The sequence below is a fragment of the Carassius carassius genome, chromosome 46 (genome assembly GCF_963082965.1).
Source record: "Carassius carassius chromosome 46, fCarCar2.1, whole genome shotgun sequence".
NCBI lineage: Eukaryota > Metazoa > Chordata > Actinopteri > Cypriniformes > Cyprinidae > Carassius > Carassius carassius.
In genome coordinates, this window is record NC_081800.1 from 4,678,009 (window position 1) to 4,750,097 (window position 72,089).

Here is a 72,089-nt window from a genome sequence, read left to right on the forward strand (position 1 = left end):
TCATTGAGTTTTCGAGTGGTTCAGCTTTAGTGAACTTAGAGCCACTTCTGCCATACACATACACAGAGCAAGGTGATCCATGTGCTAAATATGTTGTAAACGCATTAAGCAGTGTGTACACAACGCAGATTGGCAGTAATGTTACAAAAACATATCTAGCTGAGTTAAAGGGCTTAGCCAAGCTAAGTGGCAAAGACTATGGGGAGGTGTTGAAAGAGATGATGTCCCAGATTGGTGAAGATATCGAAGCTATGAAACCCATAGGTATACAAGTCTCCCCTTCACATGTTGAGACTCCAGTTGTGACATTTCAACCTCCTACCCCCGAAGATCAACAGCCCCTCGTCTCACTTATGGATGCCCCCCGGGAAGGACATTGCTTAAGTACCACTGATTCAGTCCTGTTCACTAATGGAGGGAAAGCTCCGTCCCTTTCAGTGAGTGACATAAACCCAGCAGAAATACAGAAGGTGGTGGTTGAGCATATTGTACGGAGGGAAGATGTTAGCCCACACTTGCAATCTCCAATGAGGCTTCGTTCCTTTTCTGGAAAGATTCCCAGACCGAGTAACGAAGCTGATTACGACACTTGGCGCTCACACATCGAACTGCTTTTAAATGATCCCAGCACGTCCCATCTTCAGATTTCAAGAAGAATTCTTGAATGTCTACTTTCACCTGCAGCCGATGTGGTCAAAGGGCTACGGCCTGGATCACCCCCCATCGCTTACCTGCAGCTCTTGGACTCAGCCTTTGGTACTGTTGAGGATGGGGAAGAACTTTTTGCCCAGTTTATGAACACCCTTCAAGACCCGGGTGAGAAACCCTCTACTTATCTTCATCGATTGCAATTAGCATTGAACCTAGCTGTGAGAAGGGGTGGGGCTGCACCGGCTGATGTAGATAAACACCTACTCAAACAGTTCTGTAGAGGATGCTGGGACAATTCTTTACTTTCTTGCCTGCAACTTGAGCAGAAGAAAAGCAACCCCCCTTCATTTGCTGACCTCTTGCTGTTACTAAGAACAGAGGAAGACAGACAGTTAGCAAAAGCTAGTCGCATGAAAAAACACATTGGCACCACCAGGCAGCGTGGCCAGCTTCAGCTCCAAAGTGCGTGGGCCTGTGCAGAGTCAAAAGAGAAGTCAGAGGTCAGTCTCAGTGTTATTGAGGATCTTGGGAGGCAAGTAGCCAGTTTACAAAGCCAATTAACCTATTTGATGGCACAGAAACAGACAAAGGGGGCTGATAACAGGGGAGCAGCAGGGAAAAGTCCAGGCAAAGTACAAAAACTAGACAGTGCTAACACAGACATGCTAAAACAGACCAAGAAAAAACAGACATACAGACCCAGGCCTTGGTACTGCTTTAACTGTGGGGAGGATGGGCACATTGCCCCAGTTTGCACAGACAGGGCAAACCCTGCTTTAGTAGCTGAAAAGAAAAGACAGTTAGAGGAGAAGCAGCACATGTGGGACGCACAAAACAGTCTCAACTTGCCTTTAAACGACTAGCAGTTCCTGTTGGGGGACAAACAGGGACTGAAGAGAGCCAACAACGTCCCTCAGACGTAAACAGTAAAGACAAGGCTGAAGTATGTGTTAATCTAAAACATGCAAGTAAGAACCACCCTTTTAAGCTCCCTAAGGGGTTGGTCGGCACCAAGAGTACCGCTAAAGTCAACATAAAAGGTGAAGAAGTCAGCTGCCTACTAGATACGGGTTCCCAAGTAACAACAGTTTCCCGGTCATTTTATGAACAGCACTTTCCAGAGCAGGAGATTAAGCCACTACATGATCTCTTGGAGGTGGAAGGAGCGAATGGACAGTCCGTACCCTACTTGGGTTACATAGAAATGACTGTAACTTTTCCAAAAGAGTTTATTGGAGCGTCAATGGATGTAAATACACTCGCTTTGGTTGTTCCTGACATTCGAGCCACTTCACAGTCTTTTGTGCTTATAGGCACCAATACGCTGGATGTACTGTATGACATGTATTTCGAAGCCGGATTGACATGCCATCAACCAATCCCACATGGCTATAGAGCAGTTCTTAAATGTCTTGAGCTTAGACAAAAACAGACCAACAACAGTCAACCCAGTGTAGTAACATTGCAAGGTAGAAGTTCTAAAATCATTCCAGCTGGTGAAACTGTAGTAGTTGAGGGAGTTGCTGTAGCTATTTGCTTGCAGAATGAGAAGTTTGTAGTCATTGAGCAGCCATCATTACCCTCCTTGCCGGGTGGCTTGCTGGTAACAGCTAGCTTAGTCGACATTCCCCAGCAGCGGCCCTATAAGCTACCAGTGGTCATCAGTAATGAGTCTGACCATGATATAGTCATTCCTGCTAAATGTGCGATTGCAGAGATAAGTGCTTACCAGAGCATCTTGTTACAGGAGCACAGTGTAGTAAAACAATCAGAACCCCTCTCAAAGTCACCAGAGGCACAGTCAAACAACAAGCATGACCTAAACTTCAATTTCGGTGAGTCCCCAGTTCCATCTGAATGGAGAGAACGCATCACTCAGCAGCTCAACAACATGCCCGACGTGTTTGCACAACATGACTTGGATTTTGGCAGAACAGATAAAGTGGCACACAACATAAAACTCTCAGATGAAACTCCTTTTAAACAGCGTGCGAGACCAATACACCCACAAGACATCGAAGCTGTTCGCAAACACATTCAGGAGCTTCTTGATGCAGGAGTCATCAGAGAGTCAGAGTCACCGTTTTCGTCACCGATAGTGGTGGTCAGGAAAAAGAATGGCCAAGTCCGGTTGTGCATAGACTACAGGCGTCTGAATCTCCAGACCATAAAAGATGCATACTCTCTTCCAAAGCTAGAAGACACATTCTCAGCGCTCAGTGGTTCCCAGTGGTTCTCCGTCCTGGATTTAAAGTCTGGTTATTACCAGATCGAAGTTGAGGAAGCAGACAAACCCAAGACCGCATTCGTGTGTCCGCTTGGGTTTTGGGAATTTAACCGGATGCCGCAGGGAGTGACTAATGCACCGAGTACATTCCAAAGACTAATGGAAAAGTGCATGGGGGACATGCATTTAAAGGACGTTCTAGTCTTTATTGACGACTTGATTGTGTTCTCAAAGACTCTGGAAGAGCATGAAGCAAGGCTGATGAGGGTGCTCACACGCCTTAGAGAGTTCGGACTGAAATTATCACCTGAAAAGTGTGTCTTCTTCCAGACGTCAGTCCGTTATCTTGGGCATGTGGTTTCCAGGAATGGAGTCGAGACTGATCCTGAGAAGATTGCTGCTCTTAAGACTTGGCCAGTCCCAAAAAACCTGCGAGAGCTGAGATCTTTTCTTGGGTTTGCTGGGTACTACAGGAGGTTTGTTAAGGGCTACTCTAACATCGTTAAGCCCCTCCACAATCTAACCTCTGGTTACCCACCTTCTCACAAGAAATTAAAGTCAGATGAGAAAGCAGGTCAGTACCGCAACCCAAAGGAGGTCTTTGGGAGTCGCTGGACACCCGCTTGCCAGCAGGCATTTGACCTGGTTATTGAGAGCCTTACCTCCGCCCCGGTGTTAGGTTTTGCTGATCCCCAGAAGCCCTATGTACTCCACACCGATGCAAGCACCACTGGACTCGGTGCTGTTTTGTATCAGGAACAGGAGGGTCAGTGTCGAGTCATAGGCTATGCAAGCAGAGGGTTGTCAAGGAGTGAGAGTCGCTATCCAGCACACAAGTTGGAATTTTTAGCACTCAAGTGGTCAGTGACAGAAAAGTTCAGTGATTATCTCTACGGTAACCACTTCACTGTTGTTACTGATAGCAATCCACTGACGTACATACTGACCTCAGCAAAACTTGATGCGACAAGCTATAGGTGGCTGGCAGCACTGTCCACGTTCTCATTCAAACTTCTCTATCGTCCAGGAAAGCAAAATGGCGATGCAGATGGACTGTCCCGCAGGCCTCATGGGAAGCTGGCTGATGATCTTAAATCTCAAAAAGAGAGAGAACGCATAAGACAGTTTACTCAGGGTCACCTCTCTGATCCAGAAAATATAGATGCAGTAGATCAAGCTGTTGTGCAAGCAATCTGTGAGAGACAGCTCATTTACAGTGTCAGTTATGATGGCCAAGATTCTTCAGATGGTGTTGCTTTAGTTGAAACTCTTGCCATCTCAGCTACTGCTGTGCCTGACAGTTATGGGCAAGAAGATCACCTTGGTGGGTTGCCAGTTATCCTCCACCTAACTGAGGCAGAGCTTGCGAGTAAACAAAGAGCTGATCAAAGTATAAAGCATGTCATTTCCCAGAGTGAGCAGGGAGAAAAACCACCCCCAACCTTGCGACATGAACTCACTGAGCTTCCACTGTTGTTGAGGGAGTTAAATCGCCTTGAACTTCGTAATAACATCTTGTACCGGAGACGCCAAGTGGGATCTCAGACCTTTTATCAGCTTGTGCTCCCAGCTGAACTGCGTGACACAGTTTTGACCAGCCTACACGATCATATGGGTCATATGGGGGTTGATCGTACACTGGATCTTGTAAGGACCAGATTCTTTTGGCCAAAGATGGCTCTGGATGTCGAGAGAAAAGTCAAAACATGTGGCAGGTGCGTACGGAGGAAGGCGCTGCCTGAGAGAGCTGCACCTTTAGTAAACATTAACACCACCAGACCCCTTGAGCTCCTCTGTATGGACTTCCTCTCCCTTGAACCTGACAAAAGTGGGACCAAAGACATACTGGTGATTACAGATCACTTTACTAAGTTTGCGGTTGCCATACCAACACCTAACCAAAAGGCCCGCACAGTGGCAAAGTGTCTGTGGGAGAACTTTATGGTGCACTATGGAATGCCAGAAAAGTTACACAGTGATCAGGGACGTGATTTCGAGTCCCGCACAATAAAAGAGCTCTGTCGAGTGGCCGGCATACACAAAGTAAGAACAACCCCATACCACCCTAGGGGCAACCCCGTTGAGCGATTTAATCGCACGTTACTAGACATGCTAGGTACTCTTGAAAGCTCAGAGAAATCTCGTTGGCGTGATTTTGTAAAACCCCTGGTCCACGCCTATAATTGCACCAGGAATGAGGTGACAGGTTTTACACCATATGAACTGATGTTCGGACGTCAGCCTCGTCTGCCGGTTGATTTGGCGTTTGGATTACCAGTGCAAGGGGGTCAGCAAACATCACACGCAGAGTATGTGCAAAACCTCAAGTCACGACTTGAAGACAGCTACAAGATAGCAATTGAAAATGCTGCAAAAATAGCACTCAAGAACAAAATGAGGTTTGACAGGCGTGTGACTGCTTCGGACTTGGAAGCTGGAGACCGAGTTTTGGTCAGAAACGTTCGCATTCGAGGAAAACATAAGATTTCAGACAAGTGGGAGTCAATTGTCCATGTGGTGGTGAGGAGAGCAGGTACCCTGCCCGTCTATACAGTCAAACCTGAAAATCAGGATGGTCCTTTAAGAACACTGCATAGGGACTTACTCCTTCCATGTGGTTACTTGCCTACAGAGGTCAGCAAGGCACCTGGCCAGCAGCCCGCAAGACGCAAGCCAGCAACCCGTGCAAATCCTACTGTGGATGAGAATCATTTCTCAGACGATGAAGATGAAATCATTCCTGTTTACTGTTTCAGAGAACCCCCAAATGCTCAGTTTCCCACAGTCCATGACAGTCTAGTGCAGCCTGATCCAACTATGTCTACTGTGCAGGATAAACAGCATTCTGAACCTCCGAGCAATTGTCCTGTTGAGAGTCCGGTAAATGCTCAAAATGTTGATTGCACTCCTGAAATTAACAAACCACCTGATATGTCCAATGGTGCCTCGGACAGTCCCCTCACACATAATGATCCTAACTGTCACCACCACGACACTGAGGACCTACTTACCGAAAGAGTCATGCTTGATGAACAAGTTCATGACATCGTTATGACCGAAAGTAACTTACCTGCTAGTAAAAACCCTGTGGAGGAACAAAACTTACCTGATGATGACATTCAAATAGAGCAGTTTCCAGTGTTCTCTGAAATGTTAGAGAGTGAAAAGGAGATGAGTCACAATGGAGGTAAAGAACCAGAAGAGGAAATAAAGGATACAACAGTCAGGAGATCAGAGAGAATCCGTCAGCCGTCAAAGAGACTTGATTATACTGAACTTGGAAACCCCTTTGTCACAGTTGTTAAATCATTCTTCCAGGGGTTAACCACAGCTGTGGCTGACGTTTTAAGTGAGGGTGAAAACTCATATCCTTCTGTCCTGTACCCTGAGATACAAACAGTTCAACCATTGCCATGTACAGGGACGTACATGAGTTCAAAGGGGGAGAGTGTAGCCAGGTTTAATAATGAGAAGCCCTATTTAGCTGTCTGACCCAGCCATGAAAGGGTTAACTTTAATTTTGTATCTTTGATGGACTTGTAAGTGAGCCAATGGGTGAATTGTATGAGGCACTGAACTAACCAATCAGCTGCCAGCTAGGCTCCGTTACAGTTACGCCTCTAGTTTTGCGTCACTGCACGTTCTTTTGGCGCTTGCACTTGAGCATAGGAGGCTGCGTTATCTGCTTGGTAAGATGAGAAAACAATATGGAGTGAATTAAACAAGTTCTGTAATCATTATTGCTTATACTGACTATACCTTGCTGTAATATAGAGTGTAAACGAAAGCTGTGCCTGAATCCACTGTTGTCATGGAGCTAAAGGCAGTGAATTCCGTTAAAATGGTGAGTTGTTTACCTAGGCATCTGAGTTCGCTAATATTCATGCTAACAGGCCAGGCTTTTGATGCCCATTTTTGTATTTAACCTAGTTGCTGAGTTTATTAGTTCGCTAGCATCTATGTTAATCTGTGTTAATGGGTGAATCAATGCAAAGTTGCTCATTGTGTAAAGCTAAAGGTGTGAAGCCTGCTTTGTGCATATGTTAATAAGGTAATTAGCCACAATAGGCTAGCGAAATACTGGTTAATGTCTTTGAAACCAACAAATTATTTTGTTTGTGGTTTATAAAAAAAAGAAATGTTAACTTTTCATACTGTTGTTAAATAGTTAGTTTGTTAAATACTGATGTTAAAAATTGTGGATTTAATTGTGGTCACTGAAGTTTAACGAGGTAAATTTTTTAGTGCATTCTTTCCACTGTTACCGGTGCAGAGGGGGATAAATAAGCACACTAATGCCTTAATGCCTCTAATTGAACGTGATACAATTTGATTAATGGTTACATGCAATTCATGCAGTTTTATTCTGCATACTGTTAATGTTACTACCGTAAGGTTTCATAAAACTTGGATTTGAAATGTCTCTTTATGAAGGATGCAATTTATGGAAATTTATTTTTGATACTAGAGAGAAATTCATATAGTTTGATACCTGAGAAGAAACATAAGAGCTGTTGTACAACGAGAGAAATATTTTTATTTGCATTATGGGTGTACTGAAATATTATCTCATTTTATTTTGTAGTATCCTGTAGCAGTCCATTTATTCACTGAATGGTAATTGAAAGAAATGATTTGGCCTTATTTATAGGTCAGGTTTTGGTAAGAGTTGGGAACATCGTGCAGAGATCCTTTCCGTGGAGTGATACAGATCCAGACGTTCTTCCAGAGACGCATTGATTCCCAGTCCAGGTGGCTGGGTGGCGAGCCAATCGTGTTTGACAACGAATCAAATCGCTTTAGACGAACTGCCCGGATCATCCTCTTCATCTTTGTTGTGGTAGGACAAACACTAACTCAAACAAAAAAAAAAAAAGAAAAAAAGGGCCCCAACGGTGAAACTGAACTCTTGTCAACCAAGGCAAGTTGAACCGAGGACGAACTGAGCTCAAAGATACTGAAAAGGAGGGTTTTGTTTTGTTTACGTGCGCACTTTATTTTTTTAGTTTGTTATTTTTCATAAATGTGTTTTCTTTCTTTGTATGTATGTTCCACCCTGTGAATTTAATACAGGTTATCTAAACTGTCATTCTGGTGTGGCATTTTTTTCCATATTGATATTCAATTCTCAGGCTCTTAACAATTTAGCATCTTCTGATTCTGGTCCAAATCATATTCATGATAGCCTCTACGACTACTTAGACTATTAAACCTATGTACATTATTTCTACTACTTCGTAATAAGGGTTACACTAGCAAATAGACTGATCGTTAACACCTTGACAAAATCACTTAATTAATTTGTGGGCGAAAATTTAAGACGAAAATGTTATAGTGAACACATCCTTCTTGACGGTTTTGTAATGAACACCGTAATAGTTAGGACCGATGATGAGTAGCGATTGTGCTTCATGACTGTATTTGCAGACTTTGACATTTTATGATATAGGCTATGTACATTAAGGAAAATATTTCCTTTTTACACTGTGTTCTGCAGTTCTCTAATAAAAGGGTATTTCATGCTATTCTGTAGGCTATCACATGTATCGCGCCATGTCCTCCTGTGCTCCCGTTGTGGACAATGTGACTGTAAGGCAGCGCTGATTATTATTTTATTTTACTTTTAATACATTTTGAATTACGTTTGGATTTTACTAGATGTATATAGCCTAAAACAATCGGCACAAATAACACTGTTGGATTTAATCTTCATGATAATGTGGATATAACGTATGAAATGGAGTGAAAATTAAATGTCATTCATTCTTATAATCGTTCTTCTCACATTTATTTTCTACAATCTAACTTCAGTTCACGACCTCACCATCGGTGTCGCCAATTCCCTTTGTCTCCAGAATGTGCGTACGCACGGCTCAAAGTTTGCTTAAAGGTGCGCACATTCTCCCGTCAAGTTTGTTTTTTATAGATCACAACCTTTGCGTGGGAACTGGCGTACGTACGTTTCCAGCCCCGTTTTGTGCGTACGCACGCTTTATAAATGAGGCCCCTGATGCTTGTGATAAACAGAAGAGGAAATTTTCTCTCTTTTTGAAAATGATTGCGTTTTATTTTTCCTGCTGTAACAGCGATGGGTTTTTTGGGCACTATTTGAATTGTAGTATATACCACAAACACATTGCTGTCAGCACCCGGAAGTGAATGGGCTGCTTGTATGCACAACGGAGGCTGCTTGGGAGGTAGTCCGGCAACATTGAGGCTATGCCCCCTCCTCTTCCTTTCTCACAGATCAGGATGATGCCTGAGGCGCTGGGTCCAGCACTACCTTGGGCCGGGTTCCCTGGCATTTAGCGAATGGATAGCGTCTGGCCAAGCAGGGCTGTTCAGTCAGCGCCGTCTATGTGGAGACAGTGAAGCAATGAGGACATTCCCTCTTGGTGAGTGCAGCTTCAGTGTGAGCACCGCCCAAGCATGAAACACACTTGTGACCATCAGCAGAGCAGGGCTCCCCTGCACGAGCAACAGAATTGGTAGGCATTTGCCACAATGCTGGAAATTTGCTCCTATAGAAAATCACCTGATAGTGGCAGGAGGCCGGGAAGACCACAGCTGCTGGAGACACTGAAGGCAGCTGGAGAGCGGGGAAAATCAGTCATGCAGGAAGGGGTCTTGATCCGCTGCGAGGCTTGTTCACGGCGAAGGCTTTGAGTCTCGTATCGATAATCTGAGGATTCTATGGCAAAATGCACACTTATATAGCCAGATGCCCCACCCATTCTGGCAGGCTTCATCACCATAGGCTTGTGCAGCTCTGCTGCCAACCCATTGGTTTGTTTTTAATTCACTGCACAAACCAATGGCCGTGCAGTTACACTGCGTTATTGAAAAGGCTCCTGTATTCAGAGAAAAAGGAGTTTTCCTCATACGTCTTTGCAGATGAAGTACGAGTGAAGTATCAATAGGGAACCAAAGAGGTTTGTTCATGTGACAAACAAGCATGATTTAATTTCTGCAGTAACAAAATAGGTCTGTCCTCACAAGTCAAGCAAGGAAGGTTACTTAGGTTTTATGATTGATGATTGACAAAATAATAAAACTAAGTTATAATATTTTATGATTATAATAACTTTTTGAAGCATCACATTTTTAGGTGAATGAACTTCCAGTAAAAGGGCAAAGATGTGTGTTTTGTGTTTTGAAGATGAACAAATGTCTTGTAAATGATGACAGAATTTTCAATTTTGAAGTTTACTATCCCTTTCATAAACAGAGGTGATTGTGATTACCATGAAGTTTAAGTAACAAAAAAAAATGGAAGCATACTGAAGAATGAAAAGTATGAAAGAGCTGTAAAGACATTGACAAAAAAAAAATCATACAAATCATCCACCACATCACACTGTTTTCTTATTTCTTCTCTTTGTAGGTTTTGTAAATGCAGTATCGGAGAGGAAGGTTGTTTTGCTCTTGCTTCAGCTCTGAGATCAAACCCCTTACACCTGAGAGAACTAAACGCTTAAATAAACCTGGAAACTCAGTGAAATTCTTGTCCGATCTACTGGAAGATACAAATTGCAAAATGGAGTCCCTAAAGTGAGTTTTGCTCTCGTGACTGTTACATTGTTTGTTCTGGTATCTGAATAACTAGTCCTGAAATCTTTTTTTTTTTTTTTTTGTTAAACAGATTCTAGGCTCCATGCAGTTGACCTGTTTGACACTGTCCTACAGAGTAGCCTGTTTCTTTGCTTCCACTGCCTACAAGCTGTAATCAAATAATATTTTCTATCCACACTGCTTTAGTCAGGTGGCTTCAGGTCTCTGCTATTTCTAAATAAAACTCACTCTTAAATTTTATAAGAAAGTTGCAGTAATGAACACATTAACCATTAGTTCTGACACTAACACACAAAACTAACAAGACACAATGTATTTAATACTATGAATAACAGTACATACATTATTGACTCTTTCATTTACTCTTAGTTAAAGCAATTAATTTTTTTCAATGCTTAAAGTATTACAGTATTTCAATTTTATTGAACACATTTTCACATTTGTCTGTCATTATTTGACAAAACATCATTGCTGGTCCAGTGCAAATAACACTGAAGCTGTGGACACCTGTCTCAGCAATACTCTATCTATATCTCCATGCACAATACTGTTTTCATGTGTACATGTGTCTACTTCATTTGATTGAACATATTAACAGACATGAATTAATAAAGAAAAACTATCCATGGCATTATTTAAAAAACAAGTGACTGTGAATTTAGTATTTTGTATTTCGCTGTTTTTTTAATTAGCTCAGATGTTGATTTTATATTTAAACTCATTCTAAGTCGATTGTTGGTGTTTTGAATAAATGGTTGAAAACAAAAACACAACTTTTATTTTCAAAATGTTATTTATGTGTTTATTTGATATCTTTAAATCTATATTGCATATATTTAATACAGGTAGATTCAAATTATATTAAACTTGGACATTTTAGCTGTGAAATAATAGAATAATAATAGAACTTAAGTAATTGTCATGAAACTTGGGTGTAATTTTAGTAATGTTGTACTATGCAGTATTGACACCATCAAATTATGGTAATTATGGGAAATTTGCAGTTGAGCGTTCTACAGTGTAATCTCATTAACAAAACAATGTCAAACATGACAATAGATCCACAATACAGTTTGTCAAGTTATTTTGAATGTCCAGACATCAATGCTACCTTTAACTTGAAAAAGAGCTCAGTCAACCACGGACGGACACAAAAATGTCTTTTACTTTGCATCTTCAATACACTTTTTACAATCATGGTTGGTTTGCAGTGTCTTGATTTCCATTCACTTTCATAACTGATTAAATCAGATTTTCAACAGATGATAGTTTGATCGAAGTTAGATGGTGAACTTGAAACACTCAACAACTTCTATGAGGAAGAAAATTGCATGTTTTGTTAATAGTTGAGCATAAATTGGCTTTTTAAAACACAGATATATATATATATATATATATATATATATATATATATATATATATATATATATATATATATATATATTTCCAGTGATTAGTTTCTGACATACAAATGAAAATCCGTCCCATAGACTCATCCGTCCCATTTCCAAAATGATTTGGAAAATGCCATATCTATTAATCAGAATTAACTCTGATTGTTTCATCCCGCCTAGCGTTGAGAAAAGTACCAGGTAACACATGACTACGCCGCTCGGTTAAGACCAGGAATCCACTGTCCTGCAGAGTTTAGCTCTAACCCCAATCAAACACATACAGTATAAGCTTGCTAATCAATGTCTTCGAGATCTTCAAAAAAGCTGAGTTTGATCAGGGCTGGGGCTAAACTCTGCAGCGCGCTGGATCCGATGAACCCTGCTTTAGACCAAGTAACGGCTCTGAGAATGCTGATCAGTCATTTAACCCAATACCCACATCTGACTGTTTCATGCCTTTTTGTTAGGACGCGCGTCGGGAACGCTTTGGAAACTGAACGCCAAGCTGCGTTCAGACATGCGCAGAGAGGAATGACACTGCAGAACGGGCGTGGTTTGAATCGAATCTAAAAATACCATACAATAACAACAGCCAAACCGTTCCAATATCAGCAACAGACGTAAATTACAATAAACGCGTACGGTAAACACTGCGCGAGTGACTGCGGCGGACCGAGCATGTCTGTTCACGGTACAAGTGCATCTCTTTAAAATACTCATTAAACGCTTTACGTCATACTGGCTCAACATAATACATCACCGATGTGTTTTTGGTTATTTCGTTATGTTTTCGTGGCTTTTTAAATCAGAAGTAACGTTAGCTTTATCCTCGCTGTGCGGTTGTTTATCACACCGTTCATCATTTACTGCGAAGTGAACGATCAAGAGAAAACGAAAGTAACGAATCACAGCCGTTTTAACGTTAGGAACGCTTTGTATTGTCTGTCTTCAACACCACATCCCACTTACAATTGACATTCACATGGCACTAAAAGAGACTTAGACTATTATGCACACGTCTAAAATCAGGTCTGGAGTTCAGTTCAGTGATGGTTACCTGGTAAAACTGGCCTATAGTATTAGATGTTGATGTATACTATATGATACGAATGTTTGCCATGGTAATTAAAACCACGGTACATGGTAATTAGTATTGCATGGTGTTACCATGGTAGTCCAATTTACTTCGAAAATAACATAGTACTAAACTTGCTAAATACAGAAAATAATACCATGGTACATGTCCAGAAACCATCCTCTTTCTTTTCTTTCTTTCTTTGCTTCAACGTCATTCAGATACTTCAAACAGGATTGTACCAAAGGTTAAGATGTCACTTTCAATTCACAATTTGTACAATTCACTCTACACTAGGAATTGAAAGTTCAAAATAGCTGAATTTATTTAAAATCTTTTGTAGGATTGTATATGTTACTTTTGCTCAATTTAGCATCCTTGCTGTATGAAAGTATTCATAGATAGATAGATACACATTGCAGAATATGCAAAATGTTAATTATTTTTCCAAAATATGAGCATATAAAATGCATGTTATTTTTTATATCGTACTGACCTGAATAAGATATTTACATATAGAGAATAATTCATATCTGAATTTATAAAAATTACCCCATTCAAAAGTTTACATATGCCTGATTCTTAATACTGTTGTTACCTGAATGATTTATTTATTTATTTATTTTACTGTATGATTTTGAGATCCAAGATAGATGGACGGACAGACAGACAGATAGATAGATAGACAGAGATATACCTCTGCTTCAGATGTCTGTTTGTGTGTAATTATCACAACTAAAACTGTAACTTCAGCTTTGGCACAGCAGAATAATCCGCACATACCCGTGGTTTCTGCCTCCAGAGAACAGGGAGAGCAGTGTTGTGTGTGGTTTGAAGGCGGAGGCTGAAGAGGACAGTATAGAGAGCATGGACAATGAGAGCACGCCACTGAGGAGATCCAGAGGCCCCAGTCCCCTCAGTGACAGTATGGTAGAGTATCACACAGTACACTTTCACACTTAGTGGAGAGGAGTACAACAGGGCTGTAAATGTAATGTAAATGGTAAGTAAACCATCTGTGGCAGTCGGTTTAACACATATTAAATGTAAACATTTACACAAACACTATAAGTAAATAGTACTTTAAAATGTTCCCACAAATTGGTTGTTTTCTTTATACAATTCATTTTACTCCCTAATAAGAGGTGATAATATATGTGGATTATGTACTTTTGGTAATTAGACAGTGAATGCAGGAATGCAATGATCAGTGCTGTCTATTTTCTACTAGATGTCTGAGGCGAATGATGAAGTTCTTATTAATGAAGTCACACATGAAATACCACATGATTCACACGAGGTGATGGCTCTTCACAAGCATTCTTCATTAACGAATACTGGCTTCAATAATTTGCCATAGGTCTTTTTGACAACTTCTCTTTCTAAAGCCTTGTTGTTGTTGTGCATGAAGGAAGAGAGCATCTTTTCAACTGAGCTATATGGAGCGGATTTGCAAAGAACTCTGGGAGAGATTCTTGCATACTGTCAGGTACTGATGAGGCAGTGGATGCTTTGCTAAGCACCACCTTTAAAACATCACTAACCAATCCTATCTTAGGAACCTTTGTGTGTTGTAGACATATTAAAGTCATAGTCCACCCAAAAATGTCATCAATATATATTTTGTGTGTGTTTATCAGAAGAATGATGACAGAACTGAAGGATGTTAGTAACCAAACAGTTAAGGGAAGCCAATGACTCCATTGTAATTTTAAATACTATGTAAGTCAGTGGCTACCATCAGCTGTTATATATAATAAATGAGGTCAGAATTTTCTTTTTTTGGGTGAACTGTCCCTTTAAGAAGTGTTTTTTTTTTTTTTTTAACAGCACATTAAATACTTTGCAGTATCACAATTAATTCCAACACAGTTCAACTATATCCTAACAGTTTTTACAACTTTATATGAGCAGATTCATTTAGTTTTAAGAGCACACTTTTACAAATTGCTAGTATCAGCTCCTGTGTGATGTTATTCAGTAAGGAGTAAAAGCAATGGAGGAGAGTGGAGCTTAGTAATGGGTCAATTCTGCAGTTTTTTTTTTTACAGGTTTCATTCACTACAGATACAAATATTGATATATAACTATATATACAGTGTATGTGTGTGTTTGTGTGTATGAATATAGATAGACAGTCTATAGATAGTCTATCAGTAGACAGACAGTTAAGATTTTTTTTTGTGTTAAACAGAAAAATGTTTTGCATTAACACTCAGTTTTAGATTTACAGTCAGATGTCTTTATTCAGGTTACATATGGAGCCATTCTGAAACTCGATGAGAAGTTTGAGATGCTCCAGGCAAAAGTAGCAAGCATCCAGAGCAGTCATCAGAATCCAGCTGTCCACTCACAGGTAAAAATAACACTTTATTCACACACTGCACATATATTACAATATGAAGGATATACTAAAGTTATGATCAACACTTATATTTAATGGAAACTCTTTGTTTGTATATATGTTTAACTTGTAGTAGTGACTATGTTTCCATAATCAAGTGAATCAAATGATTTAGTTAATCCAAATTGGCTATTTTACTAAATGGATGCAAACCAACAGATGATTATTCATTGCATTATTATTATTATTCATTATTATAATATAGACAGTTTGACTGTTGTTAATATATATATATATATATATATATATATATATATATATATATACAGTGTTGTGCCAGTTCATACTTAAACAGAACTAGCTCAAAGTTCAGTTCACACAGATGATAATGATGATAATGATAGTTCATGTTCATAGTTCTTTTTTTTTTTTTTTAAATGAACTAAGTTCACATATCTAAAAACGAACTAGTTCACGTTCATTTGTATCATTATAATATTTTAACAAATATGAAACGCGCTTTTTTTAATGGCTACAACAGTATAGTATGCCTACATAGCCTACTCTCTGTTTGTACAAATTTCTGCACATTAATTTAATTCTGAATTTTGCACACACAAGTTGAAAGGCATTTGTTCAAATCAAGTTCATGGATAATTGTGCGTGCATTTATTAGCCTAATCATTATGATACTAAAATCCTAACAAATAGGCTATGCTATGTACAAAAAAATCAGATGAGCCCATAATATGAACGGTTAAGCATTTTCCTACCATAGAAAACCATTATAAGGACGCTTAATGTGGCTTAATGCAGATTAGAATGTCCCCTTATTATGTCGAAATAACGAGATATCGATACTAGGCTACTGTGTCCACCGTGGTCTCCTTTTTGATCAGCGGAAACGATGTTTGCTTGTTTGGGATCTGACAGTCCAGCGAATTTGAAAAAGTTAAGCAAACTTTCCTGTCTTTTTGACATTTTTCCCCTGCGTGAAACGATCGAGGCTAACAGCAATCTCAACTAGTACAAGCGCGCAAGTCATGTGTCACAAACATTGAACACTACACAAACAGTATTTTTTTTTTTCATTTAGGCAATTAATTTTAGTGACACAGGAGATGCCGGATCCAATGTTGGAGGTGACGGAACATGTTCCGGCTCAAATTAAGCCCTGGTATAACCTGACTTTTTAAATGAGCATGAACGTGAACTGCGCTTGCTGTTCATTCCTGCCAGAGTGAGCGCCGCTCTCGTTCACGTTCATTGTACGAAAAGTGATTCGTTCAGTTCAGCGTTCGGCGAAAATATGAACGCGTTCAGTGAACAATATATATATATATATATATACAACACTGTGTATATATATATATATATATATATATATATATATATATATATATATATATATATATTACCAACAGTCAAACTATCTATATTATAATTTATAATAATAATAGTGCAATTAATAATCATCTGTTGGTTTGCAATGTTTATATATATATATATATATATATATATATATATATATATATATATATATATATATATATATATATATATATATATTTTTTTTTTTTTTATTTATATATATATATATATATATATATATATAATTTATTTATTTATATTTATTTATGTATTTATCTATCACCCCAAAATGACACTTTGATGTTTATCTGCTTACCCCCAGGGCATCCAAGAACTAGGTGACTTTGTTTCTTCAGTAGAACAGAAACAAAGATTTTTAACACAAACCGTTGGAGTCTGTCAGTCTTATAATGGAAGTGAATGGGAATCACATCTTTGATAGTCAAATAACATACACAAAACCAAATTAAACGCTACAGTTCATGACGATACATTGATGTGTAAAGACACAAAAAATCGGTCTGTGTAAGAAACTGAACAGTATTTCTATAAAAAAAATGTTTTTTACCTCGGATTCACACAATGTCCAAACACGTTCTCAACAGCTGACGCCTGATGCGTCAACGTCTTCTTCTTGCTTTATGTCGGATCTCAGACTTTAAGTGCATTACCGCCACCCATCTCTCAGATGGTCCACTTGAGATCTGCCGTGAAGCAAGATGACGACGCAAATGCGAATACTGAATACGACACGAACACGCTCAGGACAGTTCAGACATTGCGGTGAATCAGAGGTAAAAAAACCTACATTAGAAATATTGTTCTGTTTCTTGCACAGACCGATCGTTTTGTGTCTTTACACATCAATGTATCATGAGCCGCAGGGTTTAATTTGGTTTTGTGTATGTTTTTAAAAACATTTTTTTTTTATGATTTTGCTGTGATTCCCATCCACTTACATTATAAGACTGATAGACTATAACAGTTTGACTTAAACTTGGTTTGTGTTCTACTGAAGAAACAAAGTCACCTACATCTTGGATGCCCTGGGGGTAGGAAGATAACATCACATTTTCATTTTTGGGTGAACTATCCTTTTAAGAACGTTATGAAAATGAGAAATGCTGCCTTTCGTTAAAATAGCTGAAATAAATGTTACTTAAGTTTCTTTTTTTATGGTTTTAGTTTACATGTTTACAGATGAAGAAACACTCATTAACTTTCTTCCTCTCATTTAGAGGACGTATTTGTCATCCAGCTACAGAGACAGCTGCCAGACCAAGTCTGAAGCCTCACTTGGTTCTGAAGCGTCTATGCCCCACCTCATTCATATTTCCTCTACATCTCCCCTTCCGTCTGAGGAGAGCAGGAAACCTCCTACACTCTCCCCCGGCCCAGAGGTGCCCAGCCCTCCTCGACTTGTTATCCAGAGCCAGTCCCACACCTTGGTCAAGGCCACTGCCCCAACCCACACAACACAAGCACCTTTCAGCAGGAATAAGATGAGTCTAATGCAGCATCTTCAGCGAGTGAAGAGACCAGCTGAAACAAGCTCAGAGACCAGTGACCCCACTTCAACTGCAGATCTGACGAGTAATACGAGTAAGAGAGTCTTATTCCAGTAAAATATCTAAACAGCTTTAAAACAAGAGAAATGTATATGGGAAGAACAATTTTACAACACCTTAAACTTGCTATCAGAGAATATAATTAACTGTAACAATAGTCCATACAAAAATGAAAGTTTAACTTACCCTATGCCATTTAAGATGTAGATGAGTTTGTCTTAATGTAGCATTGCATCACTGTCTCAGCAATGGATGATCTGCAGTGAATAGGTGCCGTCAGAATGAGTCCAAACAGCTGATAAAAACAAGCACAATAATCCACAAGTAATTTCAAAATCTCATCTATCTCTCTAATGGCCTGAAGTTTAGCACATTTTCAGCTAATTTTCATTTTTGAGTAAATTGTTACTATAAGCCTTAAACTAACTACATTAATAGCGAACGATTTCATGCCAGAACAATGATGCAGTGCAACAATATTTCATATGGACGTTGCCATTTGTGTCTGTTTCTGCTCCTGTAGGTTGTCTGGGCAGCTCTGACAGGAAGGTGTTCATCTCAAACTGTATCCTACAGAGGGCTGGCAAAATGGCACGACCCAGTGCAGCGGTGCGGTACCTGTCCAGAAACATCTTCACAGTGGAGGAACTCTCTCAAAGCAGCACCACTGGAAACACAAAGAGACGCCTAAAGAGACTTGACCCAAACAAGATCAGTGCCATCAGAGGTGAGCTGGACGGATATTTGAGACCCTGGACCACAAAACCAGTCTTAAGTTTAAATTTTTTTTTTAATTGAGATTTATATATCACCTGAAAGCTGAATAAATAAGCTTCCAATTGATGTATGGTTGGTTAGGATATGGCAATATTTGAAAATCTGGAAAAAAATCTAAATATTGATAAAATTGCCTTTACATTTGTCCAAATGAAGTTCTTAGCAATGCATATTACCATTCAAAAATTAAGTTTTGATATTTATGGTAGCAATTTTACAAAATATCTTAATGAAAACAGGATTTGTACTCACCATTAGGGTGACCACCTGCTAATAAGCCCAAGGGGGGACAAGGGGTACGTTTCTGAGGGACACCCCATGAGTAGACTCACTGATAGTGGTTTACCCATTTCTAGCACATACCACCTTACATGATATATTAATAATGCCCTATTCCCCTAAACATGTGTAATTGCTGATGTATGCTCATGACAGAATTGACAGATGCACTTCCACTTTTACTTTAGCTATTTTATTAATTTTTCATTACAATTTATTCACTTTAAATAAATTATAATATAAAATTATAGGATTAAAATGAATTGTAGTTGCTCAACACCACAGGAAAAGTAAAAAAAAAAAAAAAAGTCTGACATCACAACTCAAGGGAAGGGAATTCACTCATTCACTAATCCCTATATAGTGAATGGCAGTTGAGTTCACTATATCAGGAAGGCGTGAATAAATAAATAAGTGAACGGATTCGGACAGTGACGTATAACCTACACTGCGCGTGAGACTTGGAGCTGTTGCAAAAACATTGCCATGTGTACTTTTATATTACATCTACCTAATTTTAGAAAATAATACTAATAGCAATAATACTCAAAATTACTTTATATTGCAGTTATACATACCTCCCGCGTCAGCTTTGTGGTTTCATCGATAGTATATAGTAATAATATATATATATATATATGAACTATCAAGTAATGTTCGTTTGGCTGCCTTGGGGCTCGAGGATATAGAGCCATCAACTTTTTTTGAGCAAGCATTGATTTTGCGTGACACAGTCTCAATTTGCGGGACGCATGAATTGGGCTTCAAACGCTGTGCGCGCACGCGCTACGCGGGACGGGTGGTCACCCTACTCACCATCCTAATGATTTTTGGCATAAAAGAAAAATTTATAATTTTGACCCATACAATATTTTTATAAAAATATACCCCAGCGACTTAAGACTTGGTCCAGGGTCACATTTGAGAAATGGATCCTTCTCCGTGTGATGTGCCTTTTCCATTGTTTTTTTTTAATTGAATTTTTTACTTTTCTGAGGCATTTTTGCAATGTGCCACTTAATCAACAGTTTTTTTTTTTCAAAGTTGATTTTCATTAATAATAAAGAGATTTGAAGTAAGGATGTAAATAACTTGCTCAGCTGTATATATCCGTATCTCACAGTTTACAAGCAGGATGAATGGCACTTGTTTTAACAATGTGTGGATCTCCACAGAATGGGCGGTAAAGAGATACTCCAAATTTGACCTTCACGAGAAAGGCAAAGACTGGAAAATGTGTCTGTCTGTGATCAACTCAACGGCCCGCTACTATCGGTTCATGGACAAGACACGGAGGGTGAGAGTAAAAGTAACACTTCCACTACAGATGTGGTTCCAGATGTGATGTTTTTTCCCAAATTCATGGACCTGCTATTTTTGCTTTTCTGCCCGTTTCAAGCAAGTGTGCTCTACAAAGTAACAAAGTACATGATATTTCAAGTGACAGCAGTGTGCTGTTATTCATCTAAGGGGGTGTTTACAGAACACAGCACTTATTCTTTTTTTTGCATTTTGGCCTTTCATTTCCACAGCAACTGCATTTTGGGGACTTAAAAATTAAAATGTATTTTTGAAAACACCTCTGTGTAAACTACAAAAAAGTGAATGTGAAAATGTTCCCAAATAAACTCAAATTATGTGGAATAATTTATCATGTACCATCAAAATGTGTGTGAAGTAGAGGTTTAAGAAATTGTGAAAAGAAAAAAAAGTTCTGTCCAGTTACTGCACATAAAAACAAGAGCACTTTGCCTAATATGCTTTTTAAACTAAAAATGTTAAGTGTAATGTTATTTGTCAAATACCATGAATTATACCAGATTTTTCTTAGGATGGTGTTTTTATTTCCTTCACAGATGAAGGTGAAGGAAAAAGTGAAACCTGAGAACAGAACGACAGAATCATTTGCAGCAGCTGCAGAGATTGATGTTGAACTGTCTGACAGCGACACGGAGCAGAAACAGCAGGAAACGCAGATGAGCCACATCACAGAAGATCACTACACAAACACAGACTGGGAACCCAACAGCGGTCAGTGCTGAATGAAATAGAAATGTAGCTCCTATTTGGGGTTGGACTTTCTGAGGTCACAAACTTAAATTGTGCTCAATTGACGACTTTTTAAAAACTAAAATGTCATGTTTGTCAATAGATATTTTACGATGATAGTCTTCAGGAAAATTAATAGCTAAATAAGAGAATGGATGTCATTTCATTTTAGGGTGCTTTCACACTAACACTTTTTGTGCGCACCCAGATTCTAGTCTTATTTTGGTCTGCTTCTCCAGTGTATCTGGGCCCCCCTCATCGGGATGTTAAGGTTCCCGAGTTTGCCTTGTCTGCCGCACATCTGCGAACACGTCCTGAACTCATCGCTCGGTACCTCATTAAGTTCATCTTCCCAGAGGATGTGCTGGTGCGCAGCAATGTGTACGGCGGGATGCGGCGTGGCATTCAGGCCCTGGACCACAACAAGATCTCTGCGCTCCGAGGTGAGATATCTGATCAGCCGCACTGTACTCGGCTACTTTGGATGGTGGAAAAGAGGTTGTTTTGAATAAGGTCTAGTTCTCGGTTCCTGCTCTTCTTCAGAGCACCTGCTGGAGCGCTTTCCCTGGATGAGGCTGGAGGAAGACGGAAGCGACTGGAAGGTTTGCGTAGGCGCTATAAACAGCACCATCCGCAAGTTTCGATATGAGCGCAAGATGGGCATCAAGAGAGGGATACGCTAGTGCGGAGTATCATTTGGAGAGGTGTTTGTACACGGTGACTGTTTGTGTCAAGAAATGCTGTCAGTAGCGGTTACTGTTTGTTCTTCTAGAATGGAATTAGTATTTCATTTAATTTGTGATTTTACTGGTTTGTTCTTTAATGTTTATTGGTTTTAAACAGGAAATCTGAAAAAAAGACTTATATGAAATATGACAATGAAATATGGCAATATGAAACGTACATTAATATATATATAGATGTTTGAGCAAAAATGGTTAATATATGTATTAAGAACAAAAGAATTGTTAATATATTAAGTTTTCAAAACTTTTCTCTCCAATGAAACTTAGCAGCTATAGAAAAAAGTGAGAAAAAAAATTAGACAGCTGTTGTCAAAACAGGTATTTGCACTTCAGTTACGAACATCGTGTCAGTTTAGATTGAGTGAAGTGAATAAAACAGGTTTAGGTTAACAAGTCACGTTGCACAGAGTATGAGTGTCAGATCCTCCGGAGTATGAACTATCACTTCTTGTGTCACAAACCTGAAATGAAGCACAGTAGCAATGATTAATCTGTGTTTTTGCCCCTTCAATTATTGATGAAGGAGAAAACATTTTGCAGGTGAAATAAGTGCTAGCAGAAAACTAGTAGACACACCTCTGTTGGCAGATGTGATGTTTTTTCAGCTTTTTTCTTTAGGTCTTTGGTGACATTATTTATCACTCCAAGACACTGTGCCCACGACACACCCCTCACGCCGACGTCAAACTGTGGGTACATCTCAGCCAGAAACTCTGAATGTAAAATAAAATAAAATCTAGTTTTAAAAACATGAACATTTTCTGGACATATATTAATGGTAATGGCACACGATTCGAATCTTGGCCTAAACTGGGTTTAAATAAATAAATAAAACCTTCACTTATTCTCTCTTAAAGATTTATACATCAATGCATAAAAAATTAAATTAAATTATAAAAAGCATTCACTGGATATACGGGTAAGTGCCTCACTGCATACAAAAACACTCAATTAAAGCCTTTTGGGGACCAATGACTAAGCACTTCTTTGTGCACAAGACCAGAGATCCACCTCAGTCCCAAACGTGAACTTGAGACTGTATTTACCACGAAGGGCTTCTATTTTGTTGGGGTCGAGTTGCTGGATGCCTTTGACAGGGTTTCCTGTGACTGCACTGCAGGACAGTGTGCTGATGGGGAAGAGAGCGTGAAGCACCTGCACAACAGCCTTCTGAGGCTCCACCTGCTGAAACACCTCCTTGTACACGGATAGCGGGATCCACACTTTCCTCAAGGGGCTTCCAATCATTACTGTGAGAAAAACAAAAAGGCAAATCACTAATCCACATCATATAACACTGGTATTTCAACTAAATATATATATATATATATATATATATATATATATATATATTCCACTCTTTGTGAATCTCCTCCACATTTTTGAATGGGTTTTGTTTCACAATCCTCTCCAGGGTGCGGTTATCCCTATTGCTTGTACACTTTTATCTACCACATCTTTTCCTTCCCTTCACCTCTCTATTAATGTGCTTGGACACAGAGCTCTGTGAACAGCCAGCCTCTTTTGCAATGACCTTTTGTGTCTTGCCCTCCTTGTGCAAGGTGTCAATGGTCATCTTTTGGACAACTGTCAAGTCAGCAGTCTTCCCCATGATTGTGTAGCCTACAGAACTAGATTGAGAGACCATTTAAAGGCGTTTTGAGTTAATTAGCTGATTAGAGTGTGGCACCAGGTGTCTTCAATATTGAACCATTTCACAATATTCTAATTTTCTGAGATCCTGAATTTGGGATTTTCAGTTATAAACATCAAAATGAAAAGAAATAAACATTTGAAATATATCAGTCTGCGTGTAATGAATGAATATAATATACAAGTTTCACTTTTTGAATGGAATTAGTGAAATACATTTTTTGATGATATTCTAATTATATGACCAGCACCTGTACATTGTATGAGTCAAAAAAAAAGTTTTTTCTTTTATGCCAGAAACCATTAGGATATCTGCGCAGTGATATAATGCAGTGCCTGAAAATAGTCCCCAGCAACTCTGCTATTGCTGCAACTACACAAACTAGCTGAGACTATTTTCAGGGGCTGTGTATTATCACTGCGTCTGCTACACTCGTGGTACGGCAGCAAAGTTACTTGATTATTACACTTGAATGAGTATAGCTCCTAGCCACATGGGCCTAAAAAAAATCACAATTTTTCATTTTCTGTCGTTTCTGGACACAGTTTAACTACAGAAGAGTCAAGTGTTAAATAGGAAAAATATAGAAACTCTTTGGTCATTTTTGATGCTAACGGTCTAATCCGATTCAATGATCTATGCTAAGCTAAAAGTGCTAAAGCCAGACCCAGAGATCTGCTGAATGGATTCAAAAACAGTAAAACTCAGTTGGAAAAATGAGTTGGAAAATGAGTGTTCCTTTAAGACCAAGTATTTACATCATACTGTCCATATCCTACCTTTGTTGTCACCCTGAAGTTCAAGTGTGGCCTCTTTATTGTTGGGCATCTTCTCCAGTTCAGTTTTCCCCTCGTCCACCTGAGCCAAGGTTTTCTTTCTTTTCTGCTGACGCTTTGAGCCAGTGTTAGCCTGAGAGCTGTTCTTCATTATGTGGCCCAACTGTGGATCATCTATTGATGCAGTGCTGATCTCATCTCCATTGGGCTTCGACACGAGTGACACAGGATCAGGTTTTTGAGACCGACGCTGGGATCTGCTGCTGCGGCCGTGTCCTCTCCCTCGTCCACCACCAGGAGGTTTGTCCGACTGAAGACTGCTGTTGACAGCCTTCGGTAGGTCTGCCCTGCCCAGCCCTCGTTTCCAGGGAGGGATCCAGCGTGGGCTTCTCTCGACTGGTGGATCAAGTCTCTGGGCCAAAGACCAGGGCAGCTGCCTTTCTTCACCAGGCAGAGGCGCCCCTCTCTGAGAGATTGGGGATACATTATCACTAAGGCTGTCAAAATGAATGTGTTCATTGTGTGGCTAATTTTTTTTTGCAGTTTAACATATTAAAAATATTTAACAATTAAACCAGCATCCCATTTTAATTTTGCGCTTTAATGGACAAAGAGCAAAAGTGACGACATAAACACGGTCTTAAATAAGTTAAAAAGTCCTAAATGACCGTCAAGAGTTGTGATAAAATTGGATGCGTGTCAGATCAGATAGAAAACTCTTTTCAGCCATATTATACAAGTCTTCTTCAAAGTAATACAAAACCAATAACTGATCACAGATTGTGTGACTTGTACCTGTACTGAGAGTTAAGCAAAATGAACTGGAAGGAAGTCTATTGTCTACTTTTGTCCTCTAGTCACTCACCAGTCCATGAAAGTCATGATCATGTTTTTTTTTTTCTTTCTTACACTGAATTGTGAGACTAAATTAATTCAAATCAACAATAAATAGTAATAAATGATTTATGGACAAACCTTTGGACCATTCTTCAGCTTTGCTGAGTTCCTTCCATACGACGACTTTAAGATGATGTATGAGCCATATTCATTTTGTATTATTTATGTAATTTTTTCCTGTGCCACTAGGGGGGTGTATGTGCTTTGTGGCTCAGCTGATCTCGGATCAGCCTGGGTAGATCATTTAACTCAGAGGAAATCCAGACACAGGTGTTGCTGATTGGGAAGCAAACAGTTTTCGACTGTGCCTTTGTGCCTTTGTGGTGAACAATTCGGTTTGTTGTTTTTGTTATATGTATTATGAGTTAAGATATTGCCGCTGTAAGATATATGGAGGAAAATAAACTTGCTAGATAATACTTGACATTACTGAAGATTCCGTTTGGTTTTGTGTGAGGCAATACAGGCACACGTCAAAATTTAATCCACCATATTAGCAACCAGTACTAGACTTCGTTTAGGACTTAGTCAGTACATTTAGGTCGAAAACTGCTTCATTTGGATAATCGTTCATCGTGAGGAAGCGGACCTGTCATATTGTGGATTTAACGGTGTTCGTTTGGAAACCACGCATGTGAGGTGGGCAAATGTTTGGAGTTGCCGATTGCTGAAAGGAGCTGCACCGGAGCGAGTTAAAGGGTCACCGGAATACCAGCATCATCACATCGGGACATCATTCTTCAAAGCCGGCCAACGCTCTATTGGGGTACGTGGTGATCAGCGCTGATAGTGTGAATGGCCATGGTTATTTGTGTGCACACATTCGAGTAAAACCAATGCATTGGTAGTAAACTCGCAACCATCTAAAAATAACTTTGCGCGTAGACGAGTTGTTGCGCAACACAAAACTATTTTGTGGGCTTATTAAATAATAAGCCAATTCACTTTGGCTGAAAAGGAAAAAGGCCAACTTGGACTTGAGACTGAACTTTGTGTGGGTTTAGGGGTAAAATCTGTAACTGAAAAACGTGTGGTTAAATTAACACCCAAAGCTTTGTTGGAAAAAATAAGCACTTTAGAAAAGGAAAGAAAATCTAAATTTAGTAAACTGTCGAATGCAAAAACATCTATTGCTAAATTGATTGTCGATAAAGAGCATGTAAGTGAGGTTGAAAATGAATTTAACACGTTCAATAAGTTGTGTGACGAGATACAGCATGTACATGCATCTTTATTGGGTTTATTGCCTGCTGATGAAGCAAACAAACATGAAATATGGTACCAAGCTAAAATGTTGAGTATCAATGAGTTTTTTGTGGGTACAAATCAATGGTTGTATGACACTAAAGCTTGTTCAGTTACCAAAGTGGATGATAATCATGATGATTTGCTGGGTCAAATTGCAACTCAAAATGTTGATGTCGATGCTGAAAATGGAAATGAGGTTGATGCCAGCAATGGAAGAAGAGCTGCTGGTGGAAAGGATGAGGAAGAGGATGATCAGATTCAACCTCAAGACAGCATTTCAAATGTGCAGTCAAGGCACCATGGCTCAAGTAGCGGATCCTCCAGTAGCAGATCCTCCACTTCTTCAGCCAGACGCATGGCGAAGGCGGAACAGGCTGCGCTCTTGGCTCGAGCTTCTGCCTTAAAGGATAAGCATGCATTGGAGGAGCAGGAGCTCATCTTGAGGAGAAAAAAGGAGCAACTTGAACTGGACATTGAGATAGCTGCCACTTCTGCTAAGCTAGCAGTGCTACAGGTTGGTAGCAGCGTCCATTCAAGGCAATCTGATAGAATGGCTTCCTATATCAGGAAAGGGGCTAGATCGAAGCTCCCGCTCACCTCTCTTAATCCACAGGCCTCAATATTTGTTCCTCTGCCATCACAGAGACATGCATCTTTACCACTACAAAGCAATGCTTCACCATTAGCCACACCAACTATCTTGCCAAAGCCAACTGTCATTCAAAGCTCTCAACCCCCTCAGTTACAATCAAAGACAACCTTCAGTCAAAGCTTTCAACCCACTTTAGACCAACAAGTGTTTCAACCCCTGCAAAGCCAACATCAGACAGCAGGTCTCTACAATTTGTTGCAACAACAGAATGACATAACAGCTCTCCTTGTCAAAATGCAAACGTCACAACTGCTGCCGCGCCGAGAAATTCCAATTTATGATGGAGATCCTTTAAGGTTCAACACATTTATAAAGGCGTTTGAACACTGTGTGGAAGCAAAGACCAGCTGTAAAGGAGACTGTTTGTACTATCTTGAGCAATTTACTATGGGGCAGCCAAGGGATATTGTGCGCAGCTGCCTTCATATGACTGCAGATAAAGGATTTGATGTTGCCAAAAAATTGCTCAAGGAGCACTTTGGAAATGAGTTTAAGATAACAGAAGCCTACATGGAGAAGGTCACAGGATGGCCAAGTATCAAAGCTGAGGACCCCAAAGCACTCAAAGCTTATGGACTCTTCCTCCGTGAGTGTTCCAACGCTATGGATGATCTTCAGTACTTGGAGGAACTTAACATGCCAGCAAACATAAAGATTCTGAGTCAGAAGCTTCCATATAAACTCCGAGACAAGTGGAGAGCAAAAGCATGTGAGATACTGGAGAGAACTGGTCGAAGAGCACGATTCTCAGACATTGTGGAGTACATCGAGCGCCAGGTTAAAATCACTTCAGATCCAGTCTTTGGTGACATACAGGACACTTCACCTGTTATCAAAGGAGCTACAAAAGCAAGCAAGTTACAAGTGAAACCCCAGCTGGGAAGAAACAGCTTTGCAACACAGGTGGTCATTGAGGATGGATACAGTAAACCAGATATTTACAAGAAGGAAAAGGCTCAGAACAAAGTGACATCCTTTACCAAGACTGATTCTATTTCCTGCCTGTATTGTGCTGCTGGTAATCATGTTTTGGAACAATGTTTTAAACTGGGAAGAAAGACACACAGGGAGAAACTGGACTATCTAAAGGAGAAAGGTTTGTGTTTCAGTTGTCTGTGCACAGGACACTTGAGTAAGAATTGCGACAGGCGCATCATTTGCAACAAGTGCAACCGAACGCATCCCAGTGTTTTGCACATAGGAGAGAAGGAAAGGGTTGCTCAAAAGGATCAGAAGGATGGTGAGCAGAAAATTGCTGAGCAGTCAAATACTTCTGACAGATGTACAGCATCCTCTGCTTGTTGTCTTACAGGGGCTGGTCACTGCAATGGAATTCTTCCCATTTTGCCTGTTAAGGTGAAGTGCTTAAAGGGAAACAAAGTTATTGAAACCTATGCTTTTCTGGACCCAGGGAGTACAGGAACTTTCTGCACCAGGAAGCTCATTGACAAGTTGAACATGGAAGGACGCAAATGCAAGATTCATATCCGCACCTTGGGCCATAATAATGCAGTAGAAAGCTCAGTTGTTGACGGTTTGGAAATTTCAGGATTTTCTGGTGAGTGCTTCTATCCACTTTCCAAAGTGTGTACCCAGAAAGAGATGCCTGTCTCTACAGCCAACATAATCAGTGAAAGGGAGCTGAGAAAATGGCCTTATTTAGAGGATGTAAAAATTCCCCATATAAATGCTGATGTTGACCTGTTAATTGGCACAAATGCCTCCAAGTTGATGGAGCCGTGGGAGGTGATTAACAGTTGTGATGGTGAAGGACCCTACGCGATCAGAACCCTTCTGGGATGGGTAATAAATGGTCCGTTACGGGGAAGTAGCGACTGTGGAAGTGACCACCCTTCAGTTTGTGCCAACAGAATTGCCATTGACAGAATTGAAGAACTGTTAACCAGCCAGTACAACTACGACTTCAATGAGCAAGCTTCTGCAGAGCAGGAAGAAATGTCAAGGGAAGAAAAGAAGTTTGTGGAGATAATGGAAAGCTCTGCTCAGCTTCAAAACGGACACTACACGTTTCAAATGCCTTTCAAAGGGAAAGATGTTTTGATGCCGAACAACCTCGGTGTTGCAATGCAACGTGTTAGTGGTCTAAAAAGAAGACTTCAGAAAGACGCAAGCTTTCATGAAGAGTACAACAACTTTCTTGCTGATGTCATTAGCAATGGCTATGCCGAAGAAGTGCCGAAGCATCAGTTGGAACCGCCAACAGGGAAGGTGTGGTATATCCCACACCACGGTGTGTACCATCCACGGAAAGGAAAGCTACGAGTGGTGTTTGACTGTGGAGCAGAGTACATAGGGATCTCACTCAACAGTTAGCTCTTGCAAGGACCGAACCTCACCAGCTCGTTGGTTGGAGTTCTTATGAGGTTCAGACAGGAACAGGTGGCCATAATGGCGGACATAAAGGCTATGTTCCACCAGGTTAAGGTGGCAGAGAAACATCGGGACTACTTAAGATTCTTATGGTGGCCTCAAGGTAACCTGGAGCAAGGTCTTATAGAGCATCGCATGACTGTCCATTTATTTGGAGCGGTTTCATCACCCAGTGTCGCCTGCCTTGCTCTTAGAAAAACTGCTGAAGACAATCAGGCGAACTTTCCAACAGAAGTGATTGAAACGGTCAACCGAAACTTCTATATGGATGACCTACTGAAGAGTCTACCCTCTGAAGAAGATGCAGTCACCATGGTTAAGAACCTTATAACCATTTGCGGCAGAGGTGGGTTTACCCTCACTCAATGGATTAGTAATAGTCGAGAAGTGCTGCAAAGCCTCCCAGAGGATCTCAAGTCCAAGAACCTGCATGAGCTTGATCTGGACAGGGATAAGCTGCCGTTGGACAGAGCTTTGGGTTTGCAGTGGTGTATCGAGACGGATACTTTCAAATTCAAGCTGAAAGTCAAGGAGAAGCCGGCAACCAAGCGAGGCATGCTATCTATCATCAGTTCCGTCTACGATCCATTGGGGTTCCTGGCACCTGTAGTACTCCCGGCCAAGCTGCTGTTGCAGGGGTTATGCAGGACAAAATGTGATTGGGACGATCCAATACCTCCAGCTTTCCAGCAGAAGTGGAACAAATGGCTGACAGATCTTGAGAAGGTGGCATATTTCAAGATCCACAGATGTGTGAAGCCTGCAGGATTTGGGAGGACTGTCAGCGCCCAATTGCATCACTTCGCCGATGCGAGCGAGAACGGCTATGGTACGGCTACTTACCTGAGGATGCAGAACATGGATGAGAGGGTTCATGTTACTTTCTTATTTGGCAAAGCCCGAGTAGCCCCCCTAAAGACTGTTACCATTCCCCGTTTAGAGCTCACCGCTGCCGTTGTTGCAGTACGAGTGGACAAGATGCTTCAATCGGAGCTCCAGTTTCCACTAAAGAAGACTTGCTTTTGGACTGACAGCACCTCAGTTCTTAAGTACATAAAGAATGAGGACCGAAGATTTCAAACCTTTGTAACAAACAGGGTAACTACCATCAGGGACAACTCGGAAATTGAGCAGTGGAGATACGTTCCCACATCCCTGAACCCTGCTGACGATGCTTCACGTGGACTGAAGGCAGAAGATCTTGTAAAGCAAAGATGGATAGAAGGCCCGGAATTCCTACGGGAACCTGAAGAAACGTGGCCAACATTTCCTGTGGATACAAGTGTCACTGCTGACGACCCAGAAGTAAAGAGAAGTCTGACGGTCAATGCCATACTTGTTTACACCAACGCCACATCGCAACTGATGACCTATTTCTCTGATTGGCAAAGATTGAAAGTTGCAGTTGTGTGGCTCATTAAGCTGAAAGGAACTCTGCTCAAACTGAAAGAAAAAAGAAAAGAGTTGGAGCGTGCAAACACCAGTGCTATTGGAGCAGCAAGGTTGGATGTGCAAAAGGAGATGCAAGCTTTCTCAACATCTCTTGGGAATCAGAAGGTGACGTTGGAAGATCTCTTGGAGGCTGAGACCTCCATAATCGCTTTTTGCCAGCAAGAGAGATTCCCCACTGAATTTGCTGCACTAACCTCCGGCAAGCCACAAGTGCCGAGAAGTAGCAGCATTCTCAAATTGGATCCGGTTCTAGAAGGAGGACTTCTACGAGTTGGGGGACGGCTGAAAAAGGCAGCAATCCCTGAGGACATTAAACACCCCCTCATCTTGTCAAAGGACCAACATATCTCCGATCTTATCCTCCGTCATTGCCATTTACAGCTTGGACATGGAGGTAGAAATCATGTTCTTTCCGCTACAAGGAGAAAATACTGGATCACAAGTGGACCTACTGCAGTGAGGAAGATCATATCAAGATGCCTCATTTGTAAGCTCCATGGTGGAAAAACTGGTGAGCAAAAAATGGCAGACCTGCCAGAAGAGAGAGTGGTTCCTGATCTACCGCCGTTCACTAACGTTGGCGTAGATTACTTTGGGCCAGTTGACGTGAAAAGAGGGCGTAGCATCGTGAAAAGATATGGAGTAGTATTCACTTGCATGGCAAGCAGGGCTGTGCACCTGGAAGTAGCTTATTCTCTTGACACAGAATCGTGCATCAACGCTTTGCGAAGGTTCATCTGTCGAAGAGGACAAGTCTCGCACTTGAGATCTGACAATGGCACCAACTTTGTGGGTGCGGAAAGGGAGCTGCGAGAAGCCTTAGCCTCTTTGAATCATGACCGCATTGAAAGAGCCTTGTCCAAGAAGGGAATCAAGTGGAGCTTTAACCCTCCAGCTGGGTCACATCACGGTGGCGCATGGGAGCGCATAATACGGATGATCAGGAAGATCTTGTGCTCTGTGCTCCGTCAGCAAACCTTGGATGACGAAGGGTTCCATACCGTGCTCTGTGAGGCTGAAGCTATGCTTAACGATCGCCCCATCACAGGACTGTCAGAGGATCCCAACGATCTTGAGGCGTTGACACCAAACCATCTGCTACTCCTTAAAGGAAAACCAGTTCTCCCACCAGGACTGTTCGACAAAAGGGATGTTTACGCAAGAAGAAGGTGGAAACAAACCCAGTACATCTCGGATCTCTTTTGGAAGAGGTGGATCCGCGAGTACTTACCGCTTTTACAGGAGCGTCAAAAATGGAACCAGGAGAAGAGGAATTTTGTTCCTGGAGACCTGGTCATGGTTGCGGACTCCACAGCACCACGTGGGTCATGGATGTTAGGAAGAGTCCTGGAAACCTTTCCTGATAAGAGAGGTCTGGTTCGTGTGGTTCGTTTGAAGACCAAGACAAACATCATTGAACGACCCATAACTAAAATATGCTTGCTTAATGAAGCTAAAGAGTAATTGGTTTCCATTTCATATAAGCTATATTTTCAGTATTTATGGCTCTTTTTGAATTTGGTGTAATTGCTCTGGCAGACGCAATTAGGGGCTGGAGTGTATGAGCCATATTCATTTTGTATTATTTATGTAATTTTTTCCTGTGCCACTAGGGGGGTGTATGTGCTTTGTGGCTCAGCTGATCTCGGATCAGCCTGGGTAGATCATTTAACTCAGAGGAAATCCAGACACAGGTGTTGCTGATTGGGAAGCAAACAGTTTTCGACTGTGCCTTTGTGCCTTTGTGTTGAACAATTCGGTTTGTTGTTTTTGTTATATGTATTATGAGTTAAGATATTGCCGCTGTAAGATATATGGAGGAAAATAAACTTGCTAGATAATACTTGACATTACTGAAGATTCCGTTTGGTTTTGTGTGAGGCAATACAGGCACACGTCAAAATTTAATCCACCATATTAGCAACCAGTACTAGACTTCGTTTAGGACTTAGTCAGTACAGATGAGAAAATAATATTATTTTTTAAATATCACATTAAACATGGAACAACAGCCATTGAGCACATCAGCAAAATAACGATCTCAGGGCTCAGCAATAAGATTCTTTTTTTTTTTCTTTTCTGCTGGTCTAGTAGTTCAGAACTGTACCTGCACTGGTGACATTTTCACGGTAAACATAATAATCCAATAATATAATACTGCAAATGTAATAATACATTTTTTAATCTAAAATAATTATTTCAAATATTAAGATTTCTGCACAAGATAAATTTACAGCAATTAACCTTTTAATTTTATAAGAGTTTGTACTTGCCATCAGTTGTAAATCTATAAATAAATAAAAAAAAAGTTGTAAAACATTCTAACATGTAAGCGCAAACTGAACTGACAGCATATATTGGGTAAGTGTCGGTTCTGTGAGCAGGTCCTGGGTCATTCTTATTGCTGAGCCCTGGATCAGTGACTTTAAAAGCTCAGTACCTCATTTAACATCTGTCTGTCAATCTTCTGTTCAAGCCTCTGTACTGCTGCATGCAGAAACTGAAAGAGGTCAAACGGCAAACAAACCACTGAAATCATCCATCATCCCAAATCAGCTACTACTATAATTCACTCCACTAAACTGGTATATTAAGACCTTGATTCTGATCAGACTAGAGGTCGACTGAGATTGGATTTCACCGATAGCTAGGTTGAACCACACCAGCAGATACAGTGTAATCAACCGATAGGTTTTGCATTGCTAATTCCAAAACATCATTTTATACCTAGCACATGTATGTTTCCGTGTGTGTCAGTCGACATTATGAAGTATCTGGTTGTAAAAACTGCATAAATTTAAAGCTGCAGTGTGTAAGTTTTGCCTCTTTGCCTTCATCTATGTTTGAAAACCTGGAATTACAGATCCTTGCAGAATTATATTCCATGTGTGGGTTGTGCTCCAGCGTGGATGAATTAGTTTTAAGGTGAATGTGTAGCTATATACAAGGGAAGTCGTGGCCTAATGGTTAGAGAGTCGGACTCCCCATCGAAAGGTTGTGAGTTCGAGTCCCGGGCTGGCAGGAATTGTGGGTGGGGGGAGTGCATGTACAGTGCTCTCTCCACCCTCAATACCACGACTTAGGTGCCCTTGAGCAAGGCATCGAACCCCCAACTGCTCCCCGGGCACCGCAGCATAAATGGCTGCCCACTGCTCCGGGTGTGTGCTCACAGTGTGTGTGTGTGTGTTCACTGCTCTGTGTGTGTGCATTTCGGATGGGTTAAATGCAGAGTACAAAGTCTGAGTATGGGTCACCATACTTGGCTGAATGTCACTTCACTTTCACTTTTTCACTCACTTTAATTTAGTAATATACAGATTCTAGCCTACGTCTTGGATTATATGACCCAAATAATAATTTTCAACATATATTGTCATCTGAATAAGTAAAATAGTCTGCCACGCTTTAAGACCAACTGAGGAAAAAAGCATTACAATAAATTGCACTATCAATGGTGATTTAATCTAATGATTGATTAGCTCATAACACATCAAACACTGCAAATGATTATTGTTAACCACATCAGCATTGCATGACTATGAGTAGTGTGTTTGCAAGTTGATTTTAATTTTTGTACAGTTTAATCTCTAATTGTCCCATCATTCAAATTTTATATTAAGAAGTTATTTTAACCCAAAAAGCGAACTATGCTCCTATCGAACTGGTTGACTTTAAAATACACATCTTGTGTAAACATAGGCTATCTATAATCAGAACCACATTTAAAACTGCAATATAATTTAATTCACGTGTTTAATATAATCTTTCTTGATTACAATCCGCAATCAAAATGATTTTTTGACATTTAATTATTCCAGCTGCTGTGGGAATAAGCTATAATTAAATGATCCTCCACCTGCAGGAACCTCACATGGGATAGTCTAGTACAGTCGTGGCCAAAAGTTTTGAGAATTACATAAATATTAGTTTTCAAAAAGTTTGCTGCTAAACTGCTTTTAGATCTTTGTTTCAGTTGTTTCTGTGATGTACTGAAATATAATTACAAGCACTTCATACGTTTCAAAGGCTTTTATCGACAATTACATGACATTTATGCAAAGAGTCAGTATTTGCAGTGTTGGCCCTTCTTTTTCAGGACCTCTGCAATTCGAATGGGCATGCTCTCAATCAACTTCTGGGACAAATCCTGACTGATAGCAACCCATTCTTTCATAATCACTTCTTGGAGTTTGTCAGAATTAGTGGGTTTTTGTTTGTCCACCCGCCTCTTGAGGATTGACCACAAGTTCTCAATGGGATTAAGATCTGGGGAGTTTCCAGGCCATGGACCCAAAATTTCAACATTCTGGTCCCCGAGCCACTTAGTTATCACTTTTGCCTTATGGCACGTTGCTCCATCGTGCTGGAAAATGCATTGTTCTTCACCAAACTGTTGTTGGAAGAAGTTGCTGTTGGAGGGTGTTTTGGTACCATTCTTTATTCATGGCTGTGTTTTTGGGCAGAATTGTGAGTGAGCCCACTCCTTTGGATGAGAAGCAACCACACACATGAATGGTGTCAGGATGCTTTACTTTTGGCATGACACAGGACTGATGGTAGCGTTCACCTTTTCTTCTCCGGACAAGCCTTTTTCCAGATGCCCCAAACAATCGGAAAGGGGCTTCATCAGACAATATGACTTTGCCCCAGTCCTCAGCAGTCCATTCACTATACTTTCTGCAGAAGATCAATCGGTCCTTGATGTTTTTTTTGGAGAGAAGTGGCTTCTTTGCTGCCCTTCTTGACACCAGGCCATCTTCCAGAAGTCTTGTCCTCACTGTGCGTGCAGATGCGCTCACACCTGCCTTCTGCCATTCCTGACCAAGCTCTGCACTGGTGGCACTCCGATCCCGCAGCTGAATCCTCTTTATGAGACGATCCTGGCGCTTGCTGGACTTTCTTGGACGCCCTGAAGCCTTCTTTACAAGAATTGAACCTCTTTCCTTGAAGTTCTTGATGATCCTATAAATTGTTGATTTAGGTGCAATCTTAGTAGCCACAATATCCTTGCCTGTGAAGCCATTTTTATGCAACGCAATGATGGCTGCACGCGTTTCTTTGCAGGTCACCATGGTTAACAATGGAAGAACAATGATTTCAAGCATCACCCTCCTTTTAACATGTCAAGTCTGCCATTCTAACCCAATCAGCCTGACATAATGATCTCCAGCCTTGTGCTCGTCAACATTCTCACCTGAGTTAACAAGACGATTACTGAAATGATCTCAGCAGGTCCTTTAATGACAGCAATGAAATGCAGTGGAAAGTTTTTTTTTGGATTAAGTTAGGCCCTGTCCACACGGACACGGGTATTTTTATAACCGTGACTTTTTTTTACGCGATTCGGCCTTTCGTCCACACGAAAATGCAGTTTCAGGGCACCGAAATCGAACATTTTTGAAAACTACGGCCAGGGTGAGCATTTTCAGAAACGCCGGTTGCAGTGTTGTCGTGTGGACAAGATAACCGGGGTTTTTGCCTTGCGACGTCAGAGTGTGCGCCGTTATCCGCTGTGTTTGATGTCAGATTGTGCGCTGCTGCCTGCTTCTGATTGGCCAAGGTGACTTTACAATTTGGGTTATATCGCCGCCTGCTGGTGTGGCATGCTCTTGACAGCGCTTGATAGCATTTTTTGGCGTTTTCATGTGGAGGGGATTTTTTTTTTTAAACGCAGGAGGAAAAACTCCGGTTATAAAAATACCCGTGTCCGTGTGGACAAGGCCTTAATTTTCATGGCAAAGAAGGACTATGCAATTCATCTGATCACTCTTCATAACATTCTAGAGTATATGCAAATTGTTTTATGGGAAGTCGTGGCCTAATGGTTAGAGAGTCGGACTCCCAATCGAAAGGTTGTGAGTTCGAGTCCCGGGCCGGCAGGAATTGTGGGTGGGGGGAGTGCATGTACAGTTCCCTCTCCACCTTCAATACCACGACTGAGGTGTCCTTGAGCAAGGCATCGAACCCCCAACTGCTCCCCGGGCGCCGCAGCATAAATGGCTGCCCACTGCTCCGGGTGCGTGCTCACAGTGTGTGTGCATGTTCACTGCTCTGTGTGTGTGCATTTCGGATGGGTTAAATGCAGAGCACAAATTCTGAGTATGGGTCACCATACTTGGCTGAATGTCACTTCACTATTATAAAAACTTAAGCAGCAACTTTTCCAATTTCCAATATTTATGTAATTCTCAAAACTTTTGGCCACGACTGTAGACGGGACAACTAATTTTTGTTTACAGACGTGACGTAATGACGCAGTGCCATGCTCGAAATTACCCGAACCACTCAAATTAGAAAACATTATTATAAAATTAACCGTTGTGAATCGGGCTAAAGTAATGCGATAGTTTCGAACACTGGCTGGTTATGTACTTGCTCATATTGATTTTGGACCAAAAAAAATAAAGTTACAAGTTAAGTCGATTGGGTATATTTGTAGCAATAGCCAAAAATACATTGTATGGGACAAAACTATTGATTTTTCTTTTATGCAAAAAATCATTAGGATATTAAGGATCACGTTTCATGAAGATATTTTGTAAATTTCCCAATGTAAATATATTAAAACTTTATTTTTGATTAGTAATATGCATCGCTTAGGACTTCATTTGGACAACTTAAAAGGTGATTTTCTCAATATTATGATTTCTTTTTTTTTTCTTTTTTTTTGCACCCTCAGATTCCAGAATTTCAGATAGTTGTATCTCAAGCCAAATATTGTCCGATCCTAACAAACCAAACATCAATGGAAAGCTTATTTATTAATTAATTATTTTTTAACTAAAGTAGGCTACATTTTAAATGCCTTGCTAGCTAACTGCTTCATCTTGTTGTATTGTGTATGTTTACAAAAAGCATCTGCTTCAGTCTACTGCAGATATAGATTTTCGTGCATCCGTAGCCTATAACAACAGTTTCAGACACACAGGGATCTTCCTCGAGTGTTCATGGACTAGCTTTGACTACTCTAATATGGCGGATGCTTACATATATCAGCCCATATAAACAGCCACTAATAGGGCATCTATCTTTATATACCTATGGTTTCAACCATTTGAGGAGCTGCTGATTTTCGCGTCCTCTCAGCTTTGACAGCAAACACACTCTAGGGGACGCTCTGTACTATTTAATGATCTTCTCAGCCACTCCAGAAATTCAAATGACATCAAGTCTGTAATGTGATTGCTTATTAAGGCACACGTGATCCAAGCTGACCGTTTTGCTTTCTCCAACAGTAAGTAACACAGAGTCAGACCCTCTCATCTCCCTACAGTAAGACGATCTGTGGGTCCACTTCTAGATCAGACACCTGAATGTGTTGAGGACATGAGCTCTTACCCTACAATGGTTCAGGACCTCAAGTAGTATATTCTGATGGTCCTCGCTAACAACAGATTTGCTCTGGTTTAGAAAATAATTAGGACATCACTGAAAATGGAAACTGTTCTTTAACAACTGAATGGTGAAGTGTCATTTATGCATAGAAAGGTACATATACGAATTGAGGTAACATTGACTAGTGTCAACTTCAACAGTTATTATTAGACAAACCTGTACCGTTGCATTTGGAAATACAGGAGGCTCCATGGCAGCTAAAGGGCTGATAGCCATGTCCAGCCCAGACATCTCTGCAGGACCTCTGGCTGAATCAGACGGAGGCACAGCTCGGGGAAATGTGTGATCCTCAGACGGAAGTCCAACATTCATGTCCTGTGGAAAACAATGATCATGACTGCAATGAGGATGCATACTGAACTCAACACTGTTTATCTAATACTCAAATAAAAGGATGTTTTCTGAGACTTATGCGGTTCGAAACTCATATGACTTTCTTCCGTGAAAAACAAAAAGAGATTTTTTTGCAGAGCATCTGGGCTGTTCTTTTCCATTCAATGAAAGTAAGTGATGGTATCGACTGCCAAAACACAAAAACTGACAAAATAGCATAAAAGAAGAGTAGCCTAGCCCTATTCACCCATTTACCTGATGCTGATATTAAAACTGCCAGGTTTGTGTGATTTGACTCTCCTTAATTAACTGTACTATATTACTTTTTCATTGGGTGCATTCCATATTAATTTCTAAATGTATCAGAGTGCACCAATGGTAGCTCAGGTTAGTCAAAAAAAAAGCATGAGAAGCATTGGAATACAATACATCAACGATCACAGACATTCACTTCCGGACATTAGTAGATATCTCAGATGGTGATTAAGATTGCCAAAAAACAGTAGGTAATTTGTTCTGGAATCTTTACAGAGGTTGTGTGAGGAAAATACAGACTTGGCAGATTCAGCCAGGATTCAAATCTCAAACTGGCTGTGAAACACAAACTTCTCTAACATCCTCCTAGAAAACTTGTCCTGCCCGAATAGGGCTTATTTGCAATACTTCTGCTCACCTGAAATCATAATTCCACTGATTTTTCTCTCTCAAGTCAATCATGATCACTTTTAAACCATTAAAACATCGCAACCCAACCCATTACATGCAAAAAGCTATTTTGATATCACCTCTGGCATGACACATACTGAGCTGAGGTACAATATTTAACATGAAGAAAGGGAGTACATTTACATACTGCATTTGACAGATGCTTTTGTCCAAAGCAACTTACATTGCATTTAATGTATGCGTTTTATCAGTTTATGCATTGCACATTACTAGCTCCATGCTCTACTGTTTCATCTACAGGCATGCAATTAAAAAAAATAATTCCAAGAATGTATTGATACAGGCATCTGAGGGATTATTTAATTATTAACTGCAACAGTTCAAGGATGCAGGGTCTGTGGGTCAGTACCCTGTCTGCTGCACTACAGTCCAGACTCTGCTCAGACAGACAGGTCTGTCGGCTGTTTCCCTGTCCTTGTAAACTCCTCCTGGAAGACACTTTCTCAAGGGCCGCCGAATCCTCAGGGTTATCTGAGACAGAAAGTTGAGAATGATCGGTGAGGAAACATATGGAATCAATTTTGACCATATATGGACACTTAAATGCTTGCATTACAAACAAAACGCTCTAGACACCATGCAGTTGTCAAACATGATTGGATCATGCTTACAGTTAATGTGATGAACTAAGCCTGTCTGAATTTGAGAAGTGACTTCACAGATCCACTGACAATCACTAAAAATAATTGATTATTGGAAAATGGCTCGGAAAAGTAACGTTTAAGCAATCTTTACTTTACAACTTTATATTCTATTAACTCTAGTTTTGATAATTGTGTAGACAGACAGAGAGATAACAGATGATACAGTATTAGATGTAACGTTAGGTCAAACATACCAAACCTGGCTCTCTGGTGCTCTTCTTTCTCCAGGTGGACACGCCGGATGAGTCCGAAAGATCATCTTCATCTTCACACTACGAGGGCTCGACAGGAGCAAATATACTCAGGTCCATCTCCGTTTCTGGATCTTCATCTTCAAGCTTGATGACGATAAACTGGTTGTCGCAGAGGCTGTTTGTTCCCTCCTCATCATCACTGTTGGAGCAACTTTGTGTCTTCGAATAAGCTTCTGAATGAAGTTTAACTTTCATTTTAAGTCACCACACGCACAACTACAGAGGCTTTCCCAGAGCAAGGTCTTGTTTGAGCCTTTGAGCCTGCAGTGAGTTTGCAGTTGTTTGTAAATGGCAGACACGCTTACATTGGGAAGGAGTGCAGCGTGCGCGTTCCCTTGTCTTCAGCAGGGACAGGCGGAGAGATGGGTCTGTCTGCAGACTGCAAGACAGGGGCGTAACTTGAAGTGGGAGGCGTAACTTGAAGTTGTTCAAATCACACAGAACCACGCGAGATGTCAAAACGAGATTTTGTCTGGATGCGTTCGAAACCGCATACCCTTTAATTAGGCACTTAATTTCAATAAGTACTAACTTAACGAGCGCTAAAAGAGTAGGCTACATACTCTACAACCTAAATGCGTATGTATGAAGTATGAATGCAATTTGTATATCATCATCCGCTATGTTGATCATGTGACCTACAAAGTTAAAACAAGCACACAAACTTAAAAGATATAAGTGACAGGTAGTCTTGTTGCAGAAACGGCTGCCTTTTTATTTTGTGATTGTAGTATAGCCAATACTGTTGGTTTTCAGTTTTTTTATATTTTTAACTCCACTAATGTGATCAAGTGTTATCCTTAAAGCATTTCTTTTATTATTAGAAAACCCAAAATCGTTATCTCTTTAATATTTTTTTTTCAATTATTTTACGTGAAAAATGTTTTTCTTGTATAGTATCTCATACTATGATGAAAACATGATTTTTATTTATTTACTGTTTTAAGGCATTATGATTGTTTATTGTTAGATACAACCATCTTACCATGATCTTTTATGAAATAATTTGGCAATAACAATAAAAAAGAGGGTCAGGTGCACATACACCTCACAGCGACTCTGCGATATCTGCACAAAGGGTACTTCGATCAGCTGCTCGAAGATCTCACCTTTGGAGAAGACTGTTGATTTTATACTCTAAAAATGTAAGTATTACTACTCAAAAATTAACATTACCCCATAATGAATTGCATATTTTGCCCACCCCAACACTTACATGCAATAAAAACGATAAATGCCAACCAATAATTATATAATTTGTTTAAAATTACATTTTAGTAAAAGAAGCCAAATGTATTTTCTTTTGTGACAATTCTATACGTGAATATATACTAGTTAAACAAATGCAGTCGATGTGAATACATCCATTTTCAGTCAAGCAATTAATACATGAATGGATAAAATATTTATGTTATTTACTGACAACAAAAAACATGTCTAAATGATTAAAACAATGTATAAAAGTTAGCATCACAATAAATGCATACATGTACAAGTCAACAACACATGATACAAAGCTTCATTCAAACTTAATGTTCTAACAATCATGTATTTACAGATGGTGAACCCAACATCCTCCTGCGATCTGAACACAGCTGATAAAGTTCTGCTGCTGCACTTCACAGTCTCACTCTTCTCAACGGGGATGTCATTGAGCAACAGGATGAGGAAGACCATGATGTCGGCTCTCTAAACCACACAACCTTGAAGCGAGAGCAGAAGAACACGTGCAGGAAAATCTGACTGCTGTGTCTGCTCCAAACTTTCATGTGCCTGCACCCCATGAGCACGACTACCTGAAAAACATTTACACAGTTTTACAAGTACATGCATTGATTTATTACTTTTGTAGTGGACTAAACCACTGAAGTGGTTAAAATATATAAATAAATTATAAATTTATCCAAAGCGACTTACAGTGCATTCAGACTAACAGTTTTTATTTAACACGTGTTCCCTGGTATTCGAACTGAGGATGAAGACATCACAGCAGCATCTGGTCCAGATGAGACAGTAAGAGCTGGAGTGATGGAGCGTCTCATCTGTGACTCTCAATCATTTCCAGGATGATGCTGTGGTCTTCTCCATCCTCAGTGCACACACCAGTCTACAGACATTTTCATGTCCTACAAAAATACACATACACAATACAAAAAGTCATTACATTATTCTTTTGTTTCAGGTTTTCCCTTTTTTTCACCTTTCCTTGCAGGTCCTGCTCCACCACAAAAGATCTGCGGCAAATGCTCAGAAATCAAGAATAAGAAAAGAGGTGTAATAGTTGTTTAAAATTACATTAAAATTTAACATTTAAAATGTTTCATTTATTTTTGTAGTGTACTTACACAAATCCTTTGATGGCAGCATTCCTTCATCAGTGTCTCTGCAGCAGATAAACACACGTGTGTCTCATCTGTCCCTGTAACATCCAGACAAGAGTCAGTCTCTTCTGTCATATATCTGTGATATACTGCATTTACATGTTGAGTTAATAACTGATGTAACTCACTTTTTATCCAACACAAATGTTCCTTAAATTATCAATATTGCAAATGGACAAATAAAATAGATAACTTATGTTTAGTTACTTTACATAGATTTGTTTGTTTACATGACTTACACTCATCTATAGCAGTGTTGACAAAAGTGAATTCTACACAATATCATACACACATCACTCAGACACCTGTTTCATGTCTGTTAGATGTGCTCATCTACAATTCTTATCAAACATTATCCAGTCAGATAATAAATAGACATTTTAGTAATACTAAAAGAAGTATATATGGTTTATCTAAATCCACTATTGAGTCGTGTACTTAATGGAGCTCCCCTGTTAGTTATGCATTATAAAACATGTTTACAGCAAAATCACAAATATGCTATATTATGTAGGTCACAGACAGGGTTTAGATTAAGCCTGTGAAACCGGAGGATAGCGTCATTAGACCTTTTGATTATAGGTTGCTTACTTTACGCCTTAGTTTTAATAAATTATTAACTCCAAAAACAATACCACTGTATGAAAATGACTTATACACTTCAATTTAAATAATTATTTCGGGGAAAAAAATATTCTCACCGTTGTCTCTCACAGAAAGCTGTCATTTCCCTTTCATAGGTCACTTCGATGCTGCGGTGACGTCACCACGTATGGGAACACCTTCGGTGTGACGAATGTCTGAAGCCCTATACCATCCCGCCAATCCTATTGGCCAAATAGCGCGTGGCACCGCCCCGCATGCGTAGGCATATATATACCTGGTGCCGCGCGCCATTTACCTCAGATTTCATTCCTTCAGTACGAAGCGAATCTTCTGTGCCCTATTGTCTCGCGTTCTCAGCGATCGTCTACGAGCAGTATACTCCTCTCCGCGGACGCGATGAGTTTCAAGAAGTGCAAGGACCCGTGTACCAGTTACATTGTTCAGGGGGACACTCATGACAGGTGCGTAGTTTGCCTAGGCTTACACCACGCACAGGAGGCGCTTAGCGGCCTTTCTTCATGCCCCCATTGCGATGGCCTGCGACTCAGGGTGCTTCGCTCTAGGGTAGATGTGTTCTCCGATGTTGCCGTGTCTAACCCCCGCCACACCACTTCTGCAACTGCCGAGGCACCGCACGAGGTGATAGCTTGGGGTGACACGTGTGACATGGAGTTCGAGGACAGTTCAGCGATGGAAAATTACTCTCCACATCGCTCGCTCTCCCCTACCCTAATACACAGGAAAACGTTTGAACCTGTCGTCTTTTCCTGTGAGGATTTACGGCCCACACCGGGGGCATGTAGTGCCATCTCCTTCGGTTGTGACCGCCATGATGACGACGTTCTTTCCACTGCGGCCTCGGGGTCCGAGGACTTCGCGGCCGACACGAGCCCTCTCCCTCCTAGTGGACAGGAGAGGCATGTTTCCCCCTCCTACAGTGAGCTGTTGGATGTGGTTTCCCGTGCAGTGGGTACATTGGGGCTGGAATGGGAGGTTGAGAAGGCCGAGGCCCAACCTTCTTCGAAGCTGGACGACCGTTTCTTAACTAGTCGGACACCTGTGCAGCCCCGGAGGCCTTTACCCTTTTTCCCGGACCTCCACCAGGAGGTTTCGAGGTCCTGGAAACAGCCGTTCGCGGCGCGCATCACGAACGCTGCGGCCGCAGATTTCGCCACCATTTCGGGCATGGCGAGTCATGGCTATACAGCGATACCGCCGGTGGAAGAGACTCTCGCCGAACATCTTGCGCCTAATTCGGCCGCGGCGTGGAAGTCCCGCCCCCTCCTCCCCTCGAAGGCGTGTCGAGTCACGTCTAGTTTAGTGGGAAAATCCTATATGGCCGCTGGCCAAGCGGCTGCTTCGCTTCATTCTATGGCGGTCTTTCAGGCCTACCAAGCGGAGCTGTTAAAAGGATTGGACGAGGGGGACGGCATTACACCTGAGGCGGTCAAGGAACTACGGCGAGCAACTGATTTGGCGCTTCGTGCTACCAAACATACTGCTCGAGCAGTGGGCCGTTCCATGGCTGGATTAATTACGGTTGAGCGCCACCTCTGGCTTAATCTCACCGATATAAAGGAAAAGGATAAATCTTTCCTCATGGATGCCCCTGTGTCTAAGGACGGTTTATTTGGAGAGGCTGTCACTTCAGTGGTGGAGAAGTTCAGAGCAGTGAAACAGCAATCAGCCGCTTTCCGCCAGCTGATTCCCCGCAGACCCAGAGAGATTGAACGCCGTCAGGCGCCCGCGCGTTCTCGCTCAACCTCCTCTCACCGCCAGCGAGTGCCCTCTCGGGAAGAGCCTTCACCTATGGCGCCCCCTCGCAAGGACTGGGGCCCTAGGGTTGCTCCACCGGCTCAACAACGCCAGCGAAAAAGGTTGAACCTGAGTTCGACGGCCAATGCCTCTCGTTCTCGGGCACCTAACAGCAGCTCCTGATTTTTTCGCTGCCTGCCAGGGACTGTGCCCTCCGCTAGAGAGCGCTGTTGGACCGCTTTCGCGCATCCAACACTCTCATTGCAGTCCCCACGCTCAAACCCTGACTGTTTCGCCGCAGACAGCGCCTCGAACAGCATCGGAGCGAACTGTAACACCAATCGCTTCCTCAGACACTATGCACGATCCAGTTTTCAGAGCTCGAGGAACGCTTCAAAGGGTCATCATCGAACGGCCCGTCATGACGGCTCGCACAGCCACCGCTGTTTCGCTAGCGGCAGAGCCCGATGCTCAATCTGTTGGCCTAATCCCTGCCGTGGACACGTTTCAGGATTACGTACAACGAGATACAACGCCTGCTATGCATATACTTCCCGTGTGCACGAACACCGTGAGTCTTTCGTGCCCGGACATTTCTATGTGTGCAACAGCGTTGCAGGAAACGAACATGTTGAAACCGCTAATATTGTTTCGGGCCGTGTGGGAACGCTTGCCCGGCATTTCTCAATGGGTGTTACGCACAATTTGTCACGGATACACCATTCAGTTTCGGAAAGGCCCGCCCCCTTTCCGCGGAATTCTCTCCACGGTGATGAAACCGATGGACATGGCGGTGCTGAGACAGGAAATGTTAGCTCTACTGAGCAAAGGGGCTATAGAAGAAGTACACCCCTCTCAGATGGAGTCAGGGTTTTACAGCCGTTATTTTGTGGTACCAGAAAAGGACGGCGGATTACGACCCATTCTGGATTTACGCCGTCTAAATCTTGCACTCAGGTCGAGCAAATTCAAGATGTTGACGGTAAAATCTATTTTGTCTCAGATTCAACCAAACGACTGGTTTGTCACGATCGATCTGAAGGATGCTTATTTTCATATTCAGATCATCGAGAGACACCGGAAGTTCCTCAGATTCGCTTTGGAGGGCAAAGCGTATCAGTACCGCGTTCTTCCCTTTGGCTTAGCGCTAGCTCCCCGTACATTCTCAAAATGCATGGACGCAGCTCTGGCCCCGTTGCGGCTCCGGGGCGTCCGTGTGTTAAACTATCTGGACGACTGGCTGGTGTTAGCACAATTTCAGACTCAAGCGCACTCTCATCGAGATATTGTGCTGAATCATTTACACAGCCTGGGTTTACGCACAAACTTCCAGAAAAGTGTATTAATCCCCTCTCAACGGATTACCTTTCTGGGAATAGAATTGGACTCTCGCGCGATGACAGCAAGGCTTTCTGTCCCGCGCGCCCAGTCGATTACGTCATGCGTTCAGCACTTCAGGGCGGGTCACACAGTGACAGTGAGACTGTGCCTCAGACTACTAGGTCTAATGGCGGCGGCGCTTCCCGTGATTCATCTGGGTTTGCTTTACATGCGCCCGTTTCAGTGGTGGACGAAACGACAGAATATTTCACCCCGTTGTTTTCCGCATCGAACGATCTCGGTGACGCGGAGGTGTGTGATGTCGTTAAAACAATGGACATCAGCCGAATTTCTCCTCACCGGGGTTCGGCTGGGAATTTGTGCTTCCCGAGAGACTGTCACGACAGATACGTCTTTGACCGGGTGGGGAGCTGTTTGTCAGGGGCGCCCAGCCCACGGAGTGTGGACAGCGGCACAACGCAGCTGGCACATAAACAAATTGGAATTACTGGCGGTGTTTCTGGCTCTCCAGTATTTTTCGAGTCTACTGACCGGCCGTCATGTGCTTCTCAGAACGGACAACACTGCGGTCGTGGCTTATCTGAACCATCAGGGAGGATTACGTTCTCGCCCTCTGTGCAGACTGGCGAGGCGAATTCTTCTTTGGTATCACGACAGATTTCTGTCGATCCGGGCTGTTCACATCCCCGGACGACTGAACTTCGGAGCGGATTTATTATCCAGGCAGGCTCTGGAACAAGGGGAATGGAGATTACACCCCCAAACGGTGAATCACCTATGGCATATTTTCGGGGAAGCGAAAGTGGATTTATTCGCGTCGAGCACGACTACGCATTGCCCGCTATGGTTCTCCCTATGCCCTCCATCACCCCTGGGTCTGGATGCGCTAGCTCACAGCTGGCCCAGGACCAGTTTGTATGCGTTTCCTCCGATTCGGCTGGTCCCAGCGGTATTATGCAGAATACGGCGGGACAGAGTGGGACAGCTGTTGCTGGTGGCTCCGCAATGGCACACACAGCCGTGGTTTGCGGATCTCATCAATCTGTTAGCGGGCTCTCCGGTGGAGATTCCCCTCAGACGGGATTTATTATCGCAAGCACAGGGACGGATCTGGCATCCGAGGCCAGATCTGTGGAACATGTGGGCGTGGCCTCTGAGCGGAGTGAGTTGATATGTCCCGGTCTTTCTGCTGAAACTACCGAGACTATACTGAACTCTAGAGCAGTTTCTACGAGACGCTTATATGCTTTCAAGTGGAAACTGTTTATGACATGGTGTGAAACTCATGATGTGGATCCAGTTTACTGCCCTGTGGCTTCAGTACTGGAGTTTCTTCAAGACCGTTTTTCGGAGGGATTGACACCAGCCACCCTGAAGGTTTATGTGGCAGCTATCTCAGCTCACCATGAGCATATAGGTGGTGTTTCAGTGGGTCGTCATCCACTGGTTTCTCGCTTTATACAGGGTGCGCGATGGTTGAGACCTTTCCGCCCTGTGCGAGTTCCTTCATGGGATTTATCCATTGTGTTACTGGGTGTATCAGGGCATCCGTTTGAGCCCCTGGAAACTGTATCGGATAAGCTCCTGACTCTGAAGACACTTCTTCTCATGGCTTTATCCTCCCTCAAGAGAGTTGGGGATTTACAGGCTCTCTCTGTCTCACCATCGTGCATGGAGTTTGCACCAGGCTCTGTGAAAGTGTTGTTGCGACCTAGGCCTAAGTATGTTCCTAAGGTCGCGTCTAATCCTGTTCATTTTCAGCAGGTGGTCCTGGAGGCTTTTTCTCCTGCTGCGACAGAGTCTGGAGATCTAAGTCTTTGCCCTGTGAGGGCGTTGAAGACTTATGTGGATCGCACTGCCCCATGGCGTGAGTCTGACCAGCTGTTTGTCTGTTTTGGACATAAGAATAAGGGCCATGCAGTTACGAAACAGCGCATGTCCCATTGGCTGGTGGAGGCTATTTCCTTGGCCTATGAGGCGCACGGGCTCGCTTCGCCCTTAGGAGTAAAAGGTCATTCTACAAGAGCAGTGGCTTCTTCTCAAGCCTTTCTCAGTGGATCTTCTTTGAATGATATCTGTGCTGCGGCAGGCTGGTCCTCACCGAGCACTTTTATCAGGTCTTACAGTCTGGATGTGAGGATGGCTCCTGGCTCCCGGGTTCTCTCCGCTTGAGCAGATGCTTCCTTGGATCCAAGCTATCAGGTACGTCAGGCGTGATGGTATAGCGTTCCCATACGTGGTGACGTCACCGCAGCATCGAAGTGACCTATGAAAGGGAACATCTCGGTTACGTATGTAACCTTGGTTCCCTGAATAGGGAACGAGATGCTGCGGTTCTGGCCGTGCCATACCTTGATAGCTTTCTTCTCTTCTTCGTCATGAAATCTGAGGTAAATGGCGCGCGGCACCAGGTATATATATGCCTACGCATGCGGGGCGGTGCCACGCGCTATTTGGCCAATAGGATTGGCGGGATGGTATAGGGCTTCAGACATTCGTCACACCGAAGGTGTTCCCATACGTGGTGACGTCACCGCAGCATCTCGTTCCCTATTCAGGGAACCAAGGTTACATACGTAACCGAGATGATTCGTCTTCTTTCCAGTTTAACGGCGGTTGGCATGCAGCTTATTGGTGCATTACCGCCCTCTTCTGTTCCGGAGTGTGGATCAGATAATACGTTTTCCTACTAAAATGTACACATCTCTCACATTGTCCACTAACATTAATATCTACACATGCACAGAGGTGGGTAGTAACGAGTTACATTTACTTCGTTACAATTACTTGAGTAATTTTTTGGGGTAACGAATACTTTTCGGAGTATATTTAAAGATGGGTACTTTATACTCTTACTTGAGTAAATTTTTTGGGGAAAATCTGTACTTTTACTTCGTTACTTTGGGCGACGCTCCTCTCGTTACTTTATCTTAATGCAATAAATGTTAGGTGCTTCAGTTTATACCAAACGCGCCGTCTACTTTTCTCTGGGCAATGAGCGATTGCCCTTTCGCGAATGATTCATTCTTTTGAGTCAATTCTGTTCAAAGGCTTGATCAAACCAATTGGCAAACGAGTGAATTGGTTCATGAATCAGTTTGAATGAGTCGTTCAGTTCCCTGGCGCACGCGCTGAGCATCTGAAGTGGTTCACTCGGAGTTGTAACGTTTAACATCAGCAGCGTTGAAAACGTGGCTGGAACTGCATTGAATTGAAATCTGCAAAGGCTATTATTTGCTAGCGATGGAGATCCTTATTAGATGAACACCGCGTGTGCTGTCTACTGTTTAACAGGTAATAACTTGGGCTACATTCGATTACAGTACACGATACCACTGACATTAGTTTGTTGTACGTGTGTGGCTTATAACAGAGGGGAGTCAAGTTGAATGCAGCTTCCAAAAGACAAAAAATAGCCGATTAAGATTTTATTAATTTTAATACAATCACACCGGCGTGAGTACGTTCAGCAAGTCATATTATCAGCTGCTAAATTCAGATCTGTGATTGCTTGCTGGCGCTTAGCCAGAGATAGATGCGTTTATGCAGCGCTGCGCATTATAACCAGTGTTGGGGAGTAACTAGTTACATGTAACGGCGTTACGTAATTTAATTACAAAATTATAGTAACTGTAATTAGTTACAGTTACTACGAAAAAATGAGTAATTAAATTACAGTTACTTATGAAATTTTTTACGATTACAAAGGGGATTACATTTGAATATTTACACACATCCACATACAGATTTAACTGATTTCTTTCCCAAATTGCACGGACTATTCTGAGACATACCGCCCTAATAATTTCCGGGATGCGGAAACACAGTCTGGTTTGTAGAATCCAGTCATAAAAACGAAATGCCTAACGCGGACGGAATATGCCACATTTTGGATGACTAAATCAAAAGTAGGTCAGTACACTTGAATCAAAACATGACATGGACTAGTGTCTGTGAATATAAAGCCCCAAAAATGCAATATATGACTTGCACATTCTGCGTGTCTGTGGAAATCAGGCGCGGACTGGACACCGGGAGAACCGGGACAATTTCGGTGGCCTGGCAGCCGATTTTGCCCTCTATTTAATATCATTATTGTATAATTGCCTGCCGAATGTACTAAAGTGATCATTTGCGAATCCGCCATTTGATAATTAAATCTCTAATAAGTCATGAATTGTTAGTCGTGACTCGCGCACTCTCCGCGCCTCCGCCAAACGGTTTGGATCAGACTCAGAGTAATCAATGCGAAAGAGAGAGAGAGAGAGGGAGAGGGAGAGAGGGAGAGAGAGAGAGACTATGGAAGCGCGCTGGAGCAGAGAAGCAGAACTCCTGTTCAGGGTTTTAGGTCAGTTTCATCTGTAAAGATGCTTTTTTGTCTTTGTTTTTTTATTTATTTAATCAAGCAGCAGCACGTTGCTCATCAGTCATCACTCAAAAAAACTATATAAAGGACATCATTATTATCAGTTGTAATGTTACAGTAGGAATTTATCTGAAAAAAAAAAATCCGATTTTTTTATAGGTTTAGGGGGAGCTTGACAGACAACAACACAACCCTTACGAAAATTAACATTTTAATATTTAACTATAAATCCAGAGAAAATGGTTACTATTGTTTAACTGTGATCACCAAAAATAAAAATTTAAAAATAAATACAAATCCATTTGCAAAAAAAACAAAAAAAACAAGGTTATTTTACTTTTATATAGGCTAATAAAAGCATGGTAATTTTTTGTAAGGGAAAAACATGACTCGTGTACAGTATTAGGATTTTTCTATAAAGATATTGTAGTATTGTAGAGTATTGTATTGTAAAGTATAGTTTTGTTCAATCTTGAGTATTAAAGTCACGAGAGAGATGGATAACAGAGCAAAATAAAGAGACTGAAGAGAAAAATGGAAGTGAAGGTGCAGTTCAGGAGAGAACTTTTAATTATTTTGCATGTCCCCAAATTAAAGATTTAAACCTTTTTTATGTCAGGTCCATACAAAAAATAGTATTGTCCATGAATTTGTTTGTATGAGTTTGAATTTTCCAGTCTGAATTTTTTTTCCCAGTCCGTCCCTCCTGTAAATTAATGGCAAAGACATGGTTTCATTTTCTACACATAGGCCTACTGAAGCTCGCACTGTTTTCAACCTCTGCTGCCTCAATATAGGAGTACACGAGCACATAAACATAATTTCTAGAACTGCTCTGTGTCACTTCATGTGCCTTTTACTTATTTTGAGAAAACTATCATCATATACAAAGAGACAGCAGTTTAAAAAAAACACCAATGTTTCAGGAGTTTATTACACAGAATGTCACATGCTTATTAGATAAATGTATTAAAGTTGATGTATATGCTTTTATTTATTATTCTTTAAATTTCACAAATTTAGAAAAGTAATCAAAAAGTACTCAAAAGTAATTAGTTACATTACTTTAATAAAGTAATTGAAAAAGTTACACTACTATTACATTTTAAACAGGGTAACTTGTAATCTGTAACCTATTACATTTCCAAAGTAACCTTCCCAACACTGATTATAACCAATCACACATGATTCTTTTGAGCTTATTAAAGCATTGGCCAATCAGAGGTGTTCCGATGAGTCATCGCTAAAATTCCGGTTCTTCCTTCACTCGCTCCTGACTGAATACCTCTTTCTGGCGAATTCTCTCGCAGGAACAACAAAGTGCAGATGTGTGTACGAATCTTTAATTAAGATATTGATTTCACAGTGTTAACAGTTTCAGTGATTTTAATGGGAGTTTCTGAGAGTGATTGAAATCTAGACTGTCTGTGAAAATTATCTTTAATAATGTAAATGTTATTTGCTCTCTTTCTGAACAATGAAAGATTAGTAGCAATATTTATATCACATTAACTTTCAATGTTAAATTCACATTTAATATAAAGTCAGTCATATTAAAAATATGTTAAGGTATGACACCTATATCTGTTACTTAAGTAAACAGACAGGGTTTTATAATAAATTACATAAATTGGAGTAAAGGCTGATGAAATATATACATTTATACACGCACACATACATTACATACATTTTATCTATATATCTAAATAAAAATAGGCTCAGTATATATGACCCAAAGTAACTAGTAACTAACTACTTGAGTAGATTTTTTATCCGATACTCTTTTACTCCTACTCAAGTAACTATTCAAGACTAGTACTTTTACTTTTACTTGAGTAAATATTTCTAGAAGTACTTTTACTTTTACTTGAGTACAGTTTTTGGGTACTCTACCCACCTCTGCACATGCATCATGCATCAACTCCTGCCTAAAACCCCTGCATCCCTTAAAACGTAATCAATATTCTACTCTGTGCCCTAATTAAAGCCGCCATATAGAGTGCCGAAGTTATGACGTCAGTTTGTAGGCCAACCCGGAAGTTAGCGGCGCATGGGTTCCCTCGATCGAAAAGCCATGCATTTTCCCCATAGACTTTTGGAAATCGCAAAAAATAAGATCTGTGTTCAACAAAGAGTTATAACCCTTACACGTTTTGTCTATCAAGATAATCTTTACAAATTACTCCAAAATGTATAAATTTTGAAGCCTAAATAAAGCCGTCAGATATAAAATGCTAACGGTAGGCTATAAACGGACTACAGCACACCATGGTCGCGGATCAATGTCATCATCAAGCTTCCGCAAACTTTATTTAAAAAACACGCTCGCTCATTATGATCTGCGCTGTGTATGAACACTTATCCACTTCTCCATGAGAATATTGCCTATTCGTTTTTTTTTAAATGTTAGAAACTAATTTTGTTTATGTGTGTCTCTCTGAGATTTTTTTTTAATCTTTTGTTAATGTTTTATGTAATATTTTGTTATTTTATATAAACCTTAATATTATTTTCTTTGTGATTAAGATTATTATGCCTTATAATTGTGCCCCAAATAAACTTTAAAGATTATCTTTCACTGTATTATGTTTGATTGTATGTTTGCATACACTCTAAAAAGAAAAGGTGCTAAATAGCACTAAAGGTGGTTCTTTGGCTCGTAATCATAGGGGAACCACTTTAAGTGCCATATAGCACTTATCTTTAAAGGTTCTGTACAGCACCTTTGTCAAATGGTGCTATGTAGAACCATAAGAGGTGCCATAAAGCATCTTGATTGTTTACAATTTCTTCAACAAAAATGGTGCTCAACAGTGGTTCTTTTGCTCGTTATAGGGGAACCTCTTTTGGCATTAATGGCACTTAAGCTTCATGACACATTTGGCAAATGGTGCTTTATAGAACCTTTTTTTAGGTAGTAGGCCATTATCATGCCATTTACTACAATGTTTGAGTCAATATGCTTCTAAATGACGCTTTTATACCAAATCGTGGATTGAAAGATTCAAAATCCTGTACTAAAAGCTTACTGATAAACAAAATACATTACACTTTTAAAATAGTTTAATTTATTTATTTTAGTTTCAAATATAATCAGTGCTTTTTAACATTAACACTGACTAAAGGAGTTAGAATAAATAGAAGGAAAAAAAAGAAATTGGAATAGGCCCCAAAAAGAAAGAGAGAGAGAGAGAGAGAGAGAGAGAGAGAGAGAGAGAGAGAGAGTCTCTATGCACAGATTGAGTCATACACTCTTTTAATTGTGACAGGAAGTCCGGCTGCATCCTTCATTTTTAAGACATTGCACTCCAGGAAGGTCAGTGTCTTTTTCAGTCCTTTAAGATATTGGATCCCAAACAGAAAATATATACAAAGGATGAGGCTCAGTGCCATTGAGATGTCCTCACTCTCCTCAGTAATGGACTGGCCATCCAACATGACGACAATGTGGTCGTATTGCATGGGATGACCCTCCCTGCAGCCTTTGAGCACCTTTTTAGTTGTTGGTGTGTCAGGAGGGCAGTTCTGAGCATGGCCCTGGGGGAAAGAGGGGATAATAGCATTAACCATCTTCTCATTTATTTGAAAGGCAAACCTTAAATAGTTGAATAAAACAATAAGCCCATTGAAGCTGTTTTACAGTGAATTTAAAGGGTTAGTTCACCCAATAATCAAAATTATGTCATTAATAACTCACCCTCATGTCGTTCCAAACCCGTAAGACCTCTGTTCATCTTCTGAACACAGTTTAAGATATTTTAGATTTAGTCAGAGAGCTCTCAGTCCCTCCATTGAAGCTGTGTGTACGGTATACTGCCCATGTCCAGAAAGGTAAGAAAAACATCATCAAAGTAGTCCATGTGGCATCAGAGGGTCAGTTAGAATATTTTGTAGCATCGAAAATACATTTTGGTCCAAAAATAGCAAAAACTACCACTTTATTCAGCATTGTCTTCTCTTTCGTGTCTGATGAAGATGAACACCGAGCCATGCCAGATAATGAACGAAAGATTGACTCGTTCTCGATTCAAGAACCGGTTGCATCGGTTTTCGGATCACCAGTACTTCTTTCGGACAGTTCGATTCAGTAAACCGGTTGAAGAAAACGGTTCATCGGTTCTTTTGTGCTCGACGTAATGACGTCATTTGCGATGATTGCCCTTGATTCAAGCCTTCGGTTTACCTGGGCTCATAACACTAGCACAGAATCAGTTCAGAATCAATCACCAAAAGAATCAGTTCAGAATCAATCACCAAAAGAATCAGTTCAGAATCAATCACCAAAAGAATCAGTTCAATTCAGACACTCTGTGTGTCAGTCTGCTTCACGCTGAATCACACATGCGCAGTATCATCAGCTCCTCGGTTCTCGAATTGGACACGTCTGACAGAAACGGTTCTTGACTCGTGAAGGAGTCATTATCTGGCTCAGCTCGGTGTTCATCTTCAGCTCTCTCTTCACAGCAGTTCAGTCAGTGTACTGTTTGAGTAAATGAATTACTCCGGGATATTGGTTTGTTTTAACTCAGAGGGAGTGTCAGCCACATTAAAAAAGTTAACATCTTAAGTCATTTGTGGATTAATGCGTATTGGAGACGCGAACCATTTAAAACGATTCAGTTCGATTTGGTGAACTGGTTCAAAAAGATCCGTTTACATCGAATGATTCGTTCGCGAACCGGATATCACAAACTGCATTGTTTTGAACTCTCTCTCACAACAGACACAAAAGAGAAGACAATGATGAATGAAGTCTTAGTTTTTACACTTTTTGGACCAAAATGTATTTTCGATGCTTCAAAAAATTCTAACTGACCCTCTGATGTCACATGGACTACTTTGATGATGTTTTTCTTACCTTTCTGGACATGGACAGTAGACCGTGCACACAGCTTCAATGGAGGGACTGAGAGCTCTCGGACTAAATCTAAAACATCTTAAACTGTGTCCCGAAGATGAACAGAGGTCTTACGGGTTTGGAACGATATGAGGGTGAGTTATTAATAACATAATTTAGATTTTTCGATGAACTAACCCTTTAATTAGACTTGCTTCACACTCAGTCAACTGTTCATGGCTCACCTCAACTTCAAACAGCAAACCCGGGTCTTCCTTAAACAGTGCAGGCAAGAGCAGAATAGCTGCTTCCAACTGTAGTCCTTTAAACAAAACAAGAATTAGGTTAACATAACATGGTGGATGCTTTTATCTAATAAGTTTTCTTTGATTTTCAATTAATTACTAAGACAGTAATTATTACAACCTTTAATAAACTAGAAATTTGTGTTTATTATTATACAAGACAGATACATGCAGGAATGTATTAACACAGGCAGATATGGGTGTCAGTCAGTGATACACAGAAAATCTAAGCAGTGCAGATTTAATTACCTTTTTTCAGTCTGTCATCTTCACAGTCATCAACCACACACCTGAACTTCTCCATCAGGGGACTCCGTGAAACTCCGTGAAGGACTTTAGGTGCCATTACCGAGAGCTGAGAGAGAATCTGCTGGTCCACATCAACGTTGGTACGGTCTCTCATACCCCAAAGGAGCTTATGTTAAGATGAAGGCAAAGTAGAAAAGACATATATAACTCATAACTCATTAGTCATAACTAAGGAGGCAATTATACACTACTGTACTTACCATTTTGGCCAGTCTGAAACATGGAAACTCAGAGATAATCTCCTCCGTGCTGTGGTTAGACATAAAAATTTATCTGGTAGATTTTTATAAGCGCCATCCTTTCTTTAAGAAACTCTAAGTTTGGTCTAAGCTTCTCTGTTTCCTCCTTTATTACTCGGAGATGTTCCCTGATGCTTTGTTCATCTTCTCCTGCATCAACCTATTGGGATAGTTAAATTGTTACAAACTCTCAAACTACAACATTGGGACCAGCAACTTTAAAAATATGAGGATAAAAGGACTAATGGTCAGTCCAACCCGTGAAGTCTGTCATAACCTGAAGAAAGAGAGAAAATAACAAAAACTAATTACAACAATAGGATGAATGTAAGCCTATAGAGTAACTTATAGACCTATCTACACCAGCCCAGTGATGACAAACATTAATAAATTAAATATTTTATGCATGTTGACAGTATTTTATGATTTGACACGGACATTTGAACCTTATTGAACATTGGGATAGTTGGTTGACATTAAAGTCTGAATGTGTATCCCTCAAAATTATTATTTGCTTTCCACTGAAGAAATAAAGACATGGAAAACCTGTATGTCATCGGGGTTAGTAAATTATAAGTACATTTTCATTTTGAGGTGAACTAACTTAATCCTTTAAATGTACACTAACAGGCGAGACATTAACGCTAACGTTACATGTAAACACTACGTTACACAGTATCCATGGTAACGATCCAGCTAGTTATAAAGCCCGTCACTGGGGGAATTAGACCATATTAAACGGTAGTGTTATAACATTATATCTGGAGAAAGTCAAGAAAAGAACGACCCCAGTTAACTTACAGTTCAGTGTTTGTGAAACAACATATTTATTAGCCAAAACACGGTTGGTCAGGCTCCTCAGTCAGCGAACATTAGATTGATACTAAACTTAGCATTAATGTCACAAAACACGGTAAAACTTTTGCAAAATACAATGAAAAGATTCCCCTGAGAAAGTAACTTAACGTTAATTGTATATTTCAGTCGCAGTATGCGCTATGACACTCACCTCGAAAGATATCTTCTGTCTCTTTTTAGAAATGTGTTCGTCGTCGTCGTCCTGGTTTTGATTGACGTCGAGTCTAACGGTCCAGTTTTTCTAGAGTGTTCTTTACGGTGGCCCAGTAATGCACAACACAACGACATTAAAAAAGCAAACATAAGCTCACAACACAACGACATTAAGCCACAACACAAATACATTAAGCCACAACACAAAGACGTTAACCCACAAAACAACGAAATTCTCCCAACACAACGAAATTAAGCAACAACACAACAACATTCTCACAACACAAATACATTAAGCCACAACACAACGGAAATGCTCCCGACCACTAGGGGGCAGTTGGTCTGCAGAAACGGGCAATAGACTACATATTTCCTGTGAAATCTCAGGGCGAATAAGAGAGTGCATTACCAGTTGCAAACTTTTATCCATAAACGATGAATATTACATAATATTTATACATTTTGCTATAATACGACAAATTAAGTATACCACAGCAATATAGTTATTTAATGAAGAGTTCCATAGACATCTGTGAGGGTGGTTTACACAGCTATTGCTGTGACCCGTTTTGTGAGGCTCCTCAAAGGTTTTTCACACTTCTCCACTGGATGTAGAAACTCGAAATAAGTGGATTCAAATTAGTAATGAAAGATTTCAGGATTTCAACATCACTTCTGATACTTCAGTCTGCAGGCACCTCTTCAAGAATGATAACAGCATGCGAATCTACACTAGGTAAGATCTAGTCCTTTATTACTGTATTAACGAGCACAATGTAGGCCTATTGTGAATTTTTTAATTGTCATTATTTATTTTTTGTCGCTGTGGTTGCCTGTTTGTTTAAAAACCTCTTCCGTGGATCAAGGCAATACGTATTAATAGATGATTAACCCAAAAATAATGCTGTCATCATATACTCAACATTATGTCGCTGTAAACCATTATGGCTTGCTTTGTTCATTGGCATACAGAAATGTTGTAAATAATGTTACCGTCAGCCAGCTATCTAGATAGACCCCACAGAATAAATTCAGAACAGTTTAGAATGACACGGAGAATAAGCTAAAACCCCAGCTAAAATCTTTTTACAGACCTACCTTTTTTCCACTTGTATGTCAATACATTATACATTTTTAAGTATCCTTCAGGTTCAGTGTAGGCAAACAAACTTTTTACATTGTATGGTGTGTATTTTCTGAAAACATGTCTCATCCAATCTAGATTTGAGAAGTAGATCAATTTAATGGCCTTTTGGAGAGTTATTGAACCTGCATTCCACATGGTTCGTGTGACCAGAGCAAGGACAGCTACAGCGAGGAGAGAAGTTGGAATAACAAGCAATGCAATGGTAAATATTGATATTGTATAGTTTGTGACAGAGAAAAAAATGTTATATTTATTTTCACTTTTTGATGCACACATTACATGCATGTATCATAATTATTTAACATTTATTTTGACAGTGTCAGTCTCTGCAGCCCTTCGATGAGTTCCCCCTCTTCATGGTCCACCTTTCAGTCGATCTTCCACAGAGAGATCTGGCCTTACACAAAAAACTTGTGATGGATTCATTTGGTTTTATTTGTACAGACTACAATATAAAATGTAAATTAAATATTATGTAAGTGCAAATATATGTAATTTTAATATGTTTTCTTGCTCACCAGTGTAGTGTAAACGTGTAAATATCCACAATTAAATTTTTTAAACTTTGATACAGTTTTAATAGTTATGTAAAATACAAATACTAATAACTGTGACAGTGTAATGGTGTGTTACTATATTTTTATAACACTTCTGCCACTTGGAGGACTGCTAGGTCAGGCAGATCACTGGTGACATCACTGTAAACATTCTCCTGAGATGAAAAACAAAGGTATAGTGTAAATTGACCATTAAGAAAAATAAAAAATTTCCACCATCATTACAAGTTGCATACATAATGAATAGAGCCATAATCATTATGATTGTGTTTTTGTCTTTTTTCTGTTAGGGCTAATCAAATAGGCATGTTATACATTATGAATAAAAGCAAGATATGAAAAGATGATGTATCAATATTAGACACTTTCCTCCTACCTTAACCACTCAGCGAGTTTCCTCTCTTGAAAACAGGACCACCATCCCACTGACAGGACCTGGCTTAATTCTCTAGGCATACCAATGGGGCGTGTTAATATTATTAATCAAAGTTTATTAGTTATGTCATACATGAACGAATTTGATAATTCTCTTACTTACCATTGTTGTAGGTTTGTGCCAGCTCTGCTCCCTTCAGTGCAGCTCTGTACAGGAGGAACTGCACTTATTCTCAGTTCTGAATAGTGTGCTGTCTGCTACAGTATGGATGGGAGTCCGTTAAAACAATCTGTGAAGATAATAACATTGGTTTACATATTTAATTGATTTCAGATACATTTTGGATTACTTTCAGTTGCATTTTAAATTATTACATTGTAAATTACTCTATATTTTAAATAAATTATGACAAATAATTAATATTTTATATAAAGTTACAAACATGCCAATAGACTGTAAAGAGATCAGTAATATTTCAAAGGATGTCCCTATCTCTTTTAACCATTTCTGATCTTTTTTGCTTTTTACTAAATAGCTTTATCATGCTTGTGTTGGGGATCCCTGGAAAACTGTTATATAAATGTGACCAAATAATTCAAGCTTCAGGTTACAAATAATATAATTTGAAAATATAACAATAACTGTCAGACTAAAGTCCCGTTCACACAATGAATGATAACTATTAAGATAACGATAGAGTCCACAGCAGCGAACGATATAATCTGTTTATTCTAAGCGCGCACACGCTCGTCCGCTGCTTTACATTCTTGAGCTCGTTATAGCAGGATTCTGATTGGCTGTCAATGTTTTTAATCGTTCATCAGCTGGAAAAAAAATAGTTCTTAATTCCAATGATATTGATATTGTTTATCTTCTTTATCATTATAGCTGTGGTGTGGACTCTTTTTTTAAATACTGAGAACGATTTTTAAAACTAAATATCTTTATCGTTTTCTTTATAGTTTGGTGTGAACGGTCCTTTAAGATTTATTATGATACATGGCAATCTAAAAATGGCAACATTAAATTGATCTACTTTACCGATGCAAATCAACGTGGATTACCGGGAGTCCTGCTTTTATTTCTACTATCTCTTACGAGTTATAAAAAGATGAGGTGGACGGAGTTTAAAGCTAAACTCTAACTTAGCCCTGCTTTTTGAGCTGATCAAGTCAGTGCAGCAGCGTTATCCAGCCTTATTAGCTAGATTTGCTAGAAGACGATAGAACAATACTCACCCTAAAGTTGTTGATGTCACGTTTAATGCCCTTCTCCGCACGATGAAATTCATTTACAGTCATCATTGGAAGTTTTTGTAAGATGAAAAATCTTCTCCTCTTGTCAATTTGAAAGCTTTACGGAAAGAGCAATGGTTTCCCCGCACAGCACCGGATTTAAATAAGCCCCCTTAGGAAAAACATTGTGTACAAGAGCAGAGCTAAACGGTCCAAATTGAAAATATTATCAATTTATTTTTTGCTCGATTCATGAATCGATACATTAAGATTATCAGAATATCAAAACATTAAAAAAAACACGTTTTTCATTTAAAAATCGATTACACATATTAAGTTACACATACGTCTCGATGAAATATCGGTGTTTAACTTTCAACACTGCCCCCTAGTGGTCGGGAGCACTTCCGTTGTGTTGTGGCTTAATTTCGTTGTGTTGTGAGAATTTCGTTGTGTTGTGGCTTAATGTGTTGTGGCTTAATGTCGTTGTGTTGTGAGAATTTCGTTGTGTTGTGGCTTAATGTATTTGTGCTGTGGCTTAATTTCGTTGTGTTGTGAGAATTTCGTTGTGTTGTGGCTTAATGTATTTGTGTTGTGGCTTAATTTCGTTGTGTTGTGAGAATTTCGTGTGTTGTGGCTTAATGTGTTGTGGCTTAATGTCGTTGTGTTGTGAGAATTTCGTTGTGTTGTGGCTTAATGTATTTGTGTTGTGGCTTAATGTATTTGTGTTGTGGCTTAATTTCGTTGTGTTGGGAGAATTTCGTTGTGTTGTGGCTTAATGTATTTGTGTTGTGGCTTAATGTATTTGTGTTGTGGCTTAATTTCGTTGTGTTGTGAGAATTTCGTTGTGTTGTGGCTTAATGTATTTGTGTTGTGGCTTAATTTCGTTGTGTTGTGGCTTAATTTCGTTGTGTTGTGAGAATTTCGTTGTGTTGTGGCTTAATGTGTTGTGGCTTAATGTCGTTGTGTTGTGAGAATTTCGTTGTGTTGTGGCTTAATGTATTTGTGTTGTGGCTTAATGTCGTTGTGTTGTGAGAATTTCGTTGTGTTGTGGCTTAATGTGTTGTGGCTTAATGTCGTTGTGTTGTGAGAATTTCGTTGTGTTGTGGCTTAATGTATTTGTGTTGTGGCTTAATGTATTTGTGTTGTGGCTTAATTTCGTTGTGTTGTGAGAATTTCGTTGTGTTGTGGCTTAATGTATTTGTGTTGTGGCTTAATTTCGTTGTGTTGTGGCTTAATTTCGTTGTGTTGTGAGAATTTCGTTGTGTTGTGGCTTAATGTGTTGTGGCTTAATGTCGTTGTGTTGTGAGAATTTCGTTGTGTTGTGGCTTAATGTATTTGTGTTGTGGCTTAATGTATTTGTGTTGTGGCTTAATTTCGTTGTGTTGTGAGAATTTCGTTGTGTTGTGGCTTAATGTATTTGTGTTGTGGCTTAATTTCGTTGTGTTGTGGCTTAATTTCGTTGTGTTGTGAGATTTCCTTGTGTTGTGGCTTAATGTGTTGTGGCTTAATGTCGTTGTGTTGTGAGAATTTCGTTGTGTTGTGGCTTAATGTATTTGTGTTGTGGCTTAATGTCGTTGTGTTGTGAGAATTTCGTTGTGTTGTGGCTTAATGTCTTTGTGTTGTGGCTTCATGTCGTTGTGTTGTGAGCTTATGTTTGCTTTTTTAATGTCGTTGTGTTGTGCACCACTAGGCCACCGTAGTTCTTTGAGGAATGCGGCCGGCGCTCGCCCTTGCTCACGTGCACCTGAACTGCACAGTGCACTGCACACTATTCGGCGCATACTCGCATAGGTTTATATATATATATATATATATATATATATATATATATATCTATATATTATAATAAAATATAATATAATAAATATAATAATAAAAAAATGATATATATATATATATATATATCATGTTTTTATAATTTCTTTTATTGAACTTAATTTTTTTTTGACACATTTTCACATTTTGTAAGTAGAAATTGAAACACGTTTTTAAACATAACTTCTCTCCTCACTCATTTTAGGCTAATTATTTGGGGCCTATATACCTACACAAATAACAAAGAGCAATTGATGAATATGAATATACGTTTTTATTGAAGTTTGTGACATAATTTCGGTATATATCTAAAAATTTCTGTGGTCAAATAGTCTTGTGTGGAGGCCTTGATTGGATATGTGCCTTTTGTTCAGGAAAATCACAGTATTTTAATGTCATTTTTCTAATCCTATCTATTACCAACTAAAGCTAAGACACTTAGGATATTAGAGAACTAATATCACTAAAAATTAGGGGCTTAACAGGTTATTTGCATGGCAGTGGTGCCATATAGCACCATATCCACCGCAAAGAACCGCTGAAGAACCACTGAAGAACCAAACTGGGCTTGACAGGTTTTTTAAATGGTAGTGGTGCTATATAGCACCATATCCACCACAAAGAACCGCTGAAGAACCATTATTTTTTAGTGTGTACCATTTGCTAATTCACCAGAAAAAAAAAGCGCTTTTACCATCTCAGAAGCACTAAGGTTAGCTATGGCCGTATCAATTTCCATTATTATGTCCTTGTTTCTTAGACGATAGAAAAACCATAGATCGTGGAGAGAACCACTATAAATCTGGACATGTAGAACAGTGCAGCTTAGATGCTGGTTTACTTACCCGTATTGTAAGGGCCAGCATGAGGGACAAGGTTTATCGAGTCTCGGTAAGTAAAACTAGGGAGGGATAATGTTAGAGGAGTTATAATAGTGTTCTATGTATTTAAGATAACTACACAAACAATCTCTGAACAAGCATAACACAGTTAAATTACAAACATTTAATATAATAGTTGTATATAATTACATTTGTTGAATTTAAAGAGAATTGTCCAATAGCATCAACAAATGCTTATTATAATATAATGTAAATAAACCATATATGTTCCCTGAATAAACCATATATACTCATTCACATTTTCTATATATTTTTACCTGGTAATCCACAAGCCCCAATGTGAGAGCCAGTGTAGTAAATTTTATCTCACATTCACATTACTGTGAGCTGACTGGAGTGTAGTTACAATAGTATACAAGTAGTATACAATAGTTTAACATTAAATTTTTGGTATTTGTCAGACAGGCGACTTACAATGCATTCAGGCTATACATATCAGCGTGTTCTCTGGGAATTGAACTCGCAACCTTTTGCACAGTTAATAAAATGCTCTAATAACTGAGCCACAGAAACCTTACAGCAAGAGCTGTAGTAAACATCTATATTTTCATAAAATAAGTAAACTGAAAACAAACTATATACTAATTGCAAAAACTGATAATTTACACAACAGGTCTCTACAGGGAAAGATGACATTGTTGCTACAATGGGTGGTTGAACATTTCAGGGAGTATGAATGATCTTCCAAAATTTGTCCAGTGGGAACATCGTTTGTGGATAAAAACAAAACAGGGACATTTTTTCCCCTGCAGGAAAATGACCGCTGCAGATGCGAGAATGGACACTGGGCTTCCGGTCAGCTCGTCTGAGGATAAATTCAAAATAAGCAATGTTAGTTTTATGGAAGTTACACCTTTACAGATTAAAATTACAAAGTGGGGTGGGGGAAAATCACACAATAAAATATTTCTATTATATTAGAATGGAGTTTTTTAGCATTTACATTAATCTTCCTCATTGATCTGTCAACGTTTATATAGCACATTAAATATAGTTACTACTAAATATATTTAAATACATTTACTACTAAAATAACAGAGATCATTTATTATCATTGTTACCTAATGCCTTAACTAATGCTGTTTACAAATACAATCATATTATTTTAAGTGGGTAAAAGCCAAGTTCACAAATATCAGGGTGCAGGACCCACCCTTTCTATAATTATATCCAAACTAGTTACAAAGAGCCAATAAACCAGGTATTATTTTGAATATTTTAAACAAACACATTTCTCGACGTAACGTTAGCCTTTAATAAAACTGCAGCCGATCTAATCTATTAAACAGTGGCAAAGTAAACAAGCATTTATATATTTTAAGAGAAAGACAAAGGTATTTTAGCTGTTGATTTGGTTATGAAAAACTTTTTTTCTTGCTAGCCTTTTTAACTCCATCTGACCGTCAAAGTAACAATAGCGTGTTAAGAAATATGCACCATTAAAGTTTCGTCGTGGCCACATTAAGGCAGTAAATACGGTGTTCAGATGGAAATCATCGTTGTGGGAGCTTACCTTACGGCATGAACCCAGAGTCTCTGCTGATAACATCGGACGGAAAACGGTAAACCGAGCATCTTTCATTCGACGACTTGTGCTTGCATCTCGGGACAAAACAAAACACCATTGTCGAACTAGTCTCTCCACATAAATAAAGAACTGGTAATCGGTTACCTTAATATCACAGAATTCTGTGTACAATAATATTTGTAAAAACTACAACTTGAAAAGACTAAATATATAACGTTATGTATATTAACTGAAAGGTGAACTGAACGTGAGGCTAAAACCATAGACAGTAAAGGCTGAAACGCGGGCTAGTGAGAGATTTCATGTTTGTCTTGATGACGTCTAAAGTCCCCGCCAAAGGATGTAGTCCCTTTTAGCAACTTGTTAGCAACCACCGTTTTTAAGACACAATAAAGTTTTAAAAAAATCACAAGCAGGTTATAACTGGTGTGTTTTATGCCATAGATCAAAACTTGAAAATATTTAGAGGCTTTGTTAACCACAGACCTTATTTCAGGCGATTTAGTAAAAACCCATTCAAAAAACCCATAGACTTTAGGGTGAGGGAACCCATAGCGCTAAAATGCTAACTCACTTCCGCGTTTTGGCCTACAAAGTGATGTCATAACTTCGGCACTCTATTGCCAACAACTTATCGTTGTGAGATCTCGCGTGGTTCTGTGTGATTTGGACAACTTCAAGTTACGCCTCCTACTTCAAGTTACGCCCACTTCAAGTTACGCCCCCGTCTTGCAGTCTGCAGACGTACACGCTTGCAGGCGGAAGGATCTGACACGTTACTCCATTAGGATATATCCTCTTTTAATTATATCGTTTATAAATGTTTCTTTCAAAGTATTTTAATTTTATATATACTTTATATTTATTATATATATATACTATTGAAAATAACGGCACACCATAAGTGCGAAATTAGATGAAATGCACTGTAGCTGTGCAGGACAGGAACTATTTCCTCTTCCGCTCAGCAGCACACACACTTCACTTCTCTCCACGAAACACTGAAACAAGTTAAAGGGTTAGTTCACCCAGATAGCAAATTTGTGTAATTAATAACTTACCCTGATGTTGTTTCAAACCCGTAAAACCTCCGTTTATCTTTGGAACACAGTTTAAGATATTTTAGATTTAGTGTCTCTAATGTCATTGTAAAAAGAAAACAAAAACAAACAATGACTGTTGTAACAGTGCGTAAATCAGACCTTTCTGTAACGCTAATGAGCTTAAACGTATTTTTTGTGCACAGTGCCGTGAACTGTCAATCACTCCTGTACGCGTGCATCACTGTCCTCCTCGCAGCTGCAGCAACTTGCGCTCTCTTCATCAAGCTTTAAAACAAAAAGGGGACAAAAAGTTTGTATTATCTTTGTGCATATAAATTAATTAGATAAATGAATATCTAAATTCGTGCCTAGCCACCTACGGTATTTTTTTAGAACTTAGCAGCCGGTGGGGGCTGGTTGCAGGACGACTCAACCTCCGAAGACAGTTTTTAATGTTTATCAGACAATAACTACTCAAGATTTTGCTTTAGTATAATTTTCGGGACAATTAGGGCCAGATTTCGGACAACAGTTTAGATTTCGGGACTGTCCCGAATTTTTCGGGAAGTCTGGTCACCCTACCTGTTTTAGCATTACTTCATTAGCTTGCTTGGCTTGGTGAGGTGACAGCTATCGAGTCATCTGATTCTGACCGTGTTGTTTTAGTACTCAGTCTGAAGCTAGGAGAGAATATTAAGTGTTGCTCACTGTATTTGAGTTTTTACAGAGTAGAGTGTTCTGTTTCACACATTCTCTCCGGACACGTTGAGTTGTTAATGTTAGCGGCAAAAGCGACGCATTCGCTTTTCACTTGTAAAACTCAAAGGTGTATGAGTTATGTAGTCTCTGCTCTCGGTGGGATGAATTAGGAAGCTTGCATTGTGAAGGGCGCACTGAAAAGCGGCAGCACAGGCAAAAGATTAAAACATCTATTAAAACAGATGTCCAAATGAGCGTACTGGTATGCTAAAAGCATGTTCTGGGCACACATAGAGGTGGCGGTACGCTCAAGAGCTATATTTGGAAGTGGCGGTACTGAGTACCGGTGCGTACCAGCCCACTTAAAGCACTGATTAGTGCACAATTTTCCACACCACAATGAGTCAAGCTCATATCATCAGCAAACTAACAATCATTTACATCCTTCTCTTCACTCTCTGAGGCAGAAGTCTCAAAACTCATCCTTTCTAATCACCCTACAACTTGCCCGCTTGATCCTATTCCATCTCATCTCCTTCAAGCCATTTCTCCTGCAGTTGTACCTGCACTCACTCACATCATCAACACATCCCTCCACACTGCTGTTTTTCCCTCATCATTTAGACAGGCACGTATAACTCCACTACTTAAGAAACCCAACCTCAACCCATCTCTTTTAGAGAACTACACACCAGTTTCCCTTCTTCTTTTCATTGCAAAAACACTTGAACGAGCTGTGTTCAACCAATTCTCTACATTTTTCACACACAACAACCTCCTTAACAGCAACCAATCTGGCTTCAGAAGTGGACATTCAACTGAGACTGCCTTGCTCTCAGTTGTTGAAGCTCTAAGACTGGCAAGAGCGGAATCCAAATCTTCAGTACTTATCCTGCTTGATCTGTCCGCTGCTTTTGACATGGTTAACCACCAGATCCTCCTATCAACCCTACTTGCAAAAGGCATCTCAGGAACCACACTTCAATGGTTTGAGTCTTACATATCAGATAGGTCCTTCAAAGTATCTTGGAGAGGTGAGGTGTTCAAGTCACAACATCTAACTACTGGGGTGCCTCAGGGCTCAGTTCTTGGACCACTTCTCTTCTCTGTCTACATGGCATCATTAGGTTCTGTCATTCAGAAACATGGCTTTTCATTCCACTGCTATGCTGATGACACTCAACTCTTCCTCTCATTCCATCCTGATGATCCGACGGTAGCTATTCGCATCTCAGCTTGTGTAACAGGCATTTCTTCCTGGATGATGGACCATCACCTTCAACTCAACCTTGCCAAGACAGAACTGCTTGTGATTCCAGCAAACCCATCGTTTAATCACAATTTCACCATCAAGTTAGGCACATCAACCATAACTCCTTCAAAAACAGCTAGAAGCCTTGGAGTTATGATTGATGATCAGCTGACTTTCTCAGACCACATTGCTAAAACTGTCCGATCCTGCAGATTTGCTTTATTTAACATCAAGAAGATCAAGCCCTTTCTTTCTGAACATGCTGCACAACTCCTTGTTCAAGCTCTTGTTCTGCCCAGGCTGTACTATTGCAATGCCCTCTTGGCAGGTCTTCCAGCCAATTCTATCAAACCTTTACAATTAATTCAGAATGCGGCAGCAAGATTAATTTTTAATGAGCCAAAAAGAATACATGTCACACCTCTGTTTATCAATTTGCACTGGCTTCCAATAGCTGCTCGTATAAAATTCAAGGCATTGATGTTTGCCTACAAAACTACCACTGGCTCTGCAACCATTTACCTAAATTTGTTACTTCAGACCTATGTTATATTCAGCCCTCTAGAAGCTTGCGTTCTGCAAGTGAACGTCGCTTGATTGTGCCATCCCAAAGAAGCACAAAGTCACTTTTACGGACTTTTAAATTAAATGTTCCCTCCTGGTGGAATGACCTCCCCAACTCAATCCGGACAGCTGAGTCCTTAGCCATCTTCAAGAATCGGCTTAAAACACATCTCTTCCATCTTTATTTGACCCTCTAACTTTAACACTCACTATTCTAATTCGTGAACGAGTCATTATCTGGCTCGGTGTTCATCTTCAGTTCTCTCTTCACAGCAGTTCAGTCAGTGTACTGTTTGAGTAAATGAATTACTCCGGCATATTGGTTTGTTTGAACTCAGAGGGAGTGTCAGCCACATTAAAAAAGTTAACAGCTTAAGACATTTGCGGATTAATGCGTATTGGAGACGTGAACCGTTTAAAACGATTCAGTTCGATTTGGTGAACTGTTTCAAAAAGATCCGGTTACATCGAATGATTCGTTCGTGAACCGGATATGACAAACTGCTTTGTTTGGAACTCTCTCTCACAACAGACACAAAAGAGAAGACAATGCTGAATAAAGTCGTAGTTTTTGCTATTTTTGGACCAAAATGTATTTTCGATGCTTCAAAAAATTCTAACTGACCCTCTGATGTCACATGGACTACTTTGATGATGTTTTTCTTACATTTCTGGACATGGACAGTATACCGTTCACACAGCTTCAATGGAGGGACTGAGAGCTCTTGGACTAAATCTAAAATATCTTAAACTGTGTTCCGAAAATAAATGGAGGTCTTACTGGTTTGGAACGACATGAGGGTGAGTTATTAATGACATAATTTTCATTTTTGGGTGAACTATCCCTTTAAACTACTATGCTGCTTCAGAAGTCAGAAATGTGTGTCTGAAATCATTTTTGTGAGGTGCCTTTGTATGAAAACACTGCCTGCAAAGTCATTGCCTGATAAGGAGGCGAGGCAACAAGTCAGCAGCCGAGACTTTCAGATTCAGCCCAGGTCTTCTGTGATCCGGACAGGAGGAGGCCGACCCAAAAACAGATGTGCTGGTTTAGATAGTAATGCAGACCTTTAACACCTGTGGTCTTTGGTATAGAATTTGTTGGATAATTTTAAGCAATGGTGACAAAAATCCGCCAGTTTTTGGTGTCATGTCTCCGAACTCCAACTGAAGTGGTCCCTGGCAATAGGGAAATTTATAAACACAATTCAGGGTAGCGAATATCTATTTCCATAAACACAAGCATAAAATAAAGTAAAAACATAAATATATAAAATAGTTATTTATTATATTATTAACAATTGTAATTAGGCTATTTATTATAACAATAAGATATTGGACCCAAAACAATTAAAATAAAAAACATGCAAAAAATTCTGGTCCCATTCATTGAATACAATGCATAAACATTTATAAAATATGTTCATAAACAAATCGTAAGATTTTTATGATTCAGCTCACAAGAGTAGTGGAAATGTAGAAAAGTGAGGAAGTCCTTGTTCACCCATAAAGCTTTATTTCTCCGTCAGGAGGTCAGTGTAAGACACAATAGGCTAGCCTCCTGAGAACCACAGAAAAAGAAAAGGAAAAGGTATAAAAAAATATTATAGAATGCTTTCATACACTATTTTCTTTTACGCAATATATGTGTAAACATTGCCAAAAATGGGTCTTCCCATTATAATCAGTGTATAACTTGCATTTTAAAGTTTTCTTTGGGTAAATAAATAAGTATGATAATGAATGTAACAATTAACTAATAACCTAATAAAATTTTCATATAATATCTCATATTACATGCATAGACATATTGATATATCATTTCCCCCTGGCTAGCAGGGGTACCATCAGCCAATCACTGCACTGAGATGAATGGTACGCTAAATGGTAGGATTTACCTTTTAAACAATTTTCACTCAGAAATTACTGCAGGGATACAAAATTGTTTACAATTTTTTGAAGGGAGGGGTTCCTTTTACAGTACCAGTATGCTTTCAGACTGTCCTGTGTGTTTTCGTGTGCACACTCTGGTTTTGAATTACAAAACCAAAAATGTATTTTATCCAAAACAACTTACAGTAGATTCAGGCTATAATTTATTTTAATTTTTTTTAAATCAGTATGTGTGTTCCCTGGGAATTGAGCCCACAACCTTTTGCGCTGCTAATACAATGCTCTACCACTGAGCCACAGGAACTGCAGCATCGAGTATTGTAGCCAATCACAGGCATCATTTTGAATGCAATGGCCAATCAGAGTTTAGTGCAGGTTAGCCAGAATCCACTCTAAACTCATTTTCGTTTTCGCAAGTTTACGTCATTCTACATGCTCGCAAATCTTCCCATTATATCAAAAGGCAAAGAAAGTATGTAAGGAAGAGATTGATCGTGTTAATTATTGAATAAGCATGGTCAGTTGTGCTATAAGAAAAAACGTCCTTTGCTCTGTTTCTCCAGAATGCTCCAGAATAATCCATACACAGTTTAAAGAAAAGTTTTACACGCCAACACATGACTCCGTCATGATGTAGGAAGACACTTCCATCACGCGCTTGAGGTATTCGGCCAATCACAATGCATTGGATAGTTGACCAATCAGAGCACACCTTGCTTTTCAGACCGAGGAGCTTTGTTAAAATCGACGTGCTTCAGAAGGCGGTGCATAGAGGAGAAACAATAATGTACAGTATGTGGAAAATAATGTGTTTTTTAAACTTAAACCTCATAAACACATTTAATTATACCAAATACACAAAATAATATTCCTTTTAACATATGACCTCTTTAAGCCATATTGATTAGCTTGTTCAGGTGTGTTTGATTACAGCCCATCAGCCAAAACCTCAGAGGACCCAGGAATAAAAAAGAATTTGATCATAAACACTCTCTATTCTTGCTCTTTAAATATGACTGATATTGACATAATTATCAAATTTAGCATTCTTAGGGACATAAAAACGGCAAAACTGTTAAAAATGAAAACTGATTAGTGAATTAAAAAAAAGAAATAATTAGTTTTTGCCTATACATGCCTTTTCATGTCTGATTTTTTATTTGCTTATTTTTTAAATAACTTAGTCCTGGCTGTGGAAATTAAATTATATATAAATTCACACATAATAATAATAATATGTTCTGGTTCTCAGGAGGTTAAGTGATGCAGAGTAAATTCAGAGAAAACAGCAGCAGCAACAAGTCTGTGTGTCAGGATAGTACATGGGAGACAGAGGTGGTAGAATTCAACACAAGGTATTTATTGATATGAGAGTTCGTGAGGGGTGAGTTGAGGGTAATTTCAGGTGCGGATTCTGTGGAGTTGACTTCTGTGAAATGCAGGTGAGATC

At 40.0% G+C, this 72,089-nt stretch overlaps 3 protein-coding genes and 1 long non-coding RNA gene across 9 annotated transcripts; 2 read left to right on the top strand and 2 right to left on the bottom strand.

Annotated features, from left to right (window-relative positions):
• Window positions 1-4,391: 4,391 nt before the first annotated feature.
• LOC132129599 (uncharacterized) lies at window positions 4,392-7,577 on the top strand. Of its 3 annotated transcripts, XM_059541234.1 has the most exons (3): window positions 4,392-6,567; window positions 6,653-6,722; window positions 7,464-7,577. In XM_059541234.1, exon 1 carries the CDS (start codon window positions 4,490-4,492, stop codon window positions 6,368-6,370), a length of 1,881 nt encoding a protein of 626 aa, XP_059397217.1. In that variant the 5' UTR covers window positions 4,392-4,489; the 3' UTR covers window positions 6,371-6,567; window positions 6,653-6,722; window positions 7,464-7,577. The 3 variants fall into 3 exon arrangements, with proteins under 3 accessions (XP_059397217.1, XP_059397215.1, XP_059397216.1); XM_059541232.1 differs by having other exon boundaries at window positions 4,392-6,722; window positions 7,464-7,576; XM_059541233.1 differs by lacking the exon at window positions 7,464-7,577 and having other exon boundaries at window positions 6,653-6,778.
• Window positions 7,578-10,350: 2,773 nt separating this feature from the next.
• zgc:113423 (uncharacterized protein LOC569178 homolog) lies at window positions 10,351-21,990 on the top strand. Of its 3 annotated transcripts, none has more exons than XM_059541237.1 (11): window positions 10,351-10,429; window positions 13,722-13,849; window positions 14,151-14,219; window positions 14,331-14,408; window positions 15,171-15,275; window positions 17,873-18,236; window positions 18,726-18,929; window positions 20,434-20,555; window positions 21,115-21,289; window positions 21,547-21,750; window positions 21,851-21,990. In XM_059541237.1, exons 2-11 carry the CDS (start codon window positions 13,787-13,789, stop codon window positions 21,988-21,990), a joined length of 1,524 nt encoding a protein of 507 aa, XP_059397220.1. In that variant the 5' UTR covers window positions 10,351-10,429; window positions 13,722-13,786. The 3 variants fall into 3 exon arrangements, with proteins under 3 accessions (XP_059397220.1, XP_059397219.1, XP_059397221.1); XM_059541236.1 differs by lacking the exon at window positions 10,351-10,429 and adding an exon at window positions 12,240-12,535; XM_059541238.1 differs by lacking the exons at window positions 10,351-10,429; window positions 13,722-13,849; window positions 14,151-14,219; window positions 14,331-14,408; window positions 15,171-15,275 and adding an exon at window positions 17,296-17,428.
• Window positions 21,991-22,605: 615 nt separating this feature from the next.
• LOC132129601 (BEN domain-containing protein 2-like) lies at window positions 22,606-25,221 on the bottom strand. The gene is made up of 3 exons (XM_059541239.1): window positions 24,487-25,221; window positions 23,100-23,303; window positions 22,606-22,766 (listed from the first exon to the last, which is right to left on the bottom strand). Exons 1-3 carry the CDS (start codon window positions 24,632-24,634, stop codon window positions 22,606-22,608), a joined length of 513 nt encoding a protein of 170 aa, XP_059397222.1. The 5' UTR covers window positions 24,635-25,221.
• A 28,906-nt stretch (window positions 25,222-54,127) lies between these two features.
• LOC132129687 (uncharacterized) lies at window positions 54,128-56,769 on the bottom strand. Of its 2 annotated transcripts, none has more exons than XR_009428559.1 (3): window positions 56,576-56,769; window positions 56,316-56,481; window positions 54,128-54,461 (listed from the first exon to the last, which is right to left on the bottom strand). It is a non-coding gene; the product is annotated as an uncharacterized LOC132129687 (long non-coding RNA). The 2 variants fall into 2 exon arrangements; XR_009428560.1 differs by lacking the exon at window positions 54,128-54,461 and adding an exon at window positions 56,006-56,083.
• Window positions 56,770-72,089: the final 15,320 nt, after the last annotated feature.

What these genes read in the sequence shown, in the direction of transcription:
- LOC132129599 (XM_059541234.1), top strand. Translation starts at nt 4,490, where the DNA reads ATGGGTCATATGGGGGTTGATCGTACACTGGATCTTGTAAGGACCAGA.
- zgc:113423 (XM_059541236.1), top strand. An exon ending in AGATTCTTGCATACTGTCAG is followed by an intron (nt 14,409 to 15,170) that starts GTACTGATGAGG and finishes GTCTTTATTCAG; the next exon opens with GTTACATATGGAGCCATTCT. An exon ending in AGATCTGACGAGTAATACGA is followed by an intron (nt 18,237 to 18,725) that starts GTAAGAGAGTCT and finishes CTGCTCCTGTAG; the next exon opens with GTTGTCTGGGCAGCTCTGAC.
- LOC132129601 (XM_059541239.1), bottom strand. Translation starts at nt 24,634, where the DNA reads ATGAAGAACAGCTCTCAGGCTAACACTGGCTCAAAGCGTCAGCAGAAA. An exon ending in ACTTCAGGGTGACAACAAAG is followed by an intron (nt 23,304 to 24,486) that starts GTAGGATATGGA and finishes TTTTTCTCACAG; the next exon opens with TAATGATTGGAAGCCCCTTG. An exon ending in CAAAATAGAAGCCCTTCGTG is followed by an intron (nt 22,767 to 23,099) that starts GTAAATACAGTC and finishes TTTTACATTCAG; the next exon opens with AGTTTCTGGCTGAGATGTAC.